General features: G+C 46.4%; 1 protein-coding gene across 1 annotated transcript; it reads left to right on the top strand.

Moving 5' to 3' along the window:
- The first annotated feature begins 16,948 nt into the window (after window positions 1-16,948).
- LOC121539447 (bone morphogenetic protein 4) lies at window positions 16,949-30,026 on the top strand. Its single transcript, XM_041847947.2, has 4 exons — window positions 16,949-17,243; window positions 22,007-22,129; window positions 24,409-24,773; window positions 28,338-30,026. The coding sequence occupies exons 3-4, from the start codon at window positions 24,416-24,418 to the stop codon at window positions 29,201-29,203; spliced, it is 1,224 nt and encodes a 407-aa protein (XP_041703881.1). The 5' UTR covers window positions 16,949-17,243; window positions 22,007-22,129; window positions 24,409-24,415; the 3' UTR covers window positions 29,204-30,026.
- Window positions 30,027-72,089: the final 42,063 nt, after the last annotated feature.

The following is a 72,089-nucleotide window of genomic DNA, read 5'->3' as shown; positions in this document are numbered from 1 at the left end:
TTAATCACCGCTAGCTGCTTACACAACATCTCTGTTTTCTGGTTTACAGAAAAATGAATGATCTGTAACTAAATAGAAACTTGATGTGTACATATTCTCAATGCAGTTTTGTCAATATTCATTTTCACATAAACACATTCCACAATCATCTTACAGAAAAATGTTAGACATATCAAGAATGTTATAAGCATACAACAATGCACATTAGACAGTGAGCCAAGCTACAAGTTACAGCAGTGTAACTTTGCTGACAGAAGGGTGATAATAAAGATGTCAAAAGCCGTCAGCATTCATCCCTTCAACTCTTCAGAATCTGTAGGTCACTGAATCTGATGTTGAGGCCTGATAACCCTGCTGAAAAAAAAACAGAATAGACCAGCATAGGCTGGTCCTAGGTGCTGGTTTTGCTGATGACCAGCCTTCACTAGATTTTCATGGTGCCTTCATTGTGTTTTCGTGGTGCCTTCGATGTGTTTTTGTGGTGACCAGCCTTCGCTGTGTTTTCATGGTGACCAGCCTTTGCTGTGTTTTGCTGGTGACCAGCCTTCGCTATGTTTTTGCTGGTGACCAGCCTTCGCTGTGTTTTGGACACTGGTGCATAGGCTGGTCACCAGCAAAACCAGCATCGTCACATCCCAGCTAACACATAGCTTTCTGAGAACCATATATTTCTTCAAGCTTGGTGACAGTGTGGTTGTCCTATGGTTATTTTGCATACAACCTTCCCACAACATTCTAGAAATGGTGCAAGATACTTGCTTGGCTTTGGAACATTCTCAGCACATTTAAGGAACTTGACAAAATAACGTTATTTTCTTGGTATTTCATTACTTTAACACAACGTTTCCTAAAAGTTCAAACATGGTTACATTTAATAAAAAATGTGGTAATGTTCTAGGAACGTTCTCCAACTGGTTTGACATTGGAAATGTTCTCAAATAGTTCAGAGAATATTAAGAAACAACGTTCTCCTGTGGGAATTTCATTACTTCAGCATAACATTTCCACCAGGTTTCCTAATGGTTCTATTTAAAGTCATGTTTTCAGAACTTTCAGAGAATGTTAAGAAACAACGTTCTTCTGTCGGAATTTCAGTACTTCATCATAACGTTTTCTGCAGGTTTCCTCATGGTTCTATTTAAAGTCATGTTCTCAGAACATTAAGAAAACGTTCCATATAAACCACAAGAAAACATTAGTAACGTTCAAAGAACATTCTAAGAATGTTATTGAAAAGATTATACATTCCATTATCAGTGTCAACAAAACTCTCTCTATCCTCTATCTTGTGAAGTATGTTCAGGTGTGTTGGCCGCTCCCACTAATTGGCCACACCTAATCTTAATGAGTGCTTGTTTCTTTTGAAATGGGGTGTTTGGATAGACTAAAATGAACCGCTTTGCATGAGTAAAAAAAACATGGCATGCTAGCTCTATCCTGGTGGCACAGTGGACTAATTCCATGAATAGAGAAGATTATATGGTTTGAATCTCACTGACGCGTGCCATTATAAAAAATGTATGTGTTTGCATGAGCAATGAATTTCCATGTGTCCTATCTGTGCTTGGAGTTAGAAACAGTTAACCCAAACTAAGCTAGCAGTGTTATTAAAAGTCTTAATGAAACATTTAGTGAAAGTTTTAAGGAAGATTCAAAAACCTCCAAATAACCTATAATTCCCGTTCTCAGAACATTAATAAAAACCTCCCAGGAAAACTTTCAGGGAACCATAGTAAAACGTTCTCAGAACCTCCCGGCAACCTAAAAATGTACGTTCCCAGAACATGCTACATTTTCACTTTCTGTTTTACCCGTCAGTAAAATTACTGTATGGCTTTGTTCCCAGAACCAATAGGAAACCAAAGACTTACGTTCCCACAACTTCCAAGGAATTAAATGTTCTAGCTTGGATCATGCTGGCTTGCAAAGTGATGTTTAATTCCTATTGGAATCCAGCCAGAGAGGGGATATCCAACAATTTGAACTTTTCTTCACCCACAATATGCATTCAGAATGACTGCCAGGTGTCACGGTTTCGGCCGAGGCAGCTCCTCCTCCTTGTTCGGGCGGGTTTCGCCGGTCGTCGTCTCCGGAGTACTAGCTGCCACCGCTCTATGTTTTCTGTTTGACTAGTTTTGTCTGTTAGCCACACCTGTCTTGTGTTATGTCTAATTAAGCACCCTATTTAGTTTCCTTGTTGTTAGTGTAGTGTTGTGTGTAATTGTTTCGTGTTAGGTGTCATGTTCGTACCTGTGTTTGGTACGCCTCTACTATATTGCTTACTTCTCGGTTGAGAAGAGTTTTGCGCGCCTGTTTATGCGCGCTTGTATTTTACGCCTGTGTGCATTTGCCTCTGGCTGTTTTTTGGATTATTGCCTCGCACTTTCCAGTAAAGATTATTGGACTATCAATCTGCTTCTGCACATGATTCCACACCACACCATTTCTACACGGCCCTGACAGAATTACACACCACTTCGATGGAATCAGCAGGAGCACAAGTCGACAGCGTGGAGGACCGTCTCCAGGGACAGGAACATCGCATCAATCGGATCGGGCACGCGTTGGAGGGCGTCATGGACACTCTTCGGCGCTGGGAGATCAGCGGTGTTCCCACAGCCCCACCGGTCGCTCCATCACTACCAGAGAACCTGCCTACTCATCCACCGGAACCCAGTGGGATTCGGCTCTCGCTCCCGAGGGCGTACGACGGCTCCGCTGCCGGGTGTCAGGGTTTCCTTTTGCAAGTGGAGCTCTACCTGGCCACTATACACCCGGCGCCCTCGGGATACGAGAGCGTTTCCGCCCTCATCTCCTGTCTCACCGGCAAGGCGTTGGAGTGGGCCAACGCCGAATGGAGGGGAATAGACTCCGCCACAGTCACCTATGCGGAGTTCTCCCGCCGCTTTCGTGCGGTCTTTGACCATCCACCAGAGGGAAGAGCGGCGGGGGAACGTCTATTCCACCTCCGACAGGGGATGAGGAGCGCTCAAGAATTCGCACTGGAGTTCGGACTCTAGCGGCTGACGCGGGGTGGAATGAGAGGGCCCTCATAGACCATTTTAGGTGTAGCCTTAGGGAGGACGTCCGCAGGGAGTTAGCGTGTAGGGACGCTTACTTTAACTTTTGACCAGCTTGTGGACATGGCTATTCGTCTGGACAACCTACTCACGACCCGCGGGCGTCCCAGATGGGGGGCCTCCCATTCCACCCTCCAGCACCTCCGAGCCGAGTCCGATGGAGCTCGGAGGGGCTGGCGCTAGAAACGAAAAGAGGAAGGAACCCGAGGGGAGCAGTCTCCTGCACCAAGTGTGGCCGCGGAGGGCACACCGCGGCGAGGTGCTGGGGAGGGTTCCCTGAGGAGGGAGATGGCAGGCCATACAGTGGGGAGTTCTCCCAGGTGAGTAGGCGCCCTACTTACCCAGAGCTTTCTGTCTTCCACTTTACATTACCTGTTTGTTTTCCACAGGTTGCACCTCGTTCCCAGCATAAGGCGCTAGTCGATTCAGGCGCAGCTGGGAATTTTATAGATTGTAAATTCTGTGTTAAGTTAGGGATTCCCCTCCTTCCAGTCGATAAGCCTTTCCCCGTACATGCCTTAGATAGTCGTCCGTTAGGATCTGGGTGGATTGGGGAGCTCACAGCGCCACTTAGGATGATGACGCAGGGGGTCATGAGGAGATGATTCAACTCTATCTGATTGACTCTCCTGCGTATCCGGTGGTACTGGGGCTTCCCTGGTTGACTACCCATGATCCTACTATTTCGTGGCGAGAGAAGGCTCTTAAAGGGTGGTCTGCTCAGTGTGAGGGGTTATGTCTGGGTGTTTCCGTGAGGGGCGACCTCGGTGGAAAGTCCGAACCAGATGTCCGCACTGCACATTCCTCCTGAGTATGAGGATTTGGCACTCGTGTTTAGTAAAACCCGAGCGGCACGATTGCCACCTCATAGACAGGGGGATTGTGCGATAGACCTCCAGACAGGAGCCGCGCTCGCGGAGCCATGTGTATCCTTTGTCACAGGAGGAGAAAAGGGCAATGGAAACTTACATTGCCGAGTCTCTGAGACAGGGATACATACGGACCTCTACTTCTCCCGCGTCCTCGAGCTTCTTTTTTTGTGAAGAAGAAGGATGGAGGTCTGCGTCCGTGTATTGACTACCGCGGTCTCAATCAGGTGACTGTTAAATATAGTTATCCACTTCCGCTGATTGGGACTATGACGGAGTCATTGCACGGGGCACGGTTCTTCACAAAATTGGACCTCAGGAGCGCATATAATTTGGTGCGCATTAGGGAGGGCGATGAGTGGAAGACAGCATTTAGTACTACCTCCGGCCATTACGAGTATCTCGTCATGCCATATGGGTTAATGAATGCTCCATCAGTCTTCCAATCGTTTGTAGATGAAATTTTCCGGGACATGCAGGCGCAGGGAGTGGTGGTGTACATCAATGATATTCTGGTGTACAGCCCTACTCGGGCCGAGCATGTAGCCCTGGTGCGCAGGGTATTGAGGAGACTGTTGGAGCATGACCTGTATGTCAAGGCTGAGAAATGCCTGTTCTTCCAGGAGTCAGTTTCCTTTTTGGGTTACCAGTTGTCTGCGTCAGGGGTGAGAATGGAGGTGGACCGAGTGTCCGCCGTGCGTAATTGGCAAACCCCAACGACGGTTAAAGAGGTGCAGCGGTTTTTGGGTTTTGCGAATTACTACCGGAGGTTTATCCGGGGGTTTTGGACAGGTGGCAGCTCCCATTACGTCTCTTCTGAAGGGGGTCCGGTGCGCTTGCAGTGGTCGGCTGAGGCGGACAGGGCTTTTGGGAGACTGAAGGACCTGTTTACCTCGGCTCCGGTGTTGGCGCACCCGGATCCCACTTTACCGTTTCAAGTTGAGGTAGACGCGTCCGAGGCCGGTATTGGGGCCGTTCTATCTCAACGCTCGGGTACACCACCTAAGCTCCGCCCCTGTGCTTTTTATTCTAAGAAGCTCAGTCCGGCGGAGCGGAATTATGACGTAGGGGACAGGGAGCTGTTAGCCGTAGTCCAGGCCCTAAAGGTGTGGAGGCATTGGCTTGAGGGGGCTCAGCACCCTTTCCTTATTCTGACCGATCACCGTAACCTGGAATATATTCGGGCCGCTAGGAGACTAAATCCTCGCCAGGCTCGATGGACTATGTTTCTCGCCCGGTTTGTGTTTAAGATCACTTACATCCCTGGGTCCCAGAACGGGAAGGCAGATGCTCTGTCCCGCCGGTATGACGCGGAGGAGAGGTGCGTGGAGTCCATTCCCATACTACCGGAGTCGTGTCTGGTGGCACCGGTGGTGTGGGAGGTCGATGCGGAGATCGAGCGGGCGCATGCGACCGACCCTAGTCCTCCACAGTGTCCGGTGGGTCGGACGTACGTCCCGCTCGAGGTCCGGGATCGGTTGATTTATTGGGCTCACACGTCACCCTCCTCTGGACATCCGGGTATTGGCCGGACGGTGCACTGCCTTAGTATGAAGTACTGGTGGCCAACATTAGCCAGGGATGTGAGGGTTTATGTCTCCTCCTGCTCAATATGTGCCCAGTGTAAGGCACCCAGACATTTGCCCAGGGGTAAATTACAGCCCCTGCCCGTTCCACAGCGACCCTGGTCTCATCTATCGGTGGATTTTGTTACCGATCTTCCCTCCTCTCAGGGGAATACCACCATCCTGGTCGTTGTGGATCGGTTCTCTAAGGCCTGTCGTCTCCTTCCCATGCCGGGTCTTCCTACTGCCCTACAGACCGCTGAGGCTCTATTTACTCACGTATTCCGGCATTACGGGGTACCCGAGGATATAGTGTCTGATCGAGGCCCCAGTTTACCTCCAGAGTCTGGAGAGCATTTATGGAACGTTTGGGGGTCTCGGTGAGCCTTACCTCGGGTTACCACCCGGAGAGCAATGGGCAGGTCGAAAGAGTCAACCAGGATGTGGGTAGGTTTCTGAGGTCATATTGTCAGGACCGGCCGGAGGAGTGGGCGAGATATGTGCCCTGGGCCGAGATGGCACAGAACTCTCTCCGCCACTCCTCCACTAGACTAACCCCTTTTCAGTGTGTCTTAGGGTATCAGCCGGTTCTGGCACCGTGGCATGAGAGCCAGATCGAGGCCCCCGCTGTGGATGAGTGGGTAGGGCGCTCGGAGGAGACGTGGAACGCTGCTCATGTCCATCTGCAGCGTGCCATACGTCGACAAAGACGAGCGCCGACCTACGCCGCAGTGAGGGGCCAGTGTACGCACCTGGAGATCGAGTCTGGCTCTCAACCAGAAACCTACCCCTCCGCCTGCCCTGCCGGAAGCTGGGTCGGCGGTTTGTGGGGCCTTTTAAAGTCCTGAGGAGATTGAATGAGGTGTGTTACAGGTTAGAACTACCTATTGATTACAAGAATATTAACCCCTCATTCCATGTGTCTCTCCTCAGGCCGGTGGTAGCTGGTCCACTCCAGGACTTCGAGATTGAGGAGACTCCTCCGCCCCCGTTGGAGATCGAGGGGGCTCCGGCGTACACTGTTCGGACCATCCTGGATTCCAGACGCCGGATGGGGGGTCTCCAATATCTCGTGGAGTGGGAGGGGTACGGTCCGGAGGAGCGGTGCTGGGTGCCGAGGAGGGATATTCTGGATCCGTCCCTGATGACCGAATTCCATCGTGGTCATCCTACGCGCCCGGCGCCGCGCCCTCCTGGGCGTCCCGAGGCCGGGAGTCGGCGCACGGCTGGAGCCGCGCGTCAAGGGGGGGGTACTGTCACGGTTTCGGCCGAGGCAGCTCCTCCTCCTTGTTCGGGCGGGTTTCGCCGGTCGTCGTCTCCGGAGTACTAGCTGCCACCGCTCTATGTTTTCTGTTTGACTAGTTTTGTCTGTTAGCCACACCTGTCTTGTGTTATGTCTAATTAAGCACCCTATTTAGTTTCCTTGTTGTTAGTGTAGTGTTGTGTGTAATTGTTTCGTGTTAGGTGTCATGTTCGTACCTGTGTTTGGTACGCCTCTACTATATTGCTTACTTCTCGGTTGAGAAGAGTTTTGCGCGCCTGTTTATGCGCGCTTGTATTTTACGCCTGTGTGCGTTTTGCCTCTGGCTGTTTTTTGGATTATTGCCTCGCACTTTCCAGTAAAGATTATTGGACTATCAATCTGCTTCTGCACATGATTCCACACCACACCATTTCTACACGGCCCTGACACCAGGGCTAGAAAAAATAATAACTGAGACTACCCAAACCATTTAAACTGGAACAACCATTTCAGTAAGTCCAACTAAGAGATTGGATTAGTTTAGAAAAATGTATGTTATTTATCTTGTGTAGCATAAAATTAATTAATCTATCAATGCAAAAACACAATAAACAAAAAATATGTTGAAACAAACAATTAAAAAAATTAACTGCAATAGAGCACGCTGGGAAATATGATATCAGTTGGCGTGATCAGACTAGCTTGACCAGCTAGACCATGCTGGACCAGCATACTCCAGCATGGACCAGCTTGGTCACCAGCATACCAGCATCACCAGCATAAGCTTGTATGTGTCCAAAACACAGTGAAGGCTGGTCACCAGTGTCCAAAACATAGTGAAGGCTGGTCACCCATGTCCAAAAGACAGAAAAGGCTGGTCACCAGCAAAACCAGCTAGACCATGCTGGTAAACCAGCATAACCAGATAGACCATGCTGGTCAGACCAGCTTGACTAGCTAGACCATGCTGGTCAACCAGAATAACCAGCTAGATCATGCTGGTCAGACCAGCTTGAACAGCATCTGACCAGCATAGACCAGCATGGACCAGCAAATACCAGCATGGACCATCTTGAAATGAATGCTGGTCTATGCTGGGGGTGTTTTCAGCAGGAAACTGAACACTGAATGAAAATGAAACCCTTCCTGATGCTGCCCATGAGTTTCACAGGCCCTGTTTAGATTGACAGAGGGTTGGTCCCCTACAGATGGAAGGAGCAAGTGTATGACCAGTCCTCCATGTCCTATCCAAACATCCATGATGACCACCTTGCTCTTCCTCTCCTCTCCTCTCCTCTCCTCTCCTCTCCTCTCCTCCTCTCCTCTCCTCGCCTCTCCTCTGCTCTGCTCCTTTCTCCTCTCTGCTTTGCGTCCCATCTTCCTGCCCACGGTTCGCCCACACTGGGATGTTAGCATATTCAGACTGTTTGGAATTCCTTCCTGCCATCTTAGGAGCACACACTGCGTTTTAAAACTTGTTGGGCCCTTTCAAGTTTTATTTGAAAGTATGTAGGTCCATTCTTTAAAGAATAACAGGTCCCCGGAGTGATTTATATGGAGTATTAAATGTCAAGGTTTGAAAAGACACAGTTAACACTCGCTCATCCACTTAAGAGCTTCTCAATGGCCTAAAATGTTCAGGGGGCTTTAGGCTGTAGATGTGCAGTAAAAATAAATATGCAGAGAACAAGAAAGAGAGGGAGACTAAACAGAAAGAGAAAGAGGGAGTATGAACTGACTAGCTCACTTTATGTTCTGTCATGTAATATCTTACTCAAACAATTAGAGTCGCTGAAAGGTCCATGGGGTTGTTCCACGGTCTATTTCGGATTCATAAGATTATACGCTTTGCCACAGCCAGTGCTTAAACTATAACAGAGATGTAGTGTAGTGCATATCATTACCGTAGTTCCTGGAACCCACTGAAGTTCAGTTACTTAAGAGGTCCTGCCTGCTGCCATTGCTGTTCTGCTGGCGTTCCAGGTCAAAAGTCAGGTGCCATGTTTACTTTTGATGGTCTGCGACCCTCTGGTAATTGGATTAGGGAAACTTTGCCTTTGAAATGGAACTCAGCTTTGCTTTTGTCAGCGAGTCAATGCTGCTGGATGTCTGAACAACTTTTTGTGCTGAGTTACTTCTCTTAAGTAATTTGATTGGTTGACTATGAGGCCCTTTAAGTAAGTTGATTGGTTGACTGACTAGGAGACTCCAGAGATCCTGCACTATGTAGGACCATGGTCACATGATAGAAAAGGCAATCTGTGTTCTAAACTATGCTAGCTACTCCATTCTACTCTACTCCACTCTATACCAGTCTATTCTTCTCCACAGTGGACAATAACACCATGGGTCTTTATCACAGAACAGTAGGACTCACTGGTGGGTTGCTTGCTCTACTCCCTCCTGGCCTAGCTCTGACTCTTAGGACCCCAAGTCTAGGCCATTTCAATTCCCATCTCTGATTAAAGGAGTATCTCTAAGTGCCAATCCAAGGCCCTGATAAAAAAGCTTTTTAATCCATTGAGAAAGTCCCCCATGTAACCCTCCAAAGCTCACTAGAGTTCTGGCATCAGGCGTTGCCCCACTCAGCCAGGGTCTGGACAGTGTTGTGGCAAGAGTGTCTCATCCCTCTGCACTGAGAGACCGGCCTAAAAAAAGGCCAGGGCCGCCACTCACTTGAGCGGTTGCCTTTGATAACATCTGCATGGAGGAGCTTTGCACCAGCGACAACAGGAGATGGAGGGACATTAAAGACCTGTCACTCACTTGGCAAAAGAGTGGCCAACGATTCCCATCATCTACTGACCCAAGCTCAGTCACAAACACAGGACTGAAGTGTCACTGATGGTTTCTCTAATGGAGCCTGTGGTACCCGAGTTTGACTGTTGAACATAGGGACAGGGGCTATAATATATTTTGGGGTATTTCGGTAAACACTTACAACACTTAAAATGATTTTTTTAACAATACAAGCTGAAGCATCTGTTAGATTTCGGACAAAACATTTTATTGTACTTTCTTTTGACTTGCATGTCATCGAAACCTTTAGGATTTCAGAATTCCAAATGCTGTGTAGTGCAAGTGATCTCAAGGGTGAAAACTTTTTCCACGTTAGCTCGACCATGGAAAAAATGTGATCAAAATAAAGCTTTCTTGCTAAAACTATAGCTTCAACTTTACATTCACGTGGACAAAAGGCCCCCAGAAAAAACTTTTAACCATGACTTAATACTTCAACATTCCGTGTAAAAGCAAACTGATGGTGTTTATTAAACATTGTTTTCGGCTGAAGCAGACAGGCCGGAAGAGGCAGTGACCTCTCTTTGTTCTAACCAATCCAACATCCATCCCTCTTCATTTTCTTTGTGTTTACTTCTACGTTCATGAGTTTACATGCCAATTCCATTATAGGGATTAAAATAGTTTGTGCAATCCCTCCTCAACTCCCCACCACCAACCTCTTTTCCTCCCTTTAACCCCTCCCGCCACTTACTGGCTTTGAGATCCATGGGTTGAGTTAAGGGATTACTGGCCAAACGCGCTGTGGCACAGACCATTACCCAGAAACAGGAGATGGCTGGGTTGAAGAATGTTCCAGCGAGAAGCCTGGGACCTATAGTGAAAGCTATGTTTGATCAATGGCCGTGGCACGTGTCTGCACTAGTGAATACTTCACTAAGCGTCTGAAAAAAAGAAAGAGAAAACTAAGGTGTGTTATGACACGGGGCCAGGGGTCTGCACTCCCAGGTTACCTTTGAGCTCCTGTTGATTATGGGCTGGCGTTCACGGGTGAGTGGCTCCAAGCAGGATTTAGAGACTCATAGCCATGGAGGTGAAATCATCCACTCTCTCACCAAACGCACCGGCACAGGACTGTTGACCTTTTCAATTGCCCAATGGCAGATGCCACCTGATGACTCAGCTCAGCATGCTCACATAAAAAGAGGAATGCTACTGCAATAAGCGAAAAGTAAAAACAAGCATGAACAACAAGATATACTTTTTGTTCTTTATAAAGATATGGCTAATGGGGTATTTTCCACATCAGTTTGGAGGAGTAAATTGACGGCGGCCCCCTCCCTGACTGTGCGATGGGTGGTGGTGGTTCAGCCAGTGCCTGTAGGGCTGAACCACCTAGGATTGGTAATCTCTGAGGGATCTAATGGGGCTCAGTGGGGCTAAGCCTGGTCAACACCTGGGAGTGGACCTCCATTAAAGACCCACAGCCAGGTGCCCTCAGCCCCATCAGGCCTGCACTGTGTGGAAATCCCACCCCAGCAAAGCTCTTATCCCTCCAGAGTGGGAGGATAGAGGATCTCCACTGAGCCCCTATGGTCTTCTGAAGGCCCCTGTGGACCCAGAACATCTAGTCCATCCACTTCTCTCCACTCTCCCTGCCAACTGAGGGAATGGGGTTACTTTATTTTCTTTTGTTTCCTCTCTCCATGCATGCTTGTCTGCATTTCATCAGCTGTCCATGTTATTGTGTAATACACTTGATTGACTCGTCAAGCTTAAATATTTTTGAGCTAGGATTGATCCCAAACAGGCCAAATGTTCTGGAAGAGCCAGTGCATAAGGATTCACAAATAATTCACGGAGCTGCTCTTCCTCCTGGGGAAGGCCTGTCCGGCCAAGACCTCTCCATCACGTTTGACAACTCCACTGTGTCCCCCTCCCAGAGTTCAAAGAACCTTGGCGTGACCCTATTTACATTTACATTTACGTCATTTAGCAGACGCTCTTATCCAGAGCGACTTACAAATTGGTGCATTCACCTTATAGCCAGTGGGATAACCACTTTACAATGTTTTTATTTTAATTTTATTTAATTTTATTTTGGGGGGGAGGGGGGGTATAGAAGGATTACTTTATCCTATCCCAGGTATTCCTTAAAGAGGTGGGGTTTCAAGTGTCTCCGGAAGGTGGTGAGTGACTCCGCTATCCTGGCGTCGTGAGGGAGCTTGTTCCACCATTGGGGTGCCAGAGCAGCGAACAGTTTTGACTGGGCTGAGCGGGAACTGTGCTTCCGCAGAGGTAGTCGGGCCAGCAGGCCAGAGGTGGATGAACGCAATGCCCTCGTTTGGGTGTAGGGACTGATCAGAGCCTGAAGGTACGGAGGTGCCGTTCCCCTCACAGCTCCGTAGGCAATCACCATGATCTTGGAGCAGATGCGAGCTTCAATTGGAAGCCAGTGGAGTGTGTGGAGGAGCGGGGTGACGTGAGAGAACTTGGGAAGGTTGAACACCAGACGGGCTGCGGCATTCTGGATGAGTTGTAGGGGTTTAATGGCACAGGCAGGGAGCCCAGCCAACAGCGAGTTGCAGTAATCCAGATGGGAGATGACAAGTGCCTGGATTAGGACCTGTGCCGCTTCCTGTGTAAGGCAGGGTCGTACTCTCCGAATGTTGTAGAGCATGAACCTACAGGATCGGGTCACCGCCTTGATGTTAGCGGAGAACGACAGGGTGTTGTCCAGGGTCACGCCAAGGCTCTTCGCACTCTGGGAGGAGGACACAACGGAGTTGTCAACCGTGATGGCGAGATCATGGAACGGGCAGTCCTTCCCAGGGAGGAAGAGCAGCTCCGTCTTGCCAAAGTTCAGCTTGAGGTGGTGATCCGTCATCCACACTAATATGTCTGCCAGACATGCAGAGATGCGATTCGCCACCTGGTTATCAGAAGGGGGAAAGGAGAAGATTAGTTGTGTGTCGTCTGCGTAGCAATGATAGGAGAGGCCATGTGAGGATATGACAGAGCCAAGTGACTTGGTGTATAGCGAGAATAGGAGAGGGCCTAGAACTGAGCCCTGGGGGACACCAGTGGTGAGAGCACGTGGTGCAGAGACAGCTTCTTGCCACGCCACTTGGTAGGAGCGACCGGTCAGGTAGGACGCAATCCAAGAGTGAGCCGCGCCGGAGATGCCCAGCTCGGAGAGGGTGGAGAGGAGGATCTGATGGTTCACAGTATCAAAGGCAGCAGACAGGTCTAGAAGGACAAGAGCAGAGGAGAGAGAGTTAGCTTTAGCAGTGCGGAGAGCCTCCGTGACACAGAGAAGAGCAGTCTCAGTTGAATGACCAGTCTTGAAACCTGACTGGTTTGGATCAAGAAGGTAATTCTGAGAGAGACAGCAGGAGAGTTGGCTAGAGACGGCACGCTCAAGAGTTTTGGAGAGAAAAGAAAGAAGGGATACTGGTCTGTAGTTGTTGACATCAGAGGGATCGAGTGTTGGTTTTTTGAGAAGGGGTGCAACTCTCGCTCTCTTGAAGACGGAAGGGACATAGCCAGCGGTCAAGGATGAGTTGATGAGCGAGGTGAGGTAAGGGAGAAGGTCAACGGAGATGGTCTGGAGAAGAGAGGAGGGTATAGGGTCAAGCGTGCAGGTTGATGGGCGGCCGGCCGTCACAAGTTGCAAGATTTTATCTGGAGAGAGAGGGGAGAAATATAGGTCAAAGCATAGGGTAGGGCAGTGTGAGCAGGACCAGCAGTGTCATTTGACTTAACAAACAAGGATCGGCTGTCGTCAACCTTCTTTTCAAAATGGTTGACAAAGTCATCCACAGAGAGGGAGGAGGGGGGAAGGGGGAGGAGGATTCAGCAGGGAGGAGAAGGTGGCAAAGAGCTTCCTAGGGTTAGAGGCAGATGCTTGGAATTTAGAGTGGTAGAAAGTGGCTTTAGCAGCAGAAACAGATGAAGAAAATGTAGAGAGGAGGGAGTGAAAAGATGCCAGGTCCGCAGGGAGTCTAGTTTTCCTCCATTTACGCTTGGCTGCCCGGAGCCCTGTTCTGTGAGCTCGCAATGAGTCATCAAGCCACGGAGCTGGAGGGGAGGACCGAGCCGGCCGGGAGGATAGGGGACATAGAGAGTCAAAGGATGCAGAAAGGGAGGAGAGGAGGGTTGAGGAGGCAGAATCAGGAGATTGGAGGGAGAAGGATTGAGCAGAGGGAAGAGATGATAGGATGGAAGAGGAGAGAGTAGCGTGAGAGAGAGAGCGAAGGTTGCGACGGCGCATTACCATCTGAGTAGGGGCAGAGTGAGTAGTGTTGGAGGAGAGCGAGAGAGAAAAGGATACAAAGTAGTGGTCGGAGACATGGAGGGGAGTTGCAGTGAGATTAGTAGAAGAACAGCATCTAGTGAAGATGAGGTCAAGCGTATTGCCTGCCTTGTGAGTAGGGGGGGACGGTGAGAGGGTGAGGACAAAAGAGGAGAGGAGTGGAAAGAAGGAGGCAGAGAGAAATGAGTCAAAGGTAGACGTAGGGAGGTTGAAGTCCCCCAGAACTGTGAGGGGTGAGCCATCCTCAGGAAAGGAACTATACAACACCCTGTCATTCTCTGCAAACATCAAAGCAGTGTCTCGCTCCTGCAGGTTCATGCTCTACAACAGTGGTCACCAAACAGTCGATTGCGATCGACTGGTCGATCTCCAAGGCATTCGTAGTCGATCACCAAACATTTCTGTAAAAAACAACAATGATAAAGCCTTGCGTTCCTATTTTTTTTGTTCATTTAGAGCTGTTGGCGGTAGATGCACTTGATTCAGCAGCCATAGCGCCGGGAAGGCAAAATGTTCCCATTTTGAACCATTTCAGCATTCCCGGCAGGCTCAGAGAGCAAATCAAATGCACCTATTGACCTACCGCTGGCCAATCAGATAGCTCAGATCACTGTGTCTGCACAGTTTCCTCGAGCTATAGGCTGTAAAAAGAAGCCTCGAGCGCACAGCAAAGTTGATACTGTGAGATTTCAAAACGTTTAAAACCATGACTAGAGACAGACTCAATGAATACAGCAAAGAGCTGCTGCATGTTTAAGTTGTTATTCAGCACTGTCAACACTTTGTTCTCCCTACTTCCACTCACGGTACAACCAGCACTGCAGATGCAATTAATGAGTATAGCAAAGTGTTTCGATAAACTTGAGTTGTTAATATTGTGTCTTTTTTAACAGCAAGGAATATTTAACTTTCTCTGGTCATAAGAGTAACAACATGAATTTATGCATAAGGCAGAAATAATGCAGTGTGACTTGAGTTTCGCTATCAGCTGGAAGACTGTCTCCCCTTTTCTCTGTGGAGGGAGAGAGAGCGGAGGGTGGTGAGTCGAGTGAGAGGCAGCCTCACCGCTGCTCTCTCCCTCCCTCCCTCCCCTCAGACTGACCATCAGATGCAGGCCATCAGTCCAGTAAAATAAAATCAAAAGCTAATTATTATGCTCAGCTGTGTCTCACAAGTAATACAACAAATTATATATTACCAGCGTGATCATAGATCTACAATTTTGAAATATAATTTCAACATGAATTGCCTCACATAATTTTCAAATGGTCTGAGAAGAACAACGTTGGCAGGGCAATTCAAGCATAGCCAATATGCAGTGATAATGTATTGGGCATATAGCTTACTGCACATACCTCATTGCTACAGAACTGTTTTTAATAGATTAATGTTGCATAGGCTTATGTTTTTTAAGTGTTTTTTTATTTTTTATCTGAGCGGTAGATCTCGGCTTGCTTTTGGACTTGACTCAGAAAAGGTTGGTGACCACTGCTCTATAACATCTGTAAATTACGACCCTTCCTCACACAGGAAGCGGCGCAGGTCCTAATCCAGGCTCTTGTCCTCTCCGGTCTAGACCACTGCAACTCTCTGTTGACTGGGCTCCCGGCTTGTGCCATCAAACACCTGCAATTTATCCAGAACGCTGCAGCCCGCCTGGTGTTCAACCTTCCCAAGTTCTCCCATGTCACCCCGCTCCTCTGCACACTACACTGGCTTCCATTCGAAGCTCGCATCCAATACAAGACCATGGTGCTTGCATACGGAGCAGCAAGGGGAACTGCCCCTCCCATGCAAAGCCACAAGACACTCTGGATGCATACGAGGCAATATGTAATAACTAGGCAAAAGTAAACGGCACCAAACAGAAACCACTTGGTGGACTAATGTGCGACTACACGGGAAACTAAAGTAAATACAGCGTGAGAAACAACAGCGGCCATTTGCATTAGGTTCCCTTGCCAACGTTTCCTGTTTAGAACACTGTTCAATCTCAACCTAATCCCCTCACTAGCAGTACATTTCTCAGGATGCTTACGTGACCCCGGCCAGAGAACCAGAGAGATCCAGAGCAGATTTAAGGCTTTAAGATTAAATGTTGCCAATTTCTCTACCCTGCAGTCTTAAAAATATGTGTCTTAAAGACTTAACTGGTACTGAAGGGCCATGGGGTAAGGTGTAGCAGCAACCCTTGTTTAACCATTACCCAGTCAACAAGGATTTTTCAACCATGGAGTTTTTAGTGTGGGGTAGCCTACATCATTTTTGTGTTATCACTCCACCATCTTACAAGCTTTCATTAATTTAGTCTGAGGGTTGCTTAATATGTGAAATATTTCAGAAGAAGTAGAAAGGAATATTCAGGTGAATATTCAGGTGAAAATGTAGCAAGACACTTCCTATTCCACTGTCCATGGCTTGCACAATTTGTCACTCCACATGGTAGTCAGATAATGTAGCCTATTACAAACCAAATTTAGAAGACCTCTGAAAAAGAAAGCTCAAATGTTCCTTGAACCCCAGATCATCGTTTCCATAGGAACACAGTACACAGATAGGCTGAAGAAAGGGAACAGATAGTTTATCCATAAGCAATGAAAGGCATTGAGATTGAGGAGGAGATAGAAAGGCGTAATGGGACACGCAATTATGTCGTTATTAGCTATGTGATGGGTCTAATGTGGGGCTGAGGCGTATGCATGCAGCTCCGCGCACATCAGTCAAAAAATACACATTGAATGTCCAATTTAGGCTATGTGGTGTGGTGTGTTGACCAGATGCACTCAGTCAAAACACAATAACGCGCTCACGCTCTAAAACAGAACGCACTAACAAGATTGGCATTAAACATTTATCTGAATAATTAGTTGCAGGGTAGCAATGTTGTATTACATATTACAGACAAATTACAGTCCGAAATGCAATTTAAATAATAATATTAGAAAGTTTCAACTCATTATTATAGGCCGAAACAAATTGCGCACAATGTGTTTCTCTTCGAGAGAGGGGAGGGGGTTTATCTAAGGTGTTTGAAACAGCGGGATGGGGGTGGGGGCGGAGGGGGTAGGAGGAGGCATGAAGGCTAAATAGGGCGGACACATAAAAACGGCAATGGGCAATAGATGCATGATCAGTTGGAGAGTACGCCTGTCCGCGCAGTGTTCCGCCCTCATGAACTTCTGGAGATAGGAACCCCGCTGCAAACCTAGGCTGCTTCATACCGCTTCGGTCTCCGGCCATCTTCTCGCCTCTTGTTTTTTAGAGGGTCGTTAAGGAATTAATGATCCGAAGGCACCACCGTACCTCTCCATCAATTAATTCGGCGTTTACAGTACATGCTTTACACCTGGACTTCCATTGCGTGTGGAGAGCTCGCACTTTCTTTTGTCATATTTACTTTTCTCGAGGATACTACCTGTACCCCTACTGATGGTAAGCCCCGCTCAACTTCATATCTGTGGCATGTTCGAATGCGATTAAATTGACATAACAATATAGCCTATAAAATTACGGTCAACTCTATCCACGTAGCCTACAAGATTAGCCTACAAAGTTGCAGTAGAAGGCTCAGATGGGCTACATTTATATTTTGTTATAAATAAATGTAAATGATTGAAATAGCATAATTGAGAATATTAGCCTATCAACACAGTCTCATGTTCGTGATACTGAACATTAAATGTATCCCATTGCATTTAATCCGATTACTGGAGATACTTCATTAAAATAATTTGACCCGAAGTGAAATACATTGATTACCGTATATCCTGACGCACGCTAGGACAATGGTGCCAGAACGTGTTAAACAGTGAACAACGAATAAGGTCATTTTCTGCTAAAGAATGTTACGAAGACTTACTTTTGGAGTTTTTAACTGTTGCAACTTGCATAAATAGATTATGATGTTGTTGTTTTTTTTTTTTATAAATTGGCACTGGGTTAGACACCTGCACGAACAGTATTGTGCGCGTATTTCCTATTTGGTAACCGTTTGGAATGGCTACACTCACGTTTTCATCAAAACATTTATCTCCAGGTTGTTACTGATTTGTCAGATTTTGGACTGAGTCCATATATAGGCCTATAGTCGAAGCCTACTTTCATTGATTAGACACCCCTGGACAAAGAGACACTGGTCTTCCATGCGTAAATTTAGCTATGCTACACAGTTCAATTAGGCTATTTTAGATTTCTCAAATGCCAAAGCCTATTTGTTAAATTTTTTAATGATAATTTCGATACCCAATTGTGATTTAAGAACAAATGCCTGGATTTAAAAACGTAATGGAAACAACAATCTCCAACGTGTTATGAGAATAAATAATGTAGGACCATTGTTTATCTCTACCGCTACTACAAACAAATGGCTTACATACACAAATGAATCAAGATCCATGTAGCCTATCGAATTTAGACGTTTGTGTAGAAAATCTCATTAATACAATGAGGGACAGTAGGTTTACCGTAAATATTTACAGGCCTACGGACTCAATCTGGCCTCCTGCAGCCATTTACACTAGCCTATTCCAAATTGTTAAATCATTACATTACTCATTTGTTTGAATTGATGACTAATGACTCCAACAGAATTCCACAGTTTACAGCAAGTTCATTCTAAGAGAGCATTTGGGCATGAAGCTGACAGTAAGAGTAAACGTATCTGTTCTTAATTTTGAGAAGTTGGCCTCCTTGCTAAGTACAAACAGACCGATGCTTAGGCCTATAATTTAGAAAGAAGAACAAGAAACAGCAAAGGGGAAAAAAGGGATGAAAACATATTTTTTTATCATTAGCGGTTATAGTTTTATCATTCAACAATAACTACGAACCTGCATTGGCGCATGCTTCAATAACTTTGCTTTCACATCAAACTGTTGCTTGGCCCTGAAGATATGGCCATTCACTTTTATTATAACTTCAATTGGGAAAAACACTAAATAATGTATAATTAACTGATAAGAAGGTTAAAATATAAAATACGAGTTTGACAGATAATAGATCAACTGATAATTATTGACTATGTTTGGAGACATAACTGGAAACATCCATTTGTAGTCTTAGAACTGTCTTCAAAAGCATGTTGCTGCTGTTCTTGTACACTACTTATTGTCAGAAATAAGTAGAGCTATCATGCTTTACCTTTAACCAAGTATATGCCTACCCATAGAGTGTACCTTGCTTTTTTTAAATGAATACAAAATGTCCACTGTATGAAAAAGAAACATGGAATATGAATGCTTCTGTGAACTTAATACCCCCCCCATCCCTGTCAAATTCCTCAGGAAACACATCTAAAGGGCCATGTGCATAGTCTGATCACATTATCTCTGGTTAGAGAGAGGGAGGGAGAGAAAAAGAGGGAGGGGAGAGATTGGGGGGGGGCACAGAGAGAATGAGGGAGAGGAGTCAAATAAAGGCCTAGGGAGGAGGACTAGGCCAAACCAGAGGAAGCAAACTGCCCAGGCCTAATTGCACCCTGGGCTACAGTACATTCATTGCAAAATGTGGCGCTGTCTCTCGTTTAGTCCAAAACTCAGACTTTGAATTTTACACTTTCTCCCTAACTGTCCCTCTCCCCTACTTTAGGCCTGCCTCACAGCTGGTGAGCTGAATAACCCCAAACAATAAAAGTGTTCAAACATATTGTTATTTATCCTTTTAGACACCCTCTTATACAGCGGTTATTACAATATAAGAGCAGAATGAGGAAGAAATGTGATGAGCATCATTGTTGGTTACATCCCTATATGTTCTTTAGAACAGCTACCACAGTCATTTTATTTTACATTTGACTCATTTAGCAGACACTCTTATCCAGAGTGACTTACATGAGCAATTGGGGTTAAGTGTCTTGCTCAGGGGCACATCAACAGATTTTTCACCTAGTCGGCTCAGGGATTGGAACCAGCAACCTTTCGGTTACTGGCCCAACGCCCTTAACCGCTAGGCTACCTGCCGTAGGTCATCAACATACTTGGTGAATCCATCAACTTAATAAGTGGCTCTGTAATAAGTTCTGTAGTCACTGTTTTGTTTTTAGCGGTCTGATTCGCTGTAATCATGGGAGAGGCCACTCGGCACAATGAGCGTTTGTTGTCAGAGATGCACACACACGTTATCCCTCCACCCCATGGGTAATAGAGCTGATCATTTTCAGAACCCTACTGCCTCTTCGCCATGGTTCTCACGGACTGGTAGACACACACACACACACCAGTCAGTACTCACACAACACAGGACCTTGTGTCACGACCAAGAACACAAGGTCACACAAAGGTCAATGTCTAATTTTGTTACAAAAAAAGTTTAAAGATTTCCTTGATTACATGTACAGTGAGCCATGGAGGGAAAAAAGATAAACACTGAGATATGAACCCAGACACACACACACACACACACACACACACACACACACAGTGAGTGTACACATAATGTTCTTGTTAATGTGCATCTTTGCTGTTGTAATGCTTGGTCCAGTTCCAGTAGAATGGGCTCCAAACCGATGACGAAATGCTCACGGAGTTGCTCTCACCCATTGAGTTGAAGCGTCTGCTCTGTGGCACTGTTGTTTTCCCAGGCCCTATTTTACAAACACTCGTTAATTTTATTAGTGTGATTCAGTAATGTGTGTTTAAGCAAGAGATTCATTAAGGCCAAGTCCCTCTTGTTGTGATGTCATAGATCCACAGAATGGGCGTAAACCATCTACAGGACAGAACACTGTGTATAGAGGGATTGGAGAGAATTGTCTCAGTTCTAGAACTGCTTTGCTGTGACAGTCTGGTGTGAATTGTATTGGATAACAAGATTCTTGTTGTTAATATACTGCAGTGGTGAATTCTTGTGAAGTCTGGCTGGTCTGGAAAAACAAGGTTCTATTCAATTCAATAGATCTTTATCGTCCCCGAAGGGCTACTTGTGTGCAGCGTAAAAATACATGTACATAAAAACATTCACACAGCCAATTATGCTTTTGATCAGGTTTGAAAACAAACCTCCAGGTGCAACAGACTCATATCACACAGGTTTGAGACTACAGTATAGAAATGCAGTGATCTTCTTTGAGACAGGTCCTCTGTAGCTCAGCTGGTAGAGCACGGCGCTTGTAACGCCAAGGTAGTGGGTTCGATCCCTGGGACCACACGTACACAAAAAAAAATTATGCACGCATGACTGTAAGTCACTTTGGATAAAAGCGTCTGCTAAATGCCATATTATTATAAAGATAGTGTGTAAGTACATACAGTATGTCTAACTTACACTATAGTAGGCAGGACAGGAGGACAGCATATAGAAAAGCATTAGTACTTGTCTGAGTCCATGGTGGTTGGCCTTGGGCCTATTGATGCCAATGTGGTCAAATAGCAGAGCAGTAGGCCTGTCATCAGCGGCTCCACAGATCTCAGTGCAACTGAAGGAAGGAGGGTGGGAGGACGTGGGGTGGGGTGGGGTGGGGGGGGGAGAAGAGGGTCTCTTCTTGATGGGTGCACTTAGATGGGTGTTCACACAGGTCGGGGGGTTGCTCTTTAAGTTTCTAGATCAAGCGGTTTTGGCCTCCTTTGTTGAGGCCATTGGGATGCAGATTAATCCACTACTAATCAATACAGAGCAATCATGAACCATCTGATAGCTGGCCTTAATGAGGAGGGAGGACAAGAGAGGGTCCATCTACTCTGCCTGTCTGTTTTGCATAGACACGGCAGTGTTTATGTAAATGTATGCTCTCTACAATGACTTGGTCCTACTACCTCAACGAAAAAGCAAGACAATTTTGTTTTTCAATTGACAGACGAATTGCTTATGAAGTGTAGATGGATGTTGTGGCTTGATCTCTTGAAAAATATGTCTGCTAAAGTCTGAAGATTTTGGAGTAAAACATTTGAAAATAATATTGTTACATTAAATGTTTTTGCTGTTTAATTTTCTGTCCTATTTAATGTGTGGTGTCTGAAAAGGCATCAAACTTCTGTGAACTGCTCTTAGTCGGTTTCCCTGCTCTGACTTGCCAGTTACAGAAAAGAGAACATTAGCGTAACCTTTTACCCCACTTGTCTATGTGAAAATCCTTAAAGAGAGACTGGGTTACACACACACTCACACATACAAACATGTTAAGTCAAAGCCAGAAGTATTTTCCTCTACGCTGGCTAGACTACAATGACTACAATGTCCTTTTTCTCTTCTGTGAATTTCAGGAACAGGGTCACTCCAACGCTCTCAAGCAGCCCCCCAGCACCACATAACATTTCCTTGAGGAACGCGTCCATTGCTGGCTCCCAACAAACATGGACTGTTTTCCCATGCTTTATTTTCTGTCGGTAAGTGGACCACGCTAATTCAATTTATGCCATGTGACACCATTGCCACAGCTTTCTGCATTTCTCCCTTAACTTTTCTCAGAACATTGATTTGAGGTTGGTCATATTTTAATGTTAAATAACTCGATGGCACTACTGAAAAGGGAAAGCGTCTAGTCTGACTTTTACAGAGAAAATGTTGGTGGAATGTGCGGCACATGGTCCTTTCATTGACTCCTTGGTCGGGTCAGACTTATGAGGGACTCGGCTACTTAACGAGTTAAGAATTTGCTTTGACCCCAGGGCTGTTTCTCCTATGTGTCTAATCATAGTGGAGGAGAGAGAGAGAGAGAGAGGGTAAAAAGAATGGCCCCAAGATTCCATTCAAAAATCTGTGTTTTTAAACCAGCTGTTTACTCTTGGAGGATGTCGCCAGAGATAAACTGCATAGGGAGGATATCTGATCGGAGGCCATTTCACTGTAAACAAGCCAGACAGGTCAATTATAACCAATTAGAGGACATTTACAGTGAGAACATTAGTGAAGGGTCCTACAGGGTGGAGGTTATGTTAGAAACATAAGGAGATATAGGAAGGGTAGACAAATGTTGAATGTCACATAACAGAGGTCTCTCTCTTTCTTTCTATTCACTCTCTCTCACACACTTCCTGTCTTCTTTTAAACACCCTACCTCTACCAACCACGTACTGTGGCTTGCGAAATTATTCACCCCCCTTGGCATTTTTCCTATTTTGTTGCCTTACAACCTGGAATTAAAATTGATTTTTGGGGGGTTTGTATCATTTGATTTACACAACATGCCTACCCCCCCCAAAGTCAATACTTTGTAGAGCCACCTTTTGCAGCAATTACAGCTGCAAGTCTCTTGGGGTATGTCTCTATGAGCTTGGAACATCTAGCCACTGGGATTTTTGCCCATTCTTCAAGGCAAAACTGCTCCAGCTCCTTCAAGTTGAATGGGTTCCACTGGTGTACAGCAATCTTTAAGTCATACCACTGATTCTCAATTGGATTGATGTCTGGGCTTTGACTAGGCCATTCCAAGACATTTAAATGTTTCCCCTTAAACCACTCAAGTGTTGCTTTAGCAGTATGCTTAGGGTCATTGTCCTGCTGGAAGGTGAACCTCCATCCCAGTCTCAAATATCTGGAAGACTGTAACAGGTTTCCCTCAAGAATTTCCATGTATTTAGCGCTATCCATCATTCCTTCAATTCTGACCAGTTTCCCAGTCCCTGCCGATGAAAAACATCCCCACAGCATGATGCTGCTACCACCATGCTTCACTGTGGGGTTGGTGTTCTCGGGGTGATAAGAGGTGTTGGGTTTGCGCCAGACATAGCATTTTCCTTGATGGCCAAAAAGCTCAATTTTAGTCTCATCTGAACAGAGTACCTTCTTCCATATGTTTGGGGAGTCTCCCACATGCCTGTTGGCAAACACCAAACATGTTTGCTTATTTTCTTCTTTAAGCAATGGATTTTTTCTGGCCACTCTTCTGTAAAGCCCAGCTCTGTGGAGTGTACCGCTTAAAGAGGTCCTATGGACAGATACTCCAATCTTTGCAGCTCCTTCAGGGTTATCTTTGGTGTCTTTGTTGCCTCTCTGATTAATGCCCTCCTTGCCTGGTCCGTGAGTTTTGGTGGGCGGCCCTCTCTTGGCAGGTTTGTTGTGGTGCCATATTCTTTCCATTTTGTAATAATGGATTTAATGGTGCTCCGTGGGATGTTCAAAGTTTCAGATATTTTTTTATAACCCAACCCTGATCTGTACTTCTCCACAACTTTGTCCCTGACCTGTTTGGAGAGCTCCTTGGTCTTCATGGTGCCGCTTGCTTGGTGGTGTCCCTTGCTTAGTGGTGTTGCAGACTCTGGGGCCTTTCAGAACAGGTGTATATATACTGAGATCATGTGACAGATCATGTGACACTTAGATTGCACACAGGTGGACTTTATTTAACTAATTATGTGACTTCTGAAGGTAATTGGTTGCACCAGATCTTATTTAGGGGCTCCAAGGCAAAGGGCGTGAATACATATGCACGCACCACTTTTTCGTTATTTATTTTTTATAATATTTTAATAAGTTAAATAATACGTTATTTTTTTCATTTCACTTCACCAATTTGGACTATTTTGTGTATGTCCATTACATGAAATCCAAATAAAAATCCATTTAAATTACAGGTTGTAATGCAACAAAATAGGAAAAACACCAAGGGGGATGAATACTTTTGCAAGGCACTGTATTTATTTTAGCTCTGTCTTTGCCTTCCCAGAGACATCATGATTCCTGGTAATCGAATGCTGATGGTCATTTTATTATGCCAAGTCCTGCTGGGAGAGAGCATCCATGCTAGTCTGATACCTGAGGAAGGGAAGAAGAAAGCCCCGGGCCTGCAGAGTCGGACGGCTGGTCAGAGCCATGAACTGCTGCGGGACTTTGAGGCCACGCTGCTGCACATGTTTGGGCTGCAGAGGCGACCGCGGCCCAGCCGCTCGGCCACCGTGCCACGCTACATGCTGGACCTCTACCGACTGCAGTCGGGTGAGGCCGAGGAGGCCGGTGCTCATGACGCCGCCTTCGAGTACCCCGAGAGGTCGGCTAGCCGCGCCAACACCGTGAGGGGCTTCCACCACGAAGGTAAAGAGAGAGCGAGTGAGTGGGTAAATGTCTGTCTGTCTGTACAGAGGACCACATTGGTAATAACTGTTGTGCAATACCTTAATGCCTTATCCTCAGACCCAGGGCTATGCCCCAAATCTAATCAATATATTGATCAGAAAGAGAGATATGCATGGATTATGAGTACATGTGGATATCCAGAGGTGATATAACCTTCTCTCTGGTAAGTATGGGAAAAGTGCATATTTCATGGAGCGTACAGTTACAGTGCATGTCTATAACATATGCCCCATTATAGAATCCATGTACAGAGCTCTATATAGAAAATATACAGTAAGTCAAGGTAATTGGCCAACCAGCACCTGAAACAGCAAATGGTTTGGAATGAAGCACTGCCTTCCCTAAAAAAAATATTGAACCATTTTTATTTTCTGGACATCAACAGTCCATCCCCATTTAATAACATTCCAATAGTGATGGCAGCAACACATATCTCCCACCACGTATTTTATTAGCCTGGGTGTGGACCCGTAAGCAAAGAATCCCCATCTCTCATCAAAAACAATAATGGGAAAATGCTACATTTCCTACACCACTTAAACATAAATATAAGACATCCCCTCCCACCTTCAACATAAACTATGAAATCTAAGGATGTGGTCACAAAATGGTGGCCAAAGAGGGGGCAAGAATTCAGTCAGACAATTTCCCCTCCTCCTGAGAGAATCTGCGGTCCGACAAAGCCAGCTGCGTGTTTGGTTAGCAGCTCAAGGAAAAGCATACCTTAATATTATTGAGTTACACTTCTCACCCCACCCAGCACAAGGGCTTAAAAAAGCCTTTGGCCAGCAGTAGTGTGCCTCTCTCTCTCATGTCTCCAGTTAAGATGGAGCTAGGGCCCTTTAAGAGGGACCTTCCTCAACAAGCAATTATCTTTAACGCTACTCTGCAGCCTTCTAAATAAAGTCCCTCCTGCCAACAATGTGGGCACTGGGAGCAGAGCAGACAGACTGTAGAACTCTGCAGAGCTGGAGTGCAGACTCTCTAACTTAACTTTTAACGATAAGAAAATATCATACAATTCCACGTCAATTCACAATGCAGAATAATGGTCCTATTACGTACTGTATGTATGACTGCTAGGCCCAGGCAATTAAGTTATATCTACCACAATTATATGCCCGTGAAAGCGCCTCGGCTACAGCATGTTTGTTTCTCTGTAAGGGTACACTACTGCTTTTTAAATGCAGACACGAAATCCTCTCTGAAGTGGGACTAACGTCCATCACTATGCGACCAGAACTGTCAATCAAATAATCTCGCGCTGCCTGCTCGCAGACCACTCTCTCTTAAAAAAGTACTTTAAAGTTTGTTAAATACCGTGACTTACCAAGACATTTAGTAGAAATAAAACACATCTTCTGCTAGTAATCGACTCCTAAGCTTCAGTATTTTTGGAACGGGGGAGACTGATTAGTTGCCGTACTTCCGGGAACACAAACACTCACATTTTTCATAGAGAGCTAGCAAAGGACAGAGAGAGAGGGGAGGGGCACAATATAGGCAGGTCGGCCACCAGGCAGATGGAGTCAGAACCGTGCACTAGCCCTATCTATCGGCAATCCAAAGCTGTATCTCGCAAATGAAATGCTATATTTGGACATTTCTTGGCTTGCGATGTCTCGCAACTTCAGTAAAGCAGGGCCTATCATCAATGAATAGGCTAGGATATTCTACACACAACAGACCGAAGACTGAACACACTCTTGCATCATTAGCGAAGAGAAAGAGCAGGTGAGCCACCTGCACTGTGATTAAAATTTTGTTGAGGATTTTTCTTATTTATTTTTTTTAAGTTAAAGATCCCAGTTTCATTTTAACGTTTAAATGTTCACACCCCTACATGGTAGTCCTTGGTTATCCATAGTTTGTGTAAGAGAGATACGTTAGCATGGATGCTAAATGTATACTGAGAACTATACAAGATGTAAGTGTAATATGGATAGCCCAGTCAGAAATAACCGTTTTATAACAGGCTTCATGTAAAAAGAGAGGTAAACATGTAGGCTATTTATGTGCAGTAAGAACCTTCCCATAACATATGTGGCTAAAGTATGTGCTCTAAATCAGATATTTGTCTTGTGTAATCCAGAGATCATACACAGTGTGACAGTAGTGTATTATAGTGGATGGAGGGCTGGACGAACAGGCAGAGCTGAAGGGCTGAAGAAGAACATGTCTTCCCTCGGGGGAGTAGGGATTAGTCAGCCTTAATGGGGCCTGTCTAACACACTGTCTAACACCGCACAGCACAGCACCAAGGCCATTCAGGAACAAGGAGGCTCAGCTGCCTGTCTATGATGCAATGTGTGTGTGTGTGTGTGTGTGTGTGTGTGTGCTGTCTTGAATATCTGTTTCTACTGCTCTCTTTGGGTGTTTTGTTTCCCACTGTCAAGCTATGCTAATAACATGCTTGGAGCCTTTTTTTGAGCGGGATAAATAAGATCAAACTAAGTTGTTTGTTTTAAATTCCATTATATAACGCTTCAATTTAGTCAATTTTTTAGGATCACTACAAGGTAATAAGATTCTTAGTCAAGGCACCAAGTTCAAGTTTACAATGACAGAGCTATGGAAGGAAAACTATGTGAAAAGAGAAACATGTTAGTGTCACGTTGGGAAAAACTGTACAGGGACAAATGAGGTTAAAGATGCAATTACCCACTGAATACTCCAGGAATTCAAACAATTGTAAAAAAAAAAACAGTGTTTTTCAGGCCTCCACTTAGTCTTAGCTGCCTAGCTGCTCCACCACCAAAGGATTGTCTGTGGGAATCCGTAATGATTATTCATGATGAAAATGATAAATGTCCCCAGTTAACAAACTGCAGAGCCAATCAAAAAACACAGCAGGTTTTAATAATGAGAACCACCTGGGTAAGATTAAGGCCTGGGTGTGAAATAACAGGGCCAGATTGAGCAGAAAAATAGTAGACACAACATTCCTTTCCCAACAATGGTGATCTTGCCAGAAATCTGCAGACTGTGCAAGGAATAGCTACCCTCTACTATGTTTATACTGTAGCTGCGGTACGTTAATCACCACCCTCTAAGTAATGCATGTTTCAGCAAAGTGCTCAGAGAAAGGCATTGTGGGAAGTCCTGGAAGATCCTTATGGATAGGTAAGGAAGTATAGACAATGTATATTTGTACGCTCAGTCCCCGGAGGCTATCTCAAGCGAACTTGGACATTATTTTGTGTCAATTAAAGCATGTTACACTGAAGATTGACAGAAAGGGAACTGATTTAAACAACCGACGGTGTAATTGTTTTGGAGGGAACAAGTGAATAGTAACAAGAGGGAAGGGAAGGGAATATCTTACCAAATGTTTCATGCAAGGTCCTTCATTTGAGAGCTCACAGAGGTCAACAGTTTGTTCCCATTGAACTGGAATCTGAAGTTCAAGGATGAACTCTTAAATCAAACCTATACAGGCTTTCATTAGAGTCAAGATGGCAGCCTGTACAGACTCCCTTGGTAAAAGTGCTGACATTGACTCTGTCCGGTTTTCTTTCTCAGAACACATGGAGCGGGTTCATCCGGGCGAGCTTCAGACGAAGAACGGCGAGGCCGTCCCGCTGCGCTTCCTCTTCAACCTCAGCAGCATACCAGAGGACGAGCTGCTCTCGTCGGCCGAGCTGCGTCTGTTCCGGCAGCAGATCGACGAGGCCATTTCGGGAAGCGGGGGGGACAAGGAGGGGCTCCACCGGATAAACGTGTACGAGGTGCTGAAGCCCCCGCGGGCCGGGCAGCTAATCACGCGGCTCTTGGACACGCGGCTGGTTCGCCATAACGCCTCGCGCTGGGAGAGCTTCGACGTGAGCCCCGCCTTGCTGCGTTGGACACGGGAGCGCCTACCCAACCACGGGCTGGCTGTGGAGGTCCAGCACCTCAACCAGACACCGCGCCACCAGGGCCGCCACGTGCGCATCAGCCGCTCACTGCACCAGGAGCCCGGAGAGGACTGGGAGCAGCTACGCCCCCTGTTGGTCACCTTCGGCCACGACGGCAAGGGCCACCCGTTGACGCGCCGGGCCAAGCGCAGCCCAAAGCAGCGGGGGCGTAAGCGCAACCGCAACTGCCGCCGTCACGCGCTCTACGTGGACTTCAGTGATGTAGGCTGGAATGACTGGATAGTGGCGCCCCCAGGGTACCAGGCATACTACTGCCATGGGGAGTGCCCCTTCCCCCTGGCAGACCACCTGAACTCTACCAACCACGCCATCGTGCAGACGTTGGTGAACTCGGTGAACACCAACATTCCCAAGGCCTGCTGCGTGCCCACGGAGCTCAGTGCCATCTCCATGCTCTACCTGGACGAACACGACAAGGTAGTCCTAAAAAACTACCAGGAAATGGTAGTGGAAGGGTGCGGCTGCCGCTAACACTGACTATGGGCAACTTAAGGCAGGCAGCACAGACGCTAAGAAAAGACCCCACTTTACTCCCAAAAATCTTCACTTGGACCTTTATTTATAACTTTTATGTTGCAATGTATGTTTGTCAAATATTTTGGTTTCCTTGACAATATGATCATATATTTTGACAATATATATATATATATTTATATCTACATATAAAAAAATAAAAGTGAGTCCTTATTTTAAACATAAATAAAAAGCTGTACAACTTTTCATAATGTATATTAGATTGTATAAGGTTTTTAAAATGAGAAAATAGTATAAAAAAAATAAAAAATAACAAAGTTTATTTACTGGTAATATTTATTGCTTTTATATTATATACATTTAAAAATTAAAAGATAAATTGCCTTCCAATATTACATTTGAGCAGATCATAAGAAGCACCAATTGTGTACTTAAATTAGAGCACTGTGTGAAATTATCACAACACTGATTTGTTATGAATCAGTTGAAGTAATCAGAAATGTGCATTGATTTTAATTCACCTCTTTACATTGATCTTTAAACCAATTATTTTATTAGATAAATCCCTTGAGTAACAATTAGATTATTTTATAGAATTGTACAAATCTATCAGATAATATGGGTTGGGAAAAATGAAAAGTTGACAGCAAAGGTCCATGACTGTTTTATATGAGTTTGTATTTAACATGTTTGGGTCTGATACTTTTGAAAATGTACTCAAGTAATTGTTGCAATTCATTATAACAGAGGAATCTTTCTGATGCTCTGTCTCTCCCAAATAAAATAATGTTCGGTTTCATATCTGGCATTATCCAACTTGGAGTGATTCACACTTGATTTTAGTAATTTCTCTACATAGCTGTAAGATGAAGATAACTTTTAGCCATTTATAAGCATAAAGAATAATGCAACAGTTGGAGACCACATAGGCCTAGGCATGGGATACTTGGGGATAGGCTACAATATGCTCAAATTTCACTTTTATGTCAATTAGTTTAACATGTGCGGTGGTTAGACACTCGCTAATCCAATTGCCGTCTGGGCGGATAGTTGAAATTGATTGTTGGAGACAGTTGAGAAGTGATCCAATTGTTTCCGACGGTTTAGCGTTGGGGGCACGACTGTGGCCGATGCGTCATACACTGACACATGGCGATACCCGTTCTCTGAAGAATCAAAGGTTAGACCATCTGTCTCCTGCCTTTGTCTTCGACGGCTCATGCCGACAGAATAAAGACGCCTGTCTCCAACTTGTGCCCCATTAGACAATGCACTTCTACATCACTTATTTACAATCGGACGACTGCGCCAAATTATGTGATAACGTTAGGAGAGGGGAGTCTTTTGAACTTTTCAGGACGTTACACTGTATGTAGCATTCACCCCATGTCCCTGCATGAGCTTAGTATAGGCTAGGGGACATGTCGTAAGATAAATACATTTGGCATTATTTGAAAAATAATATTTTGCCAACTTAGCTTGGAAATGTTTAATGCCTGCATGCTTGGAAAGAGTAGAAGGCATACATTTTTTCCCCAATGCCCAACAGACTCAGAAAAAGCAATGCCTCCAATTCGAGACAAAATGCATCACCACGGGTGTCACTCAAACCCAAACTAGCCTTTTTGCCATGGTTGAGGTCAGCCGGTTGTTTCTGAAGGGTTTGACCTAAAAAAAAATATGATGATTTTCAATGAACCTCCCAATTGCTAAAGTAACGTAAATTAATGTGCCAATATTTTTGGTTTACTCAATTATCATTTAAAATCATAGGTTGGCTGGTGGAATTATATGGTCGACTTGTCTATATTGCAATGGAATGTGTATGGCATGGTTTTGCTGGTGTTATTTAGTCATTCCATGATTTCTGCTCACCTCAGAGAAGTTTACCACAGTCAACCTCGGGCTCTTGGACGGCTGTTGGGCTTGCCTTTGATGCCAGCATATCAGGCATAGCCTCTTCAAAAAGAGAGAGGCTGAAAATAAAATAATTTCCCTTTGAAGTGGCTGAAGGCAGAGGGGAGTTCTTCTTTTTAGCAGCTTGACAGCGCAATTACACACATTTCAACTGATCTCCTGAGTTTAGATAACATCAGCAAGTTGTGGTAATTGTCTGCCTGGTCATTATCCCACCTACACTGTTAAAATGAAGTGCTTTGTAAAACCAAAACTTGTGGCAACTGAGCTGCCACCAACTTGAAGGAGACGAAACCTGAACTTTGTTGGATTATTGAAACACATCATCCTGAGATGTTTCGAAACATTACATTGTGTGCTGTAACACCACTAAATCAAGTATAATGCAACACCTTGCTAGGGACTGGGAGCACTAACAGAAAAGGTTGAAAACCCTGTTTCGGTTATTGAAGTCCTGTTTAGTGCAGAATTAGATACCTTCTCTTTTGGTGTTGGTTCTTCTCTCTAAAGCTTCTAAACACCATTACGATGTTTTGAATCTTGTCTAGTGCAGAATTAGATCCCCTTTTCTGAAGTGTCTTAACGTATAACATTGTTTTATGTATTTGATAAGTTGCCATTTTATATAATTTTGGCAGGCATTGTCAGACAGTTTTCAAACCACCAGCACTAACTGGCAGGTGAACTAAGAATTCAGGATTCTACCCATACCTCTTCCATTGGTTATCATAAATGTGGGAATTGTATGCTGTCCTCATTGAATGTCAATTTGCCTGACGGTTTTGATATCCGTTCATCATGATCCATTACACGTCATGGCACAACAAGCTTAATACTAATATATAAATATACTTTCTGTCTTCAAACATGCATATATTGTGTGAAAAAAATCATAAAGTCCAATTTTGGGGAATCACCCACAATCCTCTAAAAACAGAGTCACTTGGAAAGATAGGAAATGCAAGGTAATTAAAACCAAAGACTTCCAATTAGTTCAATCACTCAATTTTCTCTCTCTTTGGTTATCCTCATGAAAGATACTTAAATCTTGAGCAACATATTCAGTTGGATTTATTCTTACATTATTTTGGTCAAATTGAATTAACAAATCTTTTAAACAACTTGCATACACTTTTTAAAAATATATTTTGACACTTAATTGAGACAGTTCTGAAATGACAGAGGGGATACAGATAGGTGGGAGAAACAGATTGAAGGGTTGGAGAGGGGCATTTAAACCCAGTCTTCGGTGGGGAGAGGGGTGATTAAGCCGGGTGCGTTACCGCTAGACCACAGGCTCTGCACCACTTGCATTCATTTTGATTAAGTATATGTTGTTGTTGTTGTTGTTGTTTTTTTGTCCATTTCAATTCAACCGATAATAATTTCTTACAGTGTGGCTGTGTGGTTGAGTGGGTAAAATTCCAACGAAATGTACCATCTTACTGCCCCTCCTGTTTCCAATCTGTCTAAATAAAGCATTGAAAATATTAAGGTGGAATACCACAAAAAATATTCTCCATAGTCCCTTATCATCAATCAATATTTAGACTATGAACCATTTACATTTATAAACCATTGATTGTATGAGAACATTATTTTTGTGTTTTGATGCTGCCTTTTACATGCACTGAAACCCAAAAAAGTGTTTTCACAACACTCTCTTAAAAACACCGAAATTCAGGTTGAAGAACCACTTTGGGTGTTTCAGAGTACCTAATTTCTGTTTTAAAACACCTTCTGTGTATTAAAACACTTACATTGGGTTTCACATGAGGTTGGTGGCACCTTAAGTGGGGAGGACGGGCTCATGGTAATGGCTGGAGCGGAATCAGTTCAAACACCAGAGCTCAGCTTAGGTGCACTACTTTTTATGGTTTCATTACAAAATCATGGTATTTTGAGACTTTCTATTTTTACAGTGTATAGCCTACCTTCCACAAAGACTACGCATGTTTATTAAAATGGCAGGAAAGCAACGTTTATGTAATGAGCCAATAGTCTATAACCTACCATTAACTTAAAAGCCAATGTAGGACCTTCAAAGTCAGCTGTGGAGGGGAGGGGGTATTCTAATGGAATATTGGGAAATTATTTTAAGATTACACATCAGTTGTAATGGTTGTGCATACGTTCTAATGCGGACAATATATTACTTTTCACTTTTTCTGGGTTGGATTTACAAAATTAATATTTATCTTAGAGAACAGATTCCTATGGGGTGCTTTGTCATTCATTCTGACGTGATGTGCCAGCGTCATGCGAGAGGCCATTCTCACGCAATTGCAGGTGAGTCATTACACGCTGAGTCTGTTGACAAGGGACAACTAATTTCCTGGTTGACCTCTTCAAAAAGCTTTTTATTCGGATGTTTAGCATTTATAGACAATAAACTGTCCTTCAAGAACATGGAAAGATGATCTCACTTTGCTTGGCCTTACTGGGTGCTCCATATCCTTATCATTCCAATCTCTTCCTCGAAGATAATTGCATCTCTATAAATCAGAGATTAGCAGGTTAGACATTTAGAGAAAACATAGGCCTATTAGTCTAGCTTTCCTGGAAGACACGGTTTATATTGCTGACAAGCCCTCTGCAGTAGCCTCTCTTTTTAAATAGTTATAACAGGTAGGCTACTAGGCTAATGGGAATATGTTGTAGTATTCTTTAAGCCCTATAACAATATTCAGCCTACACATGACCTAACAAAATAATATGATCATCACTGAAATGTATCCAGGGCAGCAGACCACCAAGGAAGACATTCCTATTCTGAACCCTGGGCTATAGCTACAGCTTTCTGTTTAGTTTATATTGCTTTGGGGCAGTTAACACTGCATTTAACAGCTGATAAAGAAGAAGGCTAGCCTTTTGTTTGTGGACCGAATACATGTAGGGCCCACCAATGTGCTTATGGACAGAGAGCTTATGGACAAAGCTCTCTCTCTCTCTCTCTCTCTCTCTCTCTCTCTCTCTCTCTCTCTCTCTCTCTCTCTCTCTCTCTCTCTCTCAAGTTCTCTGGCAGAACTTGTGTACCTGGCCTGGCTGGACTTAAGTTATTCGATTGGTTTGAAAGCAGTCGTTTCAGATAAAAGGAGGGTGTGTTCCTACGCTAGAATGAGATCTTAAAAGCCCCTGTTGTTAGAAGGGGGCGTCGCCCTGTCGCCCGGCTCCAACCTGTTCCATGGTGCATCTTCGCCCTGCATCACGCCACTCCCCATCTACCAGGGATTGGGTGGGGGTGCAGGAGGATTGGGTGAGGGTGGAGGAGGATTGGGTGGGGAGTGATGAGAGCTGATGTCAGTGCAGCTGGAGGTCAGGGCCTCTTGTTTCACTCTCCCACTCATGGAATGGTACACACACACACACACACATACACACACACACACCGAGCTGAGGGGGTTGAAATACTAGATCCTGGCCGTTGCCCATCTGTAGGGGTTATCTGTGTCACACACTACCCCTCACCCCTGCCTGTACCTCATCTCCACTTATCATACACACCTCTGCTCTGACACATGGTACCAGGACAGGCCCTTGTACACTGAGGGGATGAGACTGTCATCAGGGGAATAAACTGGCCTCAGGGTCATCGGCAACGCACACGCTCTCAGAGGAGTGGAAAAAGTTGGCGCTTACCCCTTGGCACTTATGGATGTAAAGGGAGGAGTGGATGGGTGGAATGACTTTTTGAGGTTCACACACAGGTGAATTTGTCATGGGCAGAAGTTCAGGAGACATTCACTGGTAACTCTGCTGTCAATGGTTACTGTAACGAAAAGAGAAATACAATTCCCATTTTCTTTGTTCTGTAGCGTAAATACCCTGTTATTTTCTCAACTTGTCGATCAGATATTCCACCTTAACAACTGTTCCGAAACACAGCACGGGGGAATAACACACACAGTGATTAAAACCCACCAGGTCTTAACGACAGGCTTCTCACTAATACACACTGAGAGGGGGATTGCAGTGGGAATTTCCACTTGGTGAAGAAACAACCGACAGGTTTTGAAATTGAAAGTGCCGGTGTCGCTGTGTGGATGGAATGCCTCTTTTGTTGGGTGAGTCTGCAGTCTAATTTTCGGCAGAGCAGGGTGTCCCTACGCTAGGCCTTTCTTCCCCGGCCCCGGCCCTATGCAATTTCATTAGATATGCCTAATGAAAAGATGGCCGCTGGACAGCCCAGAACCCCAACTGTCTCCTGGTCTGTAGTTAAGGCAGTGGCCCAGATCCCATCTCCCCTCTACCTCTACTCCTTCTGGAACAGGTGTGCTTCTACCTTAACTGTCTAAGCATCTTTTACTTGGGTTCTTCAACTCAAGATCACGGATAGGTGACAATATTGCTTTTACCTATAAACTCGTTTGAAAATCTGTGATCATGAAGGAAAGGAGATGAGGGTGGTAGACTCAGGTTTTGCCACCTCTCTTCCTTCAGTATCCCTGTAGCAGGAAGTTTACCAAAAGCTATGTTGCACTATAAGTATCACTCAGCGCAAAGTGGGTCCATTGATGCCCTAGCTAACTGTTGCAAAGTGGTCTGTTGGCTTGCGAAAGTATTCACCCCTTTGGCATTTTTCCTATTTTGTTGCCATACAACCTGGAATTAAAATTGATTTTTGGGGGGTTTGTATCATTTGATTTACACAACAAGCCTACCACTTTGAAGATGCAAAAAACTTTTGTTTGGTGAAACAAACAAGAAATAAGACAAAAAAACAGAAGACTTGAGCGTGCATAACTATTCACCCCCCCCCCCCCCAAGGTCAATACTTTGTAGAGCCACCTTTTTCAGCAATTACATTTGCAAGTCTCTTGGGGTATGTCTCTATAAGCATGGCACATCTAGGATTTTTGCCCACTCTTCAAGGCAAATCTGCTCCAGCTCCTTCAAGTTGGATGGGGTCCGCTGGTGTACAGCAATCTTTAAGTCATACCACAGATTCTCAATTTGATTGAGGTCTGGGCTCTGACTAGGCCATTCCAAGACATTTAAATGTTTCCCCTCAAACCACTCGAGTGTTCCTTTAGCAGTATGCTTAGAGTTATTGTCCTGCTGGAAGGTGTACCTCCGTCCCAGTCTCAAATCTCTGGAAGACTGAAACAAGTTTCCCTCAAGAATTTCCCTGTATTTAGCGGCATCCATCATTCCTTCAATTCTGACCAGTTTCCCAGTCCCTGCCGATGAAAAACATCCCCACAGCATGATGCTGCCACCACCATGCTTCACTGTGGGGATGGTGTTCTCGGGGTGATGAGAGGTGTTGGGTCTGCGCCAGACATAGCGTTTTCCTTGATGGCCAAAAAGCTCAATTTTAGTCTCATCTGACCAAAGTACCTTCTTCCATATGTTTGGGGGGTCTCCCACATGCCTTTTGGTGAACACCAAACGTGTTTGCTTATTTTCTTATTTAAGCAATGGCGTTTTTCTGGCCACACTTCCGTAAAGCCCAGCTCTGGGGAGTGTACTGCTTAAAGAGGTCCTATGGACAGATACTCCAATCTCCGCAGTGGAGCTTTGCAGCTCCTTCAGGGTTATCTTTGGTGTCTTTGTTGCCTCTGATTAATGCCCTCCTTGCCTGGTCCGTGAGTTTTGGTGGGTGGCCCTCTCTTGGCAGGTTTGTTGTGGTGCCATATTCTTTCCATTTTGTAATAATGGATTTAATGGTGCTCCGTGGGATGTTCAAAGTTTCAGATATTTTTTTATAACCCAACCCTGATCTGTACTTCTCCACAACTTTGTCCCTGACCTGTTTGGAGAGCTCCTTGGTCTTCATGGTGCCGCTTGCTTGGTGGTGCCCCTTGCTTAGTGGTGTTGCAGACTCTGGGGCCTTTCATAACAGGTGTACTGTATATATACCGAGATCATGTGACAGATCATGTGACACTTAGATTGCACACAGGTGGACTTTATTTAACTAATTATGTGACTTCTGAAGGTAATTGGTTGCACCAGATCTTATTTAGGGTTTTCATAGCAAAGGGGTTGAATACATATGCACGCACCATTTTTCCGTTATTTATTTTTTTATAATTTTTTGAAATGAGTTATTTTTTTCATTCCACTTCACCAATTTCAACTATTTTGTGTGTCTCAATTACATGAAATCCAAATAAAATCAATTTAAATTACAGGTTGTAATGCAACAAAATAGGAAAAACGCCAACGGGGATGAATACTTTTGCAAGGCACTGTAAAGAGGCAAAGCAGCTCACAAAGCTGAAGGGCTCTACCCCATCTGCCACCACCCACTTCAACGGACTAATCCACCTTTCAGACAGAGGTCAGGTTCATAGTCAGACATGCAACCTCGTCCACTGATAGAATAGTGTTTACATCGGAGCAGTTTCTCTTTTTGTATTAGGTTACCAGACCTTTCTCATTCAGATCGCGTAAACATAGAGAAACAGAGCTAGGTTCTGAGCTACAAGTCGACCGAGGGCGGCCTGCCTGCGTTGGACCTGAGTGTTTATTTGATAACAGACTCCCTCTATGTTGGTACGTAGAGCCTTTGTGTGGCCCCTCAGAGAGGCAGTTGGATTGTGCCCGGGGTTTTTGCGGGCTACAGTTTGAAAGCAACAACGTGAAACCGGAGCTGTAAATGTGACCTTAGGCAATTAGGCTAACAATAGTCCCGTTTTTTCTTCCACCTCTTTTGTGCTGCTAAACACTATTTAATAAGGGGGGAAATACGAGGAGAAACGTTTGCATTTTTTTGATCAGTAGAGAAAATAAACACACATGTAATGGATGAAATCAGCCATACTTGTAGTTTTTTGGGATGTAATCATGGATGGGCACAGCATATGTCGGCAAAGAGTTTTTGGGCTGTGCCCAAAGGTCGTTTTTGGGCTGTGCACTCCTTTGAGTTGTCTCACCTTGCTTTTTTTAAAGTGGGGGCAGTTGGAAGTTGAGGGGGGGACATGAGGTTAATGGAAACAATTTTGGCGGAGTGCAGTCAACCCTTTCCCATGTTTACAGACTTACATAGAGGGGTAGCTAGAGGGGGGAGAGGGAGGGAAAGAAGGAGGGAGGGAGAGGCAGGGAGAGACCGGCACCTCCCCACCTTCCTTCCTTCCTCCCTCCCTCCCTCCCTTTCGCTGCCGTATTCTTCCCTGAATGGAGTGTGTCCACCGGATCTGCCTGGGATGAAATGTCATATCTCAGACTGATCCTTATCTCTTAATCGCTTCCTTTGTCTCCCATTATTCCCCAGACCCTCCCTTGCTTCCCTCCACAGACCAAGGCCTTTGATGTGTCAGACACGGTTAGGGACGCTGGGGGTGGGGGGTGTGGTGGTCTGGCTCTTCTCTAAACTGAACTAAATGAGAGCTGCAGGAGTTATCAAGATGCACCGGTAGAGAACACTATTTGAAGAGGGCTGGTGTGTTACAGAGGATGTTGCAGTGTTTCCAGGGTGGTTTTAAAGTGTGTGTGTGTGTGTGTGTGTGTGTGTGTGTGTGTGTGTGTGTGTGTGTGTGTGTGTGTGTGTGTGTGTGTGTGTGTGTGTGTGTGTGTGTATGCATGCGTGTATGTTTGTGTGTGTTTAAAATGAACAACCGGCCCGTAGGGCTGAACTGAGCTGATGGTGGGTTGGCCTCATTTTCCATCTCTATAGGCCACAAACAGATATTTTTTGTGGTGTCAGAGCCAGCCAAATATGATACAAATGTCAGGAATTCTACACAGAGAGAGGGGAAAATGGATGAAAAATACACAATAAGAGAACAAAAGAATTATCTGGCCTGGTTTGTGAAATGCAGCTGGACTGAAGATGGGGGGTACTAAGAGGTGAGAGTAGAGAGAGGTCAGATTGTGCAGTTCTGCAGTTGCACAATATGGTAGGAAGAAAGAAAGAAAGAAAGAAAGAAAGAAAGAAAGAAAGAAAGAAAGAAAGAAAGAAAGAAAGAAAGAAAGAAAGAAAGAAAGAAAGAAGACAGGAATAGTTAGAATGGAAAAGGAGGAGTGAAGAACAGGGGGTGGAGAAGGGATAAGGGACGGAATAGAAATGGCAATGACAAGGGAGAGAAGAGATGTGGAGAGAGGTGGAGAGAGGTGGAGAGAGGAAGGAGAGAGTTGGAGAGAGGTGGAGAGAGGTGGAGAGATGAAGGAGAGAGGTGAAGAGAGGTGGAGAGAGGAAGGAGAGAGGTGGAGAGAGGTGGAGAGAGGAAGGAGAGAGGTGGAGAGAGGAAGGAGAGAGGTGGAGAGAGGTGGAGAGAGGTGGAAATCCCGCAACAGGGAGGGATCAGGGACATCCCTCACCGGGACCCAGCACCGCTCCTCCGGACCATACCCCTCCCACTCCACGAGGTACTGAAGGCCCCCCAGCCGACGCCTCGAATCCAGGATGGAACGGACGGAGTACGCCGGGGCCCCCTCGATGTCCAGAGGGGGCGGAGGGACCTCCCACACCTCAGACTCCTGGAGCGGACCTGCCACCACCGGCCTGAGGAGAGACACATGAAACGAGGGGTTAATACGGTAATCAGGAGGGAGTAGTAACCTATACGTAACCTTGTTTATTCTCCTCAGGACTTTGAACGGCCAAACAAACCGCGGGCTCAGCTTCCGGCATGGCAGGCGGAGGGGCAGATTCCGGGTCGAGAGCCAGACCCGATCACCCGGTACAAAGACCGGGGCCTCACTACGGTGGCGGTCAGCATTGGCTTTCTGGCAACGCACGGCGCACTGGAGGTGGACGTGGGCAGCGTTCCATGTCTCCTCCACGCGCAGAAACCAGTCGTCCACCGCAGGAGCTTCAGTCTAGCTCTGATGCCAAGGTGCCAGAACCGGCTGATACCCTAAGACATATTGAAAGGGAGTTAGGTTAGTGGAGGAGTGGCGGAGAGAGTTCTGGGCATATTCGGCCCATGGCAAGAACACCGACCACTCCCCCGGCCGGTCCTGGCAGTAGGACTGCAGGAACCTACCCACGTCCTGATTTACCCATTCCACCTGCCCATTAGACTCGGGGTAAAACCCAGAGGTCAGGCTGATCGAGACCCCCAGACGTTCCATGAACGCCTTCCAGACCCTGGATGTAAACCATGGCCGTTGTGGAACTGGTAAGGGATGTAACTTACCCGCTGGGAGGTGCCTAGGTGCCTTACTCTGGGCGCACACCGAGCAGGAGGAGACATACACCCTCACGTCCTTAGCCAAGGTAGGCCACTGTACAGTCGATACCTGGGTGACCAAAGGAGGGGGACGTGTTTGCCCAATAGATCAGACGATCACAGACAAGAGACAGCACGTACCGCAGCCCAGCTGGGCACTGAGGTGGAGATGGCTCTGTGCATAACGCCCGCTCTATGTCCGCGTCCACCGTCCACACTACCGGCGCCACAATGCAGGAGGCCGGGAGTATGGGGGTGTTGTCTATGGGCCTCTCCTCTGTGTCGTACAGCCGTGACAGTGCGTCTGCCTTCACGTTCTTAGTACCTGGTATGTATGACAACGAATCAAACCAGGTGAAGAACAAGGCCCACCTGGCCTGGCGAGGGTTCAGCCCCCTTGCTCTCCGGATGTACTCCAGGTTACGGTGGTCAGTTCAGATGAGGAAAGGGTGTTTCGCCCCCTCGAGCCAGTGCCTCCACGCGGTCAGGGCTCTGACAACAGCCAACAGCCCCCGATCACCAACGTCGTAGTTCTGCTCTGCCGAGCTGAGCTAATTAGAGAAGAAGGCAGAGGGGTGGAGCTTGGGTGGCGTGCCCAAGCGTTGAGATAGGACAGCGCCTATCCCTACCTCGGACGCATCCACCTCCACTACGAACGGTAATGATGGATCGGGATGGACCAGTACCGGGGCTGAGGTGAACAGAGCCCTCAGGTTACTGAAAGCCCTGTCAGCCTCAGCAGATCTTCGGAGCCGGGACAGACCACCCTTCAACAGAGAGGTGATGGGAGCTGCGACCTTGCCAAAGCCCCGGATAAACCTCTTAAAATAATTGGCAAAACCAATAAAGCGCTGCACCCCCTTTACCGTGGTTGAAGTTGGCCAATTACGCACGGCTGAAATGTGGTCTCCCTCCATCTCCACACCTGAGGTGGTGATGTGGTATCCGAGGAAGGAGACGGACTGCTGGAAGAACAGACACTTTTCTGCCTTGGCATAAAGGTCATGTTCCAACAGTCGGCCCAGCACTCTACCTACCAGGGACACATGCTCGGCGCGTGTAGCGGAATACACCAGAATGTCATCGATGTAGACCACCACACCGCGACGAAGCATGTCCCGAAACACCTCGTTCACAAAGGACTGGAAGATGGATGGAGCATTCATCAACCCGTACGGCATCACCATGTATTTATAATGCCCCGTCGTTGTGCTGAATGCTGTCTTCCAATCGTCCCCCTCCCGGACACGCACCAGGTTGTACGCACTCCGGAGATCTAATTTCGTGAAAAAGCACGCCCCTTGCATTGATTCTATAACAGAAGAGATGAGGGGTAGAGGGTAACTTTAGCGAATGGTAGTTTGATTAAGTGCCCGGTAATCAATGCAAGGGCGCAGAACTCCGTCCTTCTTCTTCACGAAAAATAAACTAGAGGAGGTGGGTGAAGTGGAGGGACATATGAACCCCTGATGCAGGGATTCGGAGATGTATGTCTCCATAGCCTCCATTTCAGCCTGCGACAGGGGATAGACATGACTCCTGGGAGGCACAGCGTCTAACCGGAGGTTTATTGCGCAATCCCCCACCCGATGAGGTGGTAATTTGGTCGCCTGTGTTTTCGAAAACGCATGCGCCAAGTCGAGGTATTCGGGGGGAATGCGCACGGTGGAGGTAGTGTCTGGACATTCCACCATGGTTGCCCCAACGGAAACAGCTAGACACCTACCCTGACACTCTCGCGACCACCCCGTGAGAACCCTCTGCGGCCATGAAAAGGTGGGGTCGTGTAGTGCGAGCCAGGGAAGACCCAACACAACAGGGAAATCAGGGGACTCAATAATATAAAAGGTGATTTGCTTCCTATGGGTCTCCTGCATAATCATTGTGACTGGTGCGGTAACCTCCCTATCAAAACCTGATCCTAATGGTCGACTGTCAAGTGCTTTGATGGGAAATGGAATGGGTAGGGGAACCAATGTGATACATAACCTATTAGCTAAAGACCTGTCCATAAAGTTCCCAGCTGCGCCTGAATCGACCAGCCCCTTACACTGGGGAACTACCGTGTGCTCAGGGAAGTTGACGTGTATGGTGAAGTGCGCAGCAGAGGGCTCTGAACGAGTGTGGGTTTCCGCTACCTGGGGTGACACGAGAGTGCCTTGCCTGCCGCTTCCAGACCCAGAAGAACGCTGACGACAGCGTGCATCAGAATGTCCTCTCTTGCCACAAGAGTGACACTGGATCTGTCGTCATCCGTTCTCCCGGATCGCTGCACCAGTCAGCTCCATTGACACGTAATCCAGGTTGCCGGGGGGTGAAACGGGCAGGCCCCTTCCAGGACGTCCTCTGGAAGCCAGCAGGTTGTCCAACCGGATGGCCATGTCCACCAGCTGGTTGAAAGTCAACATGGTATCCCGGCAGGCTAGCTCCCTTCGGACGTCCTCCCGCAGGCTGCACTGGAAGTGGTCGATGAGGGCCCGCTCATTCCACCCGGACCCCGCCGCTAGAGTTCTAAACAGGGCAAAGTCTTGCGCGGTCCTCGTCCCCTGCCTCAGATGGACCAGGCGCTCGCCGGCCTCTCTTCCTTAGGGGGGATGATCGAAGACTGCCCGGAAGAGGCGAGTGAATGCCCTGTAGTTGTCCAACGCGTCTCCTCCTTCACTCCAGACCGTGTTGGCCCACTCCAGAGCTTTCCCCGAGAGGCAGGAGACGAGGGCGGACAACTTCTCCCGCTCCGAGGGAGCCGGGCTGATGGTGGAAAAATAGAGGTCCAGCTGCAGGAGGTATCCCTGGCAGCGGGCGCTGTCCCGTCATACACCCTTGGTCGGGATAGGTGAATCCCTCTGGGTGCTGGGGTGTGGGTGGCTGGATCCAGTCGCTCAGCTGGTCCCAAAGGGTCGGGTCCTCTCCTCTCCAGGCGTTGAACCGATCCATCGCTTCACCCAAGCTGGATAGCATGCTGGAATGCTCCCGGACCCGCTTCACGACTCCAGGCATATTCCCATTTCCTGCTGACTCCATGGTGTTGGGTATGTGATTCTGTAGCGGGTGATTTGGAGTCAGGCGCAGGAGTGTAAATCACAGAATAAATGGTTTATTCGGTTTGACAGCGGTACGCAGCAATGCGTAAAACACTCCAGTGAAGTAAATACGACGCACTGTAGAAAACAAGGCACACGGGTGAATATCCACCGAGCTATAATAACCTCCACAATAAACAATCACACACAAAGACAAGGGGGGCAGAGGGAATACTTATACATGTACTGATGACGGGATATGAACCAGGTGTGTGTAATAAACAAGACAAAACAAATGGAATGATGAGATGATGAGAGGCAGTGGCTAGAAGGCCGGTGACGATGAACGCCGAAGCCTGTCCGAACAAGGAGAGGAGGCAGCTTCGGAGGAAGTCGTGACATGGAGAGAGGAAGGAGAGAGGTAGAGAGAGGTGGAGAGAGGGAGGAGAGAGGAAGGAGAGAGGTGGAGAGAGGTGGAGAGAGATGGAGAGGTGGAGAGAGGTGGAGAGAGGAAGGAGAGAGGTGGAGAGAGGAAGGAGCGAGGTGGAGAGAGGTGAAGAGAGGTGGAGAGAGGTGGAGAGAGATGGAGAGAGGTGGAGAGAGATGGAGAGAGGAAGGAGAGAGGTGGAGAGAGGTGGAGAGAGGAAAGAGAGAGTTGGAGAGAGGAAGGAGAGAGGAAGGAGAGAGGTGGAGAGAGGGGGGAGAGAGGTGGAGAGAGGTGTCGAGAGGAAGGAGAGAGGTGGCGAGAGGAAGGAGAGGTGGAGAGAGGTGGAGAGAGGAAGGAGTGGAAGGAGGGGTAAAGAGAGAGCATGAGTGAGGGAAGCCAGCCAGGCCCTTTTGGTTTCATTCTGAGCGACTGGATTGTGGCTGCTTCAGGATCATCAAAAATGTGCTGCTGCTTTCCATGGGGGAAAAGTTTTCATCAAGGGTCTCTGTACTTTGCCCCGTTCATCTTTCGATCCTGACCAGTCCCTGCAGCTGAAAAATATCCCCACAGCATGATGCTGCCACTACCATGCTTCACCGTAGGGATAGTGCCAGGTTTCCTCCAGAAGTGATGCTTGGCATTCAGGCCAAATATTTCAATCTTGGTTTCATCAGACCAGAGAATCTTGTTTCTCTTGTTCTGAGTCCTTTAGGTGCCTTTTGGCAAACTCCAAGTGGGCTGTCATGTGCTCAGTTTGGCCAGGCGGCCAGTTCTAGGAATTTAAGAATGATGGAGGCCACTGTGTTCTTGGGGACTTTCAATGCTTTTTTGGTACCCTTCCCCAGATCTGTGCCTCGACACAATCCTGTCTCTAAGCTCTACGGACAATTCCTTCGACCTCATGGCTTGGTTTTTGCTCTTATATGCACTGTCAACTGTGGGACCTTATATAGACAGGTGTGTGCCTTTCCAAATCATATCCACTCAATTGAATTTACCACAGGTGGACTCCAATCAAGTTGTAGAAACATCTCAAGGATGATCAATGGAAACAGGATGCACCTAAGCTCAATTTCGAGTCTCATAGCAAAGGGTCTGAATACTTACAGTTGAAGTCGGAATTTTACGTAGACTTAGGTTGGAGTCATTAAAACTTGTTTTTCAACCACTCCACAATTTTCTTGTTAACAAACTATAGTTTTGGCAAGTCGGTTAGGACATCTACTTTGTGCATGACACAAGTAATTCTTCCAACAATTGTTTACAGACAGATTATTTCACTTATAATTCACTGTATCACAATTCCAGTGGGTCAGAAGTTTACATACACTAAGTTGACTGTGCCTTTATACAGCTTGGAAAAGTCCAGAAAATGATGTCATGGCTTTAGAAGCTTCTGATAGGCTAATTGACATAATTTGAGTCAATTGGAGGTGTACCTGTGGATGTATTTCAAGGCCTACCTTCAAACTCAGTGCCTCTTTGCTTGACATCATGGGAAAATCAAAAGAAATCAGCCAAGACCTCAGAAAAAACATTGTAGACCTCCACAAGTCTGGTTCATCCTTGGGAGCAATTTCCAAACGCCTGAAGGTACCATGTTCATCTGTACAAACAATAGTATATACCATGGGACCACGCAGCCGTCATACCGCTCAGGAAGGAGACGCGTTCTGTCTCCTAGAGATGAACGTACTTTGGTGAGAAAAGTGTAAATGAATCCCAGAACAACAGCAAAGGACCTTGTAAAGTTGGAGGAAACAGGTACAAAAGTATCTATATCCACAGTAAAACGAGTCCTATATCAACATAACCTGAAAGGCCGCTCAGCAACGAAGAAGCCACTGCTCCAAAACCGCCATAAAAAAGCCAGACTACGGTTTGCAACTGCACATGGGGACAAAGATTGTACTTTTTGGAGAAATGTCCTCTGGTCTGATGAAACAAAAATAGAACTGTTTGGCCATAATGACCATTGTTATGTTTGGAGGAAAAAGGGGGATGCTTGCAAGCCGAAGAACACCATCCCAACCGTGAAGCACGGGGGTGGCAGCATCATGCTGTGGGGGTGCTTTGCTGCAGGAGGGACTGGTGCACTTCACAAAATAGATGGCATCATAAGGAAGGAAAATGATGTGGATGTATTGAAGCAACATCTCAAGACATCAGTAAGGAAGTTAAAGCTTGGTCGCAAATGGGTCTTCCAAATGGACAATGACCCCAAGCATACTTCCAAAATTGTGGCAAAATGGCTTAAGGACAACAAAGTCAAGGTATTGGAGTGGCCATCACAAAGCCTTGACCTCAATCCTATAGAACATTTGTGGGCAGAACTGAAAAAAACGTGTGCGAGCAAGGAGGTCTACAAACCTGACTCAGTTACACCAGCTCTGTCAGGAGGAATGGGGCAAAATTCACCCAACTTATTGTGGGAAGCTTGTGGAAGGCTACCCGAAACGTTTGACCCAAGTTAAACAATTTAAAGGCAATGCTACCAAATACTAATTGAGTGTATGTAAACTTCTGACCCACTGGGCATGTGATGAAATAAATAAAAGCTTAAATAAATCATTCTCTCTACTATTATTCTGACATTTCACATTCTTAAAATAAAGTGGTGATCCTAACTGACCTAAAACAGGGAATCTTTACTAGGATTAAATGTCAGGAATTGTGAAAAACTGAGTTTAAATGTATTTGGCTAAGGTGTATGTAAACTTCCGACTTCAACTGTATATAAATAAGGTATTTTGTTTTTTATTTTTAATACATTTGCAAAAATTTATAATATTATTATATTGTGTTTAGATTGATGAGGCCATTTGTTTATTTAATCTATTTTAGAATAAGGCTGTAACGTAACAAAATGTGGTTAAAGTGAAGGGGTCTGAATACTTTCCGAATGCACTGTAAAAGATACATAAGATGTATCAGAGACAATTGTTGTCATGTTGACTCATGTGATGGTCACAACATTAGATGTAAAGCCAAAGCCAGTAGGGGTACATTTTGTGCCCCCTCTACTGGCGGGATACAACATGACAATGTGTGTGTCTGGCCACGAACAGTGGGCTCACACACACACACACATTAAACACACAGTAACCTAATGTAGCAGGCATAAAAGAAAAGCCTGAGCGGCGTTTCTTTCTTTCTGGTCCTGACAAGAAAAAATAAAGGAGGAGGAGGAGGAGGAGGAGTAGGTTCTCTTCTGCACTGTTCAACCAATCCAGTAAATGTGGAGGAGGAGTTAAGCTGGAGTGTCGCCTTGTTAATGTCCAAAAGCGGAAGTCGTGTCACAGGCTCTCTTTCCATGTCCCCTGAAAACAGGATGCATCCGGCTGTTTCCGCACCACTGAGGGTGCACACACGGGGATGATTTGCAACTTCTGGTGAGGCGGCAGGTAACCTAGAGGTTAGAGCGTTGAGCCAGTAACCAAAAGGTCGCTAGTTCAAATCCCCGAGTTGACAAGGTGGAAGATATGTCTATGTGCCCACTTAGCCCCAATTGCTCCAGGGTTGGCGTTAATAATGGCTGACCCTGGCCGTGACCCCCACTCTCTGAGGGTCTCAGGGGGATTTGGGATATGCAAAAAACATATTTCCAATTCACGTGTGTATTAATGCATGCGTGAAATAGCACAAATATAAGCGTGTACAATGTAAACAATAACATATTTCTTTGTGGTCAGGCCACCCAGCAACTGCTTGCATAGCTTGACAAAGATAGGAGACCTGACTCACAGTAAGAGGTTTGGACTTTGCCAAAAGCAACATTGTTCGTTTCGCAGGGAGTGGGGCAATGCAAGGGCCTTGCCACCTGGAGATGGAGGTTGAAGGGTGAAGGCTGGAGGGGTGAAAAAAGAATAACAACATTAGCCTCAGAATAAAATGTCACCACAAGAATTGATCCATCAACACTACATAAAACCTAATGGCTGTTTTGCAGACTATTACCATCTCCTTTCTGATTTGGACATTTATAAACCCTGAATTTCTAAATTGTGGAGAGATATAGTTTCATCCACCAGTGTATCAGCTTGTGTATTTGTACATGTACGACTAGCATAGTGAAAATAAACCTGCACTTTTCCCCAGATTATCCTAAGCTTGAACAAACGTTGACACTCCCTCCATTGCAAGGGTTTGTCAAGAGGCTGCTTGTTGCTTTTGACATGGACATACACAACTGTATACATTCAGCCATGAACATTAGGGTGAGATCATTAACATATGGGCCGGAGCACTTAAGGGCCAGCACTGAAGCCTGGGGTACACCCTGGCTATGTTAGTGAACGCTAGTCATGTATAAATACTATTACCGCTCCCTGTGAGAGAAACATGTCCACACAGTGAAGAGAAATCAAAACGGGAATGACAATGGAATTAATATGAAATATTACATAGCAGTTCTGTTATAATTCATATGGTTGTTGTCCAGATCTCATGATCTGGATTCATGTTTAACAGATTATTATGTTCAGCTTTTCATTTTAATAGTAGTTAGCCATGTCCACTCAACTCAGCCATCATCCCAGCGAAAGTTAAAAGTATCCCAGTGGAAGTGAAAAGTACCCGTCTAACTGGTAGCAAGCACATTAGAGCTTTACATCTCTATTCTGTATCCCTCACTAATGGCAAGAGTAAGAGTTGGGGAGGTTGTGTTAGTATCGTTGCATTCTTCTCTGTGTTACTCACTTTGTGATGGTTGTTTTTCCTGCGAGTGAATACTTCCTCTGGGGCCAGCAAAAAGTCGAAGAGTGGAAAAAACAGCAACACAAACTTTCAATTAAACCATTCCGTCTTGTAATAAAAAAAAAAGACCAAACAAACAAGGCTGTTGCCTTAGTAACGGAAGACACCTACTGAGGTGTTGCCCTCAGGATTTTGGGGAGGGTACGATCCAGGTGTGAGGTTTTGACCTTTTTTACGTGCTACTGGCACTGCCTTGGCACGCTGGATTATAGGCACTATGCCTATGAGTTGGGTAAAGTTTAGGCATAAGGGTGGAGAGGTCTATCACTTTGAGGTTAGAGGGCCTCTTTTGTCTCTTGTTTCATTCTAATGTGCCTTAATAACATTAGGAGGGAAATGAAAAGAATAGCAACTTAATGAAGACCAGACTGGCTATCCCAACGGATTGGAGCCTTCCATTGGATACACTGAGGGCGTGTCACCTACTGTCACTCGTTTGTCCTGTGGTAAGGATGTGTGCACCTGGTAGCAGTTCTCTCATGTTGCTCCTTTTTGACGAACCATACAAGTCACTGTTGATCAAGACTTAACTGTCTTACCAGTTCGCTGTCAGGGTTTTAGTGGTCGGGAAGAGAGAGAAAGAGGACAGGGCAAGTTGGAAAGGGGAGGGGGAGAGGGCAAGCTTTATAACTGCGCGGTTACAGAGGAAGAGAGAATGATGACAACTAGAGGAAGAGCAAGAGAGGGGAACATGGCTGGAGAAGAGAGAGAGAAAGAAAAAAGGGGGACAGGGGGAGGCGCTCGCTCTCTATGACTGGTCACCATGTGTGTGTGTTTGTGTGCGTGTGTGTGTGCGTGTGTGTAGGGTGGCTGGCGGCCACAGCCGTGCCCGGAAAGGCTCAGAGCACAACCAGTCATTAGGAAGTCAGGGCTGTCTGGAGTGCATTACAGGCAGGGTACTGTAACTCTTACAAGCACAGGCTGGTATCAATTCAACCCAAATACGAAAGAGGGAGGGATGAAGGGAGTGGCAAGAGTGAGGAGAGAAAGAGAGGCAGAGAGAGGGTGTCCTGCATGAGACCGGCATGAGACAGTATTGAAATGTTAGCCTCAGCTAGCTCAAAAAAGAGAGGGATGGTTTGTATGGAGGGAGGTATGTAAGGAAGGAGATGCAAGAAAAGAGAGAAAGGAGTGAGAAATGATTCTCCATCATAAGACAGTGTTGAAATGTTAACCACAGCTAACCCAGAAAAAAAGTAGGAAGGCAGGGAGGGAAGGAGGGAGAGGCAAGAAAGTAGAGAAGAGAGGAAGAAAGAGGGAGGAGGGGAGGGAGAAACTGAGAGCTCTAAAACGTTTCACACAGCTGCCGTTTTGACTGCAGCCTTCAACGGTTTGACAGTTTTTGGTGTTTCACGTCAAACCACTGCTTACATTGGCTCTGTCGGAGTTTCATCAAACAGACATGATTCACTCGAGACCAGAGAGAGGGAGGGAGAAAGAGAGAAAGAGGGAGGGATGAGGAGAAAAGACAAATCCCACATTCAAGAAAAAAGCAGGAGAGAAGATGAGTGGATATAAGGAACGGAGAGCTGAGTGAGACATCAGATGACATAAACAGAAGTACACTTATCCTGCATCAGTAGGCCAAAACCCACAGCTGAAAGGTCAAAGGTCATTTCAACGACATCAGGGTTTAAACTGAGCATGTGCAGTGTTGAACTTACCCAAATAGAACAATTACCCACAATCCTCCACTGTTGCACTCTCAGGGCACATTTTGAGGAGAAATCAGTCAATTCCTTTGTGTGTTTTTACAGTCATGGTGGATGTGTGAATGAGGATAGGGATGCTGAGTCTCCAGTTTTTTGTGTGATTAGAGCACTCAAGCAGGGGTGTTTATGTGTGTATTGATAGGAGAACTTGCTCTTTGGTTTCTCCCTCCATTTCGTCTTCCCTCTCTCTTATTACATTCCTCCCATTCTCCTCTTAATATAATGCAGAGAAGAGTAGACTCACCTGTCAATCACTGCAGCCAGCTCTTTCTCTGGTTGGCTACTCTGTACTTCAACTATGTGATCAATTGGCAGTAAATACCATCTGAGTCAGGCCACATCCTGATTGATTTGTTGTTACATATTACCGACCCTATCACCTGGTTCTGCCTTATCAGACACCCAATGTGAATCACATACTGCATATGAACATGTGTGTGTGTGTGCGTACTTGTGTGTGTGTTCTTTCTAGTGTTAATTTATTTATTTGATTGTCTGGTCTATTAACCTCACACCTGCTCCATACTCTATAACAGCATGTACCAGGTCATAGTGTTTCCAAGATTATTTTTGAAATCTTGATTTCATCCTGTGCCCTGTTTTCTGAATTAGGGGCAAAAAAGGTAAGTAATGACCTGGCATCAGACACCTGGTTTGATTTACTTTGTTTGGGTAGTTGGAAGTGGCCGGACCCCCTAACCCAGTTTATAGGAAACACACACACACACTCACAGACTCCTGAACCACGCATGTGCGCACGTATACACACTCGGACACACACTCGGACACAAACCTACGCACGTACACCATCCATGCTCCTTAGAACTAATACAAATGATTTGGTGCAGCAGCGTTTCTCTTCCAGCCTCTGGAAGTCTAGGTTAATGCCTTTCATTTCTAAACCTCCCTCTGCAGAGTGCAGGTGCACTGGCACAGTGAGAGAGGGAGAGAGAGAGAGGCAGGGAACGAGGGAGAAAGAACAAGAGAAAGAAAGAAGAGAGAAGAAAGGAAAGAGGCAGTTGGAAAGGGAGGAAAGGAGAGCATAAATGAAGGAGAGATATATTCTCAGTCAATTAATCTGAGGTTTTGGGAGCCCCAGTCCAGCTGTATATGTACCTGCCCACATAAAACAAATTACTACAGTTTACTATAGAATACTACTATACTTACTATAGAATTCCGTAGTAAACTGTAGAATAATATACTACACGCAATAGTATCCCTCAATCATGTGTAGTACTTACTATAGAATTTTGTAGTATACTGTAGGCATATACCCTGCCCATTCCCCTCCCCCATATCCCCATTTATGTCACCCATAAGTGAGAAACCTACACCCAAGTATAGACCATATATTGTGTTCCCTATGGTTATAGAAAAGAGCAGAAGCTCTGAACTATCCATTCAAACCTCAGTCTTACCTACCAGTTATGGAAAATGTTGTATTTCAGTTAATCTCCACTAGGTTTCCTCAATGAGAAAGCATCCACTTCTATGTCAAAGATAATCAAATAAAAACACTATAGTAAATACTACAGTAATGTCTGCAAAAAACACTACAGTAAATACTACAGTATACTACAATATGCAAAAACACTACATTAATTACAATAGTATACACTACAGTATTCATTTACTACAGTATTTATACCATAGTTAACTGTGAATACTACAGTATTCTACAGAAAATACAAAAGTATTCACTTTAGTCCGCAAAAACACTACAGTGAATACTAAAGTAAAGTCTGCAAAAAGACTACAGTGAATACTATAGTATTTATACCATATACTACAGTAATTTTTTCATGTGGGTGGTGCTCCTTTCTACTGTTTCTCTCTGTACCATGTGTGCCTCTGACACAACCATTTATCTCAACATGGACCCACACCAAGTTCTTCTTCTAGACCTTTGATTCTATCCACTTGGACCGGACAACAAAAGCAGGCACGTGCACAGATAGGGCTCTTTTGCCCTTCTGTATCATTTTCCCCAAAACATTTTTATATATACACTACCGTTCAAAAGTTTGGGGTCACTTAGAAATGAGCTTGTTTTCGAAAGAAAAGCAATTTTTTTGTCCATTAAAATAACATCAAATTGATCAGAAATACATTGTAGACATTGTTAATGTTGTAAATGGCTATTGTAGCTGGAAACGGCTGATCTTTAATGGAATATCTACATAGGCGTACAGAGGCCCATTATCAGCAACCTTCAGTCCTGTGTTCCAATGGCACGTTGGAACACAGTCTCAACGCTCCTCCATTATTTTATTGGACAAAAAAATAGCTTTTCTTTCAAAAACAAGCTAATTTCTAAGTGACCCCAAATATATATACAGTGAGGGAAAAAAGTATTTTGATCCCCTGCTGATTTTGTACGTTTGCCCACTGGCAAAGACATGATCAGTCTATAATTTTAATGGTAGGTTTATTTGAACAGTGAGAGACAGAACAACAACAAAAAAATCCAGAAAAACTAATGCCAAACATTTTATAAATTGATTTGCATTTTAATGAGGGAAATTAGTATTTGACCCCTCTGCAAAACATGACTTAGTACTTGGTGGCAAAACCCTTGTTGGCAATCACAGAGGTCAGACGTTTCTTGTAGTTGGCCACCAGGTTTGCACACATCTCAGGAGGGATTTTGTCCCACTCCTCTTTGCAGATCTTCTCCTACATGGCCCCGTCCATCGTCCCTTTGATGCGGTGAAGTTGTCCTGTCCCCTTAGCAGAAAAACACCTCCAAAGCATAATGTTTCCACCTCCATGTTTGACGGTGGGGATGGTGTTCTTGGAATCTGATTGATTGCTTCTGTGGACAGGTGTCTTTTATACAGGTAACAAGCTGAGATTAGGAGCACTCCCTTTAAGAGTGTGCTCCTAATCTCAGCTCGTTACCTGTATAAAAGACACCTGGGAGCCAGAAATCTTTCTGATTGAGAGGGGGTCAAATACTTATTTCCCTCATTAAAATGCAAATCAATTTATAACATTTTTGACATGCTGTAATGAATACTCGGACAGAGTGGTAAGATCCAATCGCAGAATTGCGATGCTTTATTCGAGTACAGACAAGGGAATAGCTTAATCGTAGTCGGGCGGGCTGTGGTCAAAACCGGGCCAGGCAGAGACAGGCAGAGGTACCAAGGGAGCGGGCGTAGTCGTAGTCGAGGGCACAGGCACAGGGTCAGAGTACGGTAATCACTGGGATAAACAAGCAGAGGATTAAGCAATTCGGGGAGTCAAACAACAAGGCACAGGTCGGATACCCGGGTAATCAAAAAACAACAAACTCTCTCTCTCTCTCGGAACAAAACGCTTAGCAAGTCACAATGGAACAATACCTCGCACCGACTGAGCTTCTGAGCACACCTTATATCCTACACTAATTACTGACAGGTGTGCTCAGAACTCAGGTGAACCAGATCGAGTCTGATGACTCCCCCTCTCTGTAGATCGGGGAAGTGTCAGACTCTGTCTAGACCCAGCCAACCCCCGATCCCTTACAGTAACCCCCTCCCCAGGGCCGGCTCCTGACGGCCTTCTACCTCTACCGGGTGGTCTTCCTCTGGGTCGGGGTCCTGGATGATCTGGGTGTTCAGCGTGGAAGGTGGCCTTGAGAGCGGGGTCCAGTATGTCCTTAGCAGGGATCCAGGACCGTTCCTCAGGTCCATATCCCTCCCAGTCCACGAGATATTCGATGCCCCCTCGTCTCCGTCTTGACTCCAGTATCTCGTGGACTGTATAGGTGGTGTCCTGTTCATCCTCCAAAGGTGGTGTAGTAGGTTGTTGAGCAATTGGGGGTACATCGGGCTATAGTGGACAGCTTTCAACAGGGAGACGTGGAACGTAGGGGTTTATCCTGTAGTGTCGAGGGAGTAACAGACGGTAGGTGACAGGGTTAATACGTCTCAGTACCTTGAAAGGCCCGATGTACCTGGGTTGGAGCTTCTTGCAGCTCCGTCGGAACCGCAGGTCTCGGGTAGACAGCCACACTCGTTGCCCGGGTTGATAAGTGGGAGTAGGTCTCCGGCGTCGGTCGGCGTAGGTCTTTTGCTGTTGTGAGGCCTGACTGAGATGTTGATGGGCCGTCTCCCAGACCTGCGCACTCCGACGGAACCACTCGTCCACCGCCGGTACCATCCTGGGTGCGGTATCCCACGGGAACAGGGGTGGTTGATACCCTAGAACACACTGGAAGGGCGTTAGATGTAGGGAGGTGTGAATGAGGGAGTTCTGAGCATACTCTACCCAAGGAAGGAATCGGCTCCACTCTTGCGGTTGCCGCGAACATTGTTGCCGTAGATACTTCCCAATTTCCTGGTTGAGCCGTTCTGTCTGCCCATTGGCCTGGGGATGATATCCGGAGGTGAGGCTCACCGAGATGCCCAAGCGTTCGCAGAAGGCCTTCCATACCCGGGATACGAACTGGGGTCCCCGGTCGGAAACAATATCCTCCGGGACACCAAACTGCCGGAACACCTGGTTAAACATAGTCTCAGCCATCTGAGTGGCATTAGGTAAACGGGTCATGGGTACTAACCGGCACATCATGGAGAATCGATCGATGACCACGAGAATTACAGTATAGCTGTCACGATCGTCAAATGAGGGAGACCAAAGTGCAGCGCGTTGAGCAAACATGATAGACTTTATTTAATTAAAGTACCAAAACAAATAGACGAATCGTAAAGTCCACAGTAACAAAGACTGACAAGGAACATGGAACAAAAACCCACAACCCCAAGGTAAAACACACAGTTTAAATATGGCTCCCAATCAGAGATAACGAGCCGACAGCTGACACTCGTTACCTCCGATTGGGAGTCATTTGAACAACCAAATACAACAACCTAGAAATAGACACAACAGAACTACCAACATAGAAATAAACACATAGAATGCACACACCCTGGCTCAACATAATGAGTCCCAGAGCCAGGGGTGTGACAGTACCCCTAAAGGCGCGGACTGCGACCGCGCCTCAATACGGGCTAAACAAGGGAGGGCTGGGCGGGCATACCTCCTCGGCGGTGGCTCTGGCTCCGGCCTTGATCCCCACCTCCTCTGCAACCCCCCAAAGTACCCCTGGTCCTGTCTAGCCCCGCTGGCCGGAGCCGGACTGACGACACGCGCCCCTGGCTTGGTGCGTGGAGGACGAACGGGCCTTACCAGGCTGACGACGCCGCACCACTGCCTTGGCGCGGGGAGCAGGAATGGGCCGGACCGGGCTGACGAAGCGCACCCTTGACTTGGTGCGGAGAGCGGGACCGGGCCGGACAGGGCTGACGAAACGCACCACAGACTTGGTGCGGGGGAGCAGGAACGGGCCGGACAGGGCCGGCGAAACGCACCCTAGGCTTGATGCGTGGAGCGGGCAGGCCTCCCCAGGCTGACGACTCGCATCCCTGGCTTGGTGCGAGTAGCAGGAGTGGGCTGGATCAGGCTGACGGCTCGCACCCTTGGCTTGGTGCGAGTAGCAGGGACGAGCTGAACCAGGCTGACGACTCGCACCCTAGGTTTGGTGCAAGTGGCAGGAACAGGCCGGGTCGGGCTGGCGACGCGCACCGTAGACTTGGTGCGGGTGGCAGGAACAGGCCGGACCGGGCTGGCGACGCGCACCGTAGGTTTGGTGCGAGTGGCAGGAACAGGCCGGGTCGGGCTGGCGACGCGCACCGTAGACTTGGTGCGGGTGGCAGGAACAGGCCGGACCGGGCTGGCGACGCGCACCGTAGGTTTGGTGCGAGTGGCAGGAACAGGCCGGGTCGGGCTGGCGACGCGCACCGTAGACTTGGTGCGGGTGGCAGGAACAGGCCGGACCGGGCTGGCGGCGCGCACCGTAGGTTTGGTGCGAGTGGCAGGAACAGGCCGGGTCGGGCTGGCGACGCACACCGTAGGTTTAGTGCGTGGAGCAGGAACAGGCCGGGCTGGGCTGGCGGCGCACACCGTAGGTTCTGTGCGTGGAGCAGGAACAGGCCGGGCTGGGCTGGCGACGCACACCGTAGGCTTGAGTACGAGAAGCAGGAACAGGCCGGGCTGGGCTGGCGACGTACACCGTAGGCTTAGTACGTGGAGCAGGAACAGGCCGGGCTGGGCTGGCGACGTACACCGTAGGCTTAGTACGTGGAGCAGGAACAGGCCGGGCTGGGCTGGCGACGTACACCGTAGGCTTAGTACGTGGAGCAGGAACAGGCCGGGCTGGGCTGGCGACGTACACCGTAGGCTTAGTACGTGGAGCAGGAACAGGCCGGGCTGGGCTGGCGACGCACACCGTAGGCTTGATGCGAGAAGCAGGAACAGGCCGGGCTGGGCTGGCGACGTACACCGTAGGCTTAGTACGTGGAGCAGGAACCGGCCGGGCTGGACTGGCGACGCACACCGTGGGCTTGGTGCGTGGAGTAGGAACAGGCCGGTCCGTACTGGGAACACACACCACTGGCCTTAACCGGGGATCAGGAACGGGCCGGACCGGACTGGTAACACACCTCAGTCTCTCACGCCGTGCCTCAACTGCTTCCCTCCCTCTACTCGCCAAAGGCTCCCGTAATCCGGTAGCCTTCTCTCCACGTCTCCCTGTGGCAGCCTCCTGCTGCCCAGCCGCCCAAGCCATGTGCCCCCCCCCAAAAACTTTTTGGGGTTGCCTCTCGTCCCTCCGACGATGGCCCTGCTGACGCCGTTGCTCCTCTCTCGCCAGGGCCTTGATCCTCCCTCAAGGTCCCTTGCCCCCGAGCATGTCCTCCCAGGACCACGATTTGCCCACCTGGGCCATCGCCAGCCTCTCGATCTCCTTACCCGGCGCTTCCTCCCATGTCCAGTCTCCTTGCTCCTGGACACGCTGCTTGGTCCTTTTTTGGTGGGTTTTTCTGTCACAATCGTCAAATGAGGGAGACCAAAGCGCAGCGCGTTGAGCGAACATGATAGACTTTATTTAATTAAAGTACCAAAACAAATAGACGAATCGTAAAGTCCACAGTAACAAAGACTGACAAGGAACATGGAACAAAAACCCACAACCCCAAGGTAAAACACACAGTTTAAATATGGCTCCCAATCAGAGATAACGAGCCGACAGCTGACACTCGTTACCTCCGATTGGGAGTCATTTGAACAACCAAATACAACAACCTAGAAATAGACACAACAGAACTACCAACATAGAAATAAACACATAGAATGCACACACCCTGGCTCAACATAATGAGTCCCAGAGCCAGGGTGTGACAATGGCCCTCCGATTCTGGTAGATCGGTAACAAAGTCCATAGCAATGTGCGACCAGGGTCGTTGAGGAGTTGGCAATGGCATCAGCTTACCCTCCGGTAGTGCTCGAGGCGCCTTGGACTGAGCACATACTGGGCAGGATAATACGTAGTCTCTGACGTCATCTGTGAGGGAATCCCACCAGTATTTTCGACTGATGAGTCGTGTAGTTCGAGTGATTCCGGGATGACCAGATCCTAGCGACGTGTGGCACCATTCCATCAGTTGAGGTCGAAGCGGAGCTGGTACAAACACCTTCGACACCGGGGTTTCTGGAGGGGCTGGTTCCGCTTGGAGGCTCTCCTGAATAGTGTCATCGATAGCCCACCTCACAGGACCAGCACGGCAACTCATGGGGAGGATAGGTTCTGGTTCCACGGGTCTTTCCGCGCGCTCGAACCGTAGGGAAAGCGCGTCCGCCTTACAATTCTTGGACCCGGGAATATAAGAGACAGTGAATTGGAAACGGTTGAAGAATAAAGACCACCTTGCCTGTCGGGAGTTCAGTCGTTTAGCACTGTGAAGATACTCCAGATTGCGGTGGTCCGTGAGCACTTGGAACGGATGATCTGCTCCCTCCAGCCAATGTCTCCACTCCTCCAGTGCTAACTTCACCGCCAGTAATTCACGATTTCCCACGTCGTAGTTCTGCTCGGCCGGATTCAGCTTCTTAGAAAAAAAAGCACAGGGTCGTGATTTGGGCGGCTCACCTTGGCGCTGGGATAGCACGGCTCCAACTCCAACCTCCGAGGCGTCCACCTCCACGATAAACGGCAAGGTAGGATCCGGCTGACATAAAATGGGAGCGGTGGTAAAGCGTTGTTTCAATGTCTCAAAAGCCCGCACTGCCCCCTCCGTCCATTTCAGACCACGACCCTTGTAGCTGGTCATCGCCGACAGGGGAGCTGCGGTTGTGCTGAAATTACGCACAAACCGTCTATAGTAATTGGCAAACCCTAAGAATCTCTGGAGCTCTTTCACCGTCTGGGGTTGAGGCCAGTCTCGTACAGCTTGCACCTTGGATTCATCCAGTTTTACCCCGTCGGGAGTGAGTATGGCCCCAAGGAAGGAAATCGTAGTGACATGGAATTCACTCTTTTCGGCCTTCACGAACAGAGAGTGTTGTCGGAGTCGGTCCAGAATCTGTCGTACATGGGACACATGTTCACTCAGAGAGTTAGAGTAGATTAGGATGTCATCAATGTACACTATAACAAAGCGATCAATCAAGTCCCTGAAAATGTCATTCATGAACGCCTGGAACACAGAGGGCGCGTTAGTAAGTCCATAGGGCATGACACAATATTCATAATGTCCTCGATGGGTGATGAAGGCGGTCTTCCATTCATCCCCTTCTCTAATGCTCACCAGATTGTACGCACTCCTGAGGTCCAGTTTACTGTAGATGGAGGCCTGCCCCACCTGCTCGAGGGCTGCTGGAATAAAAGGAAGAGGGTAACGATTTTTAATGGTAATATCGTTCAAACCTCGATAGTCTACACAAGGACGCAGTCCGCCATCCTTTTTCTTAACAAAGAAAAAACTGGATGCGGCGGGAGACGTAGATGGGCGAATGGCCCCTTGCTGTAGTGCCTCATCAATATACTTGCTCATAGATTCTCGTTCCGGCTGTGACAAAGGGTAGATTCTTCCGCGAGGAGGTGTAGCCCCGGATAGCAGATCAATTGCACAGTCCCAGGCCCGATGCGGTGGTAACACGGTAGCCCTCTCCTTGGAGAACACCTGCGCGTAATCCTGGTACTCTGTAGGAACAACAGTAGACACCACACCCTGCGCATCCTCCACAGTAGACGTTTTGCAAGGTAAATTGAGGCACTCTGCCCTACATACCTCACTCCAAGCCGTGATATCGCCAGATCTCCAGGAGATGACCGGATCATGGGTACCAAGCCAGGGGTGGCCGAGGACTAGCGGCTCCCGTGGAGCGGAGATGACGAACAGAATGATGTTCTCATGGTGCAGGGAGCCCACTTGTAACTTTATTTCCTCGGTACGGTGCGTAATGAACCCAGTGCCCATGGGCTCACCGTCTAGCGCGTTGACTCGCAGGGAGGTTGAATTGGGATAAGTTGAACTCCCAATTCCTCAGCGAGACCCACATCCATAAAACTGGCAGCCGCCCCGGAATCAATAAGACCTTCCAATTTGCGCACTCTCTCTCCAACAGATAAGGTAACTGGCACATACATTTGTTTAGATGTGATGTTGAAAACGTGAGTCTCACTCACCGGTTTGGCAGTTCCGAGGCGATATTCTGGGGTACGGTTTAGTCGTACCGGACATTGCCGAATGAAATGACCCGACTGACCACAATACAGGCCTAGTCCGTCTTGCCGACGTTGTTGTCTCACCGAACCCTGTAGGGGTGACCGTCCCAGTTGCCTAGGTTCCTCCTCAGATTCTCTCCTCCGCTCTGACGATTGCGTAGGACCAGTGACCGAGGGCTCCCGGACTGTGGATACCTTGTGTTGCACTATCAGATTATCAATAGAGATGGCGATGTTGATAAACTCATGTAGCGCAGTGATATCTCCCCGACAAGCCAACTCAGTCTGTACTTCTTTGCGCAGCCCTCTTCGGAAAACGGTGAGCAAAGCAGTCTCGCTCCATCCGCTACCGGCTGCTATAGTACGGAACTCTAAAGCGTAGTCGGCTACTGTGTGACGGCCCTGCTGAAGTTCGCATAGTTGGTCTCCCACGCTACGCCCAGATGCTGGGTGGTCGAACACCTCTTGGAACAGTCTCTTAAACTGAACTTCCGCATTCAACTCGGGGACCTCAGCTGCCCAAAGCGCAGTAGCCCAATCCAGTGCTCTACCCGTTAGCAGAGAAATCATGAAATCCACCCTGCTACGGTCATCGGAAAACATAGTACGATTATACGACATATACAGGGACGTCTGGAGTAGAAACCCCTGACATTTGCCAGGTTCCCCGTCGTACCTTGTCGGTAGAGAAATCGGAGGTGCATGACGAGGACTGACCGTGCTCGGGGTGGTGCCCTCAGCCGCACCAGCGTTGAGTAGCTGCAGGAGTTCATCCATCCGTTTCTCCTGTAACTTCCATCGCCTCTGTAATTCCGCTGGATCCATAGTAAAGGCGAGGTATTCTGTAATGAATACTCGGACAGAGTGGTAAGATCCAATCGCAGAATTGCGATGCTTTATTAGAGTACAGACAAGGGAATAGCTTAATCGTAGTCGGGCGGGCTGTGGTCAAAACCGGGCCAGGCAGAGACAGGCAGAGGTACCAAGGGAGCGGGCGTAGTCGTAGTCGAGGGCACAGGCACAGGGTCAGAGTACGGTAATCACTGGGATAAACAAGCAGAGGATTAAGCAATTCGGGGAGTCAAACAACAAGGCACAGGTCGGATACCCGGGTAATCAAAAAACAACAAACTCTCTCTCTCTCTCTCGGAACAAAACGCTTAGCAAGTAACAATGGAACAATACCTCGCACCGACTGAGCTTCTGAGCACACCTTATATCCTACACTAATTACTGACAGGTGTGCTCAGAACTCAGGTGAACCAGATCGAGTCTGATGACTCCCCCTCTCTGTAGATCGGGGAAGTGTCAGACTCTGTCTAGACCCAGCCAACCCCCGATCCCTTACACATGCGTTTTTCTGGATTATTTTTTTTTTCTTTCTGTCTCTTACTGTTCAAATAAACCTACCATTAAAATTATAGACTGATCATTTCTTTGTCAGTGGGCAAACGTGCAAAATCAGCCGGGGATCAAATACTTTTTTCCCTCACTGTATATACAGTGGGGAAAAAAAGTATTTAGTCAGCCACCAATTGTGCAAGTTCTCCCACTTAAAAAGATGAGAGAGGCCTGTAATTTTCATCATAGGTACACGTCAACTATGACAGACAAATTGAGGAAAAAAAATCCAGAAAATCACATTGTAGGATTTTTTATGAATTTATTTGCAAATTATGGTGGAAAATAAGTATTTGGTCAATAACAAAAGTGTCTCAATACTTTGTTATATACCATTTGTTGGCAATGACACAGGTCAAACGTTTTCTGTAAGTCTTCACAAGGTTTTCACACACTGTTGCTGGTATTTTGGCCCATTCCTCCATGCAGATCTCCTCTAGAGCAGTGATGTTTTTGGGCTGTCGCTGGGCAACACAGACTTTCAACTCCCTCCAAAGATTTTCTATGGGGTTGAGATCTGGAGACTGGCTAGGCTACTCCAGGACCTTGAAATGCTTCTTACGAAGCCACTCCTTCGTTGCCCGGGCGGTGTGTTTGGGATCATTGTCATGCTGAAAGACCCAGCCACGTTTCATCTTCAATGCCCTTGCTGATGGAAGGAGGTTTTCACTAAAAATCTCACGATACATGGCCCCATTCATTCTTTCCTTTACACGGATCAGTCGTCCTGGTCCCTTTGCAGAAAAACAGCCCCAAAGCATGATGTTTCCACCCCCATGCTTCACAGTAGGTATGGTGTTCTTTGGATGCAACTCAGCATTCTTTGTCCTCCAAACACGACGAGTTGAGTTTTTACCAAAAAGTTATATTTTGGTTTCATCTGACCATATGACATTCTCCCAATCCTCTTCTGGATCATCCAAATGCACTCTAGCAAACTTCAGATGGGCCTGGACATGTACTGGCTTAAGCAGGGGGACACGTCTGGCACTGCAGGATTTGAGTCCCTGGCGGCGTAGTGTGTTACTGATGGTAGGCTTTGTTACTTTGGTCCCAGCTCTCTGCAGGTCATTCACTAGGTCCCCCCCGTGTGGTTCTGGGATTTTTGCTCACCGTTCTTGTGATCATTTTGACCCCACGGGGTGAGATCTTGCGTGGAGCCCCAGATCGAGGGAGATTATCAGTGGTCTTGTATGTCTTCCATTTCCTATTAATTGCTCCCACAGTTGATTTCTTCAAACCAAGCTGCTTACCTATTGCAGATTCAGTCTTCCCAGCCTGGTGCAGGTCTACAATTTTGTTTCTGGTGTCCTTTGACAGCTCTTTGGTCTTGGCCATAGTTGAGTTTGGAGTGTGACTGTTTGAGGTTGTGGACAGGTGTCTTTTATACTGATAACAAGTTCAAACAGGTGCCATTAATACAGGTAATCGAGTGGAGGACAGAGGAGCCTCTTAAAGAAGAAGTTACAGGTCTGTGAGAGCCAGAAATCTTGCTTGTTTGTAGGTGACCAAATACTTATTTTCCACCATAATTTGCAAATAAATTCATTAAAAATCCTATAATGTGAATTTCTGGATTTTTTTTCTCTCAATTTGTCTGTCATAGTTGGCGTGTACCTATGATGAAAATTACAGGCCTCTCTCATCTTTTTAAGTGGGAGAACTTGCACAATTGGTGGCTGACTAAATACTTTTTTTCCCCACTGTATAAACATATATATAAACTCAAAAAAAGAAACGTCCCTTTTTCAGGACCCTGTCTTTCAAAGATAATTTGTAAAAATCCAAATAACTTCACAGATCTTCATTGTAAAGGGTTTAAACACTATTTCCCATGCTTGTTCAATTAACCATAAACAATTAATGAACATGCACCTGTGGAATGGTCGTTAAGACCTAACAGTTTACAGACGGTAGGCTATTAAGGTCTCAGTTATGAAAACTTAGGACACTAAAGAGGCCATTCTACTGACTCTGAAAAACACCAAAAGAAAGATACCCAGGGTCCCTGCTCATCTGCGTGAACGTGCCTTAGGCATGCTGCAAGGAGGCATGAGGACTGCAGATGTGGCCAGGGCAATAAATTGCAATGTCCATACTGTGAGACGCCTAAGACGGTGCTACAGGGAGACAGGACGGACAGCTGATCGTCCTCGCAGTGGCAGACCACATGTAACAATACCTGCACTGGATCGGTAAATCCAAACATCACACCTGCGGGACAGGTACAGGATGGCAACAACAACTGCCCGAGTTACACCAGGAACGCACAATCCCTCCATCAGTGCTCAGACTGTCCGCAATAGGCTGAGAGAGGCTGGTCTGAGGGCTTGTAGGCCTGTTGTAAGGCAGGTTCTCACCAAACATCACCGGCAACAACGTCACCTATGGGCACAAACCCACCGTCGCTGGACCAGACAGGACTGGCAAAAAGTGCTCTTCACTGACAAGTCGCGGTTTTGTCTCACCAGGGGTGATGGTCGGATTCGCGTTTATCGTCAAAGGAATGAGCGTTACACCGAGGCCTGTACTCTGGAGCGGGATCGATTTGGAGGTGAGGGTCCGTCATAATCTGGGGCGGTGTGTCACAGTATCATCGGACTGAGCTTGTTGTCATTGCAGGCAATCTCAACGCTGTGCGTTACAGGGAAGACATCCTCCTCCCTCATGTGGTACCCTTCCTGCAGGCTCATCCTGACATGACCCTCCAGCATGACAATGCCACCAGCCATACTGCTCGTTCTGTGCGTGATTTCTTGCAAGACAGGAATGTCAGAGTTCTGCCATGGCCAGCGAAGAGCCCAGATCTCAATCCCATTGAGCACGTCTGGGACCTGTTGGATCGGAGGGTGAGAGCTAGGGCAGTGAGAGGATGTTTCTTTATATATATATATATATATATATATATATATATACTGTATATACACACACACACAAGCATTTCACTACATCCGCAATAACATCTGCTAAACATGTGTATGTGACCAATAAAATGTCATTTTATTTATATATATATTTATATAATAATTTTCATATTTCAGATAGGACTAGTTTGGGTGGCTACTGGCCATATGTCTAAAGATAAAAGATAAGCAGCTGTAACATCAATATTATGGGATGAAGATGTAACATGTTCTGGCTAATCTATTACGATATTTGTGAGGAAGAAAAGCAATACCCGGCTGGTAACGAGCACTCTGCAGACAGGCATCCCTCCAAAGTGATGGCTTGGTGCAGACAGAACATGCTTTCTATCTGATCCTGCAACCTGCGCTACAAGTAGGCCGTATGATTATGCTCTCTCTGGACTCCAGAGAAGTGACATGATATATCCCTACTCGATTTTAGCTGCTAACATTAATGACTTTCAGCTCCAAATGCAGCTGTAAAAATGTATTTCTGTAGCCGATCTTGTGTTTTGAAAATGCATCACCGTTTATGGATTTCCACTAAATACCACAGCCACTAAGTCAAAACTGTCTATATCGGTTAGCAGTGTGGTTAAGGTTAGGGTTAAGGTTTAAAATCACATTTTAAGAAGATAAATTGTAGAAATAGACAGGGTTTATGACTTTGTGGCAACTAGTGACGACCCCGTTTATGGCTGTAATGACAGGCTACATTTGCGTAGCGATTGTGTGCGCATGTTCGTGTCTGTGCACACTTGCATGGGGGTCGCAAGTTTTGTACCACTCCTTTTTGGTGGTTGCAGGTCAAAAAGTTTGAAAACCACTGGATACATGATAGTGGCAACAAATGGAGTTGGGTTGGATAGGCTACAGTATTTACTTTACAGTCTATTTTGACTGGAATTGTGTTGGTAATTGTTAATAATAAGTGCAGCATTTATTCCAGTTCAAAATAGTTTACCAAAATATTTTACTCATCAGATTGTGCTGCTTTCACCTCTTCTTGTAATAATTGCTCAACTAGTCTTTGACAGCGGTTGCTGTAAACTTTTTCTGGGGGTGCTCTTTTTTTTGTTTGAACACATGCCCCCCAAAAGGTCTGTGCACATGATCTGAACAAAAGCAATATGCATCATGCCTTCTGTGTTGTGTCCCCCCCCCCCCTCTCTCTCTCTGATGTGCAGGTTAGGGCAAGTGCAGCAGCAGATAGAAAGGCCATATGGCAGGTGTCTGGCCTTCGTTGTCTGTCTGTGGAACACATGATGAAGGAAACACAAAAACAGAGTTTAGGAAATCCCAACAGTGGAGGACCACTGATCTTTGTTAGAATGTGTGTCTGTGTAGTGCCTTCACAATTTGGATTGAACATTCTCTTCCTACTTTAAAATAATGAGATTTATGGGCTTGATTTAAATCCGTAGCACTGATGATCCGCGCAATATTTTCGTGTTCGCTGAGACTGCATTCACGGTAAACGCTGCATATGTCGGCTCAATCGGAAATTACTTTTACATTTCAATCGCGCTGTAGCGTGGATCTTCAGCTCTACGGATTGAATAGAGCCCTAAATAAAAAAGAAACGGAAGTCACATACTTTTTTTCTTCATGGCTGTGTGATATGATCATACCCTCCATCCATCATGCATAAGGGTATGATCATATCAGACAGCCATTAAGAAAAAAATATGTGACTTACGTTTTTTTCTTGGCTTGTTATTCAAGGGAGCTTATACTGTGTCTCTTATTTTCTAGTCTAGTTTCTGGTGGGCAGATTTCTTAGAAAACATGCTATACAAATAAAGTATTATATAGTAAGAAATAAACATTATTTTAGTTCAGGTTGCTATGAAGTTAGTGTAGTGGCTGGTATCCACTCTGACCTCCGTGGTCCGCCTGCTGTCGTCACGGTGACGCATGTAAACACAGTCTTAATTAGATAGTTGGGGAGTCCAGACCTTACAGTGTGTGTGTGTGTGTGTGTGTGTGTGTGTCCGCACGTGTAAACCAGAGCTGAGTGTGGTGCTTCCTTTTGCTTTATGCGTCAGTGAGACATCACAGTCTGGGTGCCAGGACACCCTATCATTGTCATGATGACACAGGAAGTGTTGTGTTGGAAATGTGAGTCAAACTCAGAGTCCATTTTCAGCAGACGGTCATCCACAGATAGTCAGTCCCCCAGAAAGTCAACGGACCTGACCATAGGTCTCTATGAAGAAGCAGTCCAGATGCCATAAAAGCGTGGGCCCTGCCACTTAAACCAAGGAATTCTTATCATGTTGACTTTTCAAAAGGGATGCACCGCACTGTGGTCCCTGGTGCAGCTGGGACAACATGATGGATGGAGTGGCTAGTAGGGAAGGGATGTACCCTCCCCGCATCCACCCTCGTCCAAACCACCAGCACACACACAACAACACACACACACACAGTCCACCTCTGAGTAAGGTGGCTGGGTGGAGAAATTTGTGAGCGACTGGGGTTTGCACCAAGCGAAGGAGGGAGCCACTCGCCGGGGCCTTGGCCATAAAACAAAAGCACTTGTAACATGAAAGAATTCTAGCGCTTTACAAGAGGAAGTGGAACATCTGAGAGACGATGTTGTTTGAATTCTCAGTGTGCTCTTCTGGGCAAAGTGTCAAAGCTGGGGCAGCTGTCGGCTGCTTTTCCCTCCCCCCTCCAACTCCAACTCCCCTTCTCATTTCTTACCTTCTTCACATCCTAAATGTTCTTCCTGTGCCCCCGTCTCACCCCATGCCTCTGTGACCAGAGGGACATTGGTAAAACATGTTTCACCCCCGAACACAGGCGGAAAGGCAGGCAGCAGGTACCCACCCCGGGCAGCCCAGGGGCCAGCAAGGACCCAGCTTTGCTTTGAACCTGGCAGCTCCGGGGAACATTCCAGCCTTGAAAGGTTTATTTGGTTATTTCTCCAAATGTCCTGAAGTGAAATATACTGTTAAGTAAGCTGATACAAACCAGTTGTAGACAGGCAATAGTAAACACATTGGAACCGCTCATGAGATAGTTGAAGCCCTGTGTCAAGTGTACTGCCTGTTGGAAAGAGCAGGTTGTTTGGCAATTTCAACTCAAGATGTGAATTTTTTTTGGTAGATAGTGAGTATCAACAACCTTAGTTCTCTTGTCACATGCACAGGTACAGTGAAATGCTAAACTTGCATGCTCTACCCAACAATGCAGTTCTCAATATCAAAATTGTATAACTAATACAAAATACAGTGCCTTCGGAAAGTATTCAGACCCCTTGACTATTTCCACATTTTGTTATGTTACAGCCTTATTCTAAAATTGATAAAAAATGGTTTCTCCCCCCTCATCAATACTTTCTGTATATATAATAATGAAAACACAAGAAATAAGAAATAACCAAATTTACAGTGTGCAGGGATACTGGAGTATTTGAGGTAGATATGTACATACAGGCAGGGATTAGGAGAAAGTGACTGGTAGCAGGATAACTTATAATAATAATAAAAAGGGCAGCATCATAAGTGGTAGGTGGGTGTGTGTGTTGTGGTGAGTGTGTGTGTGTATGTAAGTGTAAGTGTTAGTGTGAGTGTGGGAGCAAGAGTGACAGTGTAGGCCTGATATACATGTGAACAGGGCTGGAAAGTGACTGGAAACAGGAAAATATAAATACTTATGGTAATATACTAGTGGTAATACAAACAATATTGTTTGATGGCTCTGCGGTGGTCGTAGCGGTGTTGGCTGTAATAGCCCTGTGAGCGGTAACTCTGTCCTTTAGCTTAGCGCGCACCTCTGAGTTAAATCGAGGGCTTTTGATTGGGGAAGCAGTGAACCTTAACTGTGGGGACGACATCAGTGATGCATTTCCTGATGAAGCCGGTGACGGAGGTGGGTAGCGCGTTGATGCTATTGGCAGAGTCCCGGAACATATTCCACTCAGCGTAGCAAAGCAGTCCTGTAGCATAGCCCCTGCATTTTTCAATGGAGCGCGTCACATGTACTTCCTGTTTAAGCTTTTGTATATAAAACAGGAAGCAGGAGTTTAGAGTCGTGATTTGATTTGCCGAAGGGGGGAGGCCTTGTATGCTTGCATGTGGGTTGAGCAACAGTGGTCCGGGACTTTAATCGTCCCTAGTGGCGAAGTAGACGTGTTGATAGAAGTTGGGCATCACGTGTCTTAATGACGCGGAATTAAAATCACCGGCAACAAGGAAAGCAGCCTCCGGATGCATGGTTTCCTGCTTGTTTATAACCTCGTACAGTTTGTGAAGTGCCAGCTTGTAGTTGTTGTCCTGAGGTGGAATGTATACAGCAGTTAAGATAGATGAAAACTCTCTCGGGAGGTAGAAGGGTCGGCATTTGACCATCATGTATTCCAAGACAGGTGAACAATAGGTTGAGACTACCACAGCACTAGAGTCAGCACACCAGTTGTTGTTGATGAAGAGAATCTTGTCCAAAAGGCATGTTTCAGAAGAACAGAGTCCTGTTGATAGCAAATCCGCTTTCGGAGGTCATCCATCTTATTATCAGGTGGCCAATAGAATGGAGGTTTTTCTCTTCGCATTAGTCTCACCAGGACGCCCGCTCTCCTGCCTCTCTTTCGCCGGCTTTTCCTCTTGGGTAGCCTGAAGGCTGAAACGATTTGGCATGGCCCCTATGATCCTTAGAAACTTTTACAGCTGCTCCATCGATGTTGACATTTAAGAGGTTCGTGTTGCTATACTGACCATGTAATGTTTTGAAGAAAATACCTGATCGTTCCAGTTTGATTATTCTAACCGTAACTTATCTCCTAGTATTCCTTTATTACATTGATTTATCATGAAAATCACTTTACAGATGGTAACCCTTTGGAAAATGTGGAATGGCTCCCATATTATCTTTCTTATGTAGTCAAGGTTATTGTGTGTGTGTGTTCATGCATACATGTGCGTATGCGTGAGTGTAGCTGTAGAAAATGTGGTCTGCATTCATGTGGATAATTATAACTTTATGGAGATTTTTTCCTCCCTCAGTGCAACCACATCTGCAGCAGAGGCAAATAGAAGGGCAGAGGCCAAGGGTTCTGCTCTCTCTCGCTCTATTTTGTCTCAACCTTTCTCCTTTCTCCTGCTCTTCCTCCGTCCTTTCTCTCTTGCTCCTCTCGCTCTCTCTCTACCCTCGTCTTTCTCTCTCCCTACATCTCCCTCTCTCTCCAGCTGGGACCACCAACGTCAGGGGCCTTGGACCCAGAACCAGCGCTATCAGCAACAAGTATACTCAAACGTCTCGTAATGACTTCCACTTAGAGCCAGTCCATAAATACTCTCAGATGCTGTACTACACAGACACATTACACAGCGAGAGAGACACAAGAGAGCGAGACACAAGAGAGCGAGACACAAGAGAGCGAGACACAAGAGAGCGAAAGAGACCTGCACTTTGGGAGTTTCTTATTTTTAGTGGCTCTGTTTGTTTTTGTTAGTTCCTCGGCTGACTATTTATATGATTTCATAAAGTCTTTTTACTCTGCATAGGAGTTATCCTAATTTTGTATTCACCGTTTATGTCCACGTCTTTGGGTTTAAATGTGCTGGAAGTGGATGTTTTGGTGCTCTGGTCATTTTGTGCTGTATGCTAAGCTGTGTCTCCTTTGTGATTCTGAGCTCAGAATGGCCTCAGCAGTAGTGGTCCCCGAAGATAGATTGTTGGAGCTCCACCCATGTGAAAGATGATGTCATTCTGTATTGTGTAATATTTTACATTATGGTAAATAGACTTCATGTACACTGCATGGGTGGGGCTGACGTACTCACTCCAATTGAATGATCTCATGCCAATCGAACCACATTAAAACACTAATTTGTTCAGTGGAGGTTAGGAGTTTGTGATTAATACCCCTCAATTGGGTAAAAGGAACACTATTATTGCTGAACATTGGACTTCGTTATTATTATATTGCCTATGGTCCAGGACATTTAGACAATGATGGCATCACGCCAACTAATGAACAATATATTGAAGTGTCATACAGACTATGGCTGCTTCCTCGTGAGGATACGACGCATTGCATCCCTATATGGGCTAAATATGGCAATATAAATTCGAAGTTATTCCCCTACTATTTTTATTGTACTACTGTTTAGGATAGATGGCCAGTCCCAAATGGGCTACCACACAATTCCTTTTTTGTTTGCCATTTTGGACATGCGAGACAAATCTAATAAGACCAACTACAATCCACACACAACCAAGGCTCTCCCGCGTATACTCTCATAACAACCTCACAATCCTAAAGCAAAAGAGTACACTTTCTACTCAAACAGGCATAAAACATTCTCACAAATTGATTTCATACTATTATCTACACCTCTATTTTCTTTAATCAAGAAAATAGAAATTCGACATGAGCTTGTCTGACCACCATACCTACTAATGTCAACTTCAAATCTACTAAAAAGAGCCACAAGATGGCATTTCAACATTTCATTACTACAAAATCCTACATTCTGTGATTAATTTGAAATTGAACTAAATTAATTCATAATGATCAGTAACAATTCATTCGATGATCCCCAGATTCTATGGGAGGCCGCCAAAGGCTTATTAAAAATAATGCAACTGCATTTGCATCGGATTTATCAGAATTGGAAATGTTAACTGCGTTAGAGCGTTCTCAACAAACACTTTTCAGACCAGGTAGCTATTACTCTTTCCAAAGTCAAGACAGAACTTAATTTATTGATAAGACATATAGCTGAATTTGCCATTTAGAGTTAAACTCAACCATTACTTCCATGGTAATTTTCCTAGTTGTTTGCTGGCCAATAGGTTATGCAGTAATGATCTAATAGCTGCTATAGCAACTATTGAATCTGAAACAGGGGGAATTACTATCAGAACCCAAATCACTCAAAGATTCTATAAAGAACTGTACACACCTGCTGTGGGAATTAAGATACTCTTTGAAGAGGTAGGGTTTCAGATGTTTTCGGAAGATGGGCAGGGACTCTGCTGTCCTACCTTCAGGGGGAAGCTGGTTCCACCATTGGGGTGCCAGGACAGAGAAGACTGGGCTGAGCGGGAGCTGCCCTCCCGTAGGGGTGGGAGGGCCAAGAGACCCGAGGTGGCAGAACAAAGTACCCGGTTGGGGTGTAGGGTTTGAGCATAGCCTGAAGGTAGGGAGGGCCCGTTCCTCTTACTGCTCCATAGGCAACTACCATGGTCTTGTAGTGGATGCAAGCTTCTACTGGAAGCCAGTGGTGCGGAGGAGTGGGGTGACATGGGAGAAATTGGGAAGGTTGAACACCCGGCGGGCTGCAGCGTTCTTGATAAGTTGCAGGGGTTTGATGGCACAAGCGGAGAGCCCAGCCAACAGAGTTGCAGTTGTCCAGACGGGAGATGACAAGTGCCTGGAATAGGACCTGCACCACTTCCTGGGTGAGGTAGGGTCGTACTCTACGGATGTTGTAGAGCATGAACATGCAGGAGCGAGTAACTAGAACCGAGCCCTGGGGGACACCAGTAGTGAGAGTACGTGGTGAAGACAGATTCTTTCCACATCACCTGGTAGGAGCGGCCTGCCAGGTAGGATGCAATCCAAGAGTGTGCAGAGCCTGAGCCGCCCAGCCCTGAGAGGGTGGAGAGGATCTGAAGGTTCACGGTGTCAAAGGCAGCAGATAAATCTAGGAAGATGAGAACAGAGTAGAGTCAGCTTTGGCAGTACGGAGAGATGCCATGACACAGAGGAGAGCGGTCTCGGTTGAGTGTCCCGTCTTGAAGCCTGACTGGTTAGGGTCAAGAAGATAGTTCTGAGAGAGATAGGAAGAGTTGATCAGAGACAGCATGCTCAAGTGTTTTGGAAAGAAAAGGGATACCGGTCTGTAATTTTTGATGTCAGGAGTTGAGTGTTTGAGGAGGGGAGCGACTCTGGAAATGTTGATGTCAGAGGGGATGCAGCCAGTGGTCAGGGATGAGTTGATGAGGGAAGTGAGGAATGGGAGAAGGTCTCCAGAGGTCTGGAGAAGGGAGGAGGGGATGGGGATGAGCGGGCAGGAATTCAGGCTGTAACACAACAAAGTGTGGAATAAATCAAGAGGT

Source organism: Coregonus clupeaformis, chromosome 25 (assembly GCF_020615455.1).
Source record: "Coregonus clupeaformis isolate EN_2021a chromosome 25, ASM2061545v1, whole genome shotgun sequence".
Lineage (NCBI taxonomy): Eukaryota > Metazoa > Chordata > Actinopteri > Salmoniformes > Salmonidae > Coregonus > Coregonus clupeaformis.
The sequence above is the reverse complement of the archived record's forward strand: the minus strand, read 5'-3'. Positions and strand labels throughout refer to the sequence as shown.

Coding starts and splice junctions, on each gene's coding strand:
- LOC121539447 (XM_041847947.2), top strand. CDS start 24,416: ATGATTCCTGGTAATCGAATGCTGATGGTCATTTTATTATGCCAAGTC. Junction 24,774..28,337: donor GAGGGGCTTCCACCACGAAG/GTAAAGAGAGAG, acceptor TTTCTTTCTCAG/AACACATGGAGCGGGTTCAT.